Genomic DNA, 72,089 nt, shown 5'->3' with positions numbered 1-72,089 from the left:
ATTAAATGAAAAAGATAAAATTGAAATTGCCCTATTTCTAAATAGAAACTAGATAAGAATGGAATGTTCTAGAATTCACAAGAGATAAAAGAAAAAATATTAGATACTTGTTATTTTGGGCATATTAGTCTAATGTCTAGAAAGGCCTAGGATGTTCTAGAATTTTTTCAAAGATCTCTATATATAGAGGCATCATGTAATGGTTTTGTATCAAGCAATAAAAATGGTTTTATGTGCAGCAACATATTCATATTTTGTGTGTGTTTGTTTCTAAATTTATGTGTTTGTGTTTCTATATGTGATGTTGATACATGTATCCGAGCAGATGTTTGAGATCTTGTGTGGGAAGCATATCAAAGATAAGATGAAAGGAGGTGAAAAAGATTAGGGCCCACTTCAGAGTGAAATCGTAAAGCCAAGAAAATTTGAGATCGCAACCTTTTTGATAGAAGAAATTGTTGGAAATGATGTATAGTCATCGTTGTTGAACAAAAGGAGTCAAAGTATGAGGAAATTGTTGTTTGCAAATAATTATTACCAAAGAAGGAGCAGATCCAGCCGATAAGGAAAATAATTATAACAAAATCAAGTGGACAAGGTGAGCTTAAATTATTTAATTCAATGGGAAAATTAGGTAAACGAGTGTTGAAGGAAAATGCAAATCTAATTTCTGAGATAGATAATCTAGAAGGGGAATTATTGGAAGTGAATACGAAAATGTTTGTAATTAAAAAAAAATGGGAACAGAAAAATGTAAACTTTTAAATTATGAAATTAGTGATTATAAAGAGAAAATTAAAGAGTTAGAGGACAAGTTAGAGTTGTTTGATGACATTAAGAGAAGGAATGCAGAATTAGAAAAAGAGAAAATTTGCTTGTTGATTTGGAAGAAGAGCTTGAAAGGCTAAAAGAAAAAAATAGTTTACAAATGAATGAAATTTCAAAATTGAAAGAGAAAAATAGTTTACAGAAAAATGAGTTATCAAAGTGGAAAGAATAAAATGAATGTTTGAAATCAAAACGACTAGTTTGTGATGTTTCATGCAATACAAAGGATTTGAATTTATCATTTGATAAGTGTGTTTTTGCTAAAGAAGTTTGTGATAAAAATTGTCAAAAAGAAAATGATAATGTTGTTAGATGTAATGGCAATGAAAACAATATTGATTTAAAAATTATGAAAAAAAAATGGTTATAGAGGTAAAGGATTGGGAAAGAATGAAGAAGGAATGCATGATCCAATTGAACCAATAATGAGGACATAATATGAAAGTCTTGGATATATCACAAGTAAAGGGAAAATGAATACATGTATTATAGGTTCAAGTAAATCAGCTCAATAAAAACAGTGTATTGAGTGTACTCATTGCCATAGAAAAGGACATACAAAGGATAGATGTTGGGATATACATCCATGCAATATTTGTGGATTGAACAATCATTGTGATAAGAATTGTTGGTACAAAGAGTCAAAGAATGATTGCATGAAAATTGATTATGGATGGACGTATAGATCAAGTTGGCAGAAAATTATAGGTATGAATAAAAAATTTGTTCAAGTGTAAAATTTCAAATGTGAAAGTTGATTTCAATCAAGAAAAGTTTTTAAAAAGGCATAATAGATGTGTCAATTCAAAGGATATTATTATCTAGCAAGACACCTGTAGATGGCAAGTTTCCAAGAAGCTACAGATTAAAGGACTGTCGCAACAGTTGAAGATGGTTTGAAGATATCGAGCAAGGAAAAGGATTTGCAAAGTTAGTGAACTTGGTTATGGACATTAGAAAGAGTCAAGAGCAAAGGAATTTGAATGCTGTAGAATTGGTGGTCAAAATTAAGGGGGGATGTTGGCATGTGTAATTTCTCCCACTTATGAAATGCAATTAGTTAAATGAAAAAGACAAATTTAAAATTTCTCTATTTCTAAATAAAAAATAGATAAGAATGGAATGTTCTAGAATTCACAAGAGATAAGGTTAAAAGAAAAAATATTAGATACTTGTTATTTTGGGCATATTGATCTAATGTCTTGAAAGGCATAGGATGCTTTTAGAAATTTTCCAAAATTTTTCCAAAGACCTCTATATATAGAGACATCATGTAATAGTTTTGTATCAAGCAATAAAAATGAAGTTTTGTATCAGGCAATAAAAATGGTTTTTATGTGCAGCAGCACATTCATATTTTATGTGTGTTTGTTTCTAAATATATGTCTTTGTATTTCTATATGTGACGTTGATACATGTCCATGCACCCCATCAAAGATCTCAAGAGATATAGATCTATATAATAATTTGATATCTCATAGTATTGTCAAAGATCCTAGTATTTTCAGTACACATACAAATTTTAATTCTTTAAAAAGCAATTATTGTCAATTTGATGGTCGAAATTTTCATTATTTTTGAGCCTATGTTGAGATATGATAAAAAAAAATTATATTGATGTACATTTTTTATTAATTTTTTACAATTTTTAACTATAAACTATTGTACTAAAGATTTATATAGGCATAGCATTTACTTTTACAAACAGTAATAATAAATCTCTATTATAACTATTATTAGTACACACTATTAAAGTAATATTATAAATCATATTATATATTTATATTATATTATATTTATAGTATAATATTATTTATTATTTATTATATTTATATTTATATTATATATTATATATTATATATTATATAAATAATATATGTCTATCAAAGCTTTTGTTTCAATTAGGAACCTTTTGGAAGGTTCGTAGTCTATTAAGGACTAAAATATGATGTCTCGTCCATTAAAGATATCTAACAAGAGAGGAAGAGGGTCCTAAAGAAAGAATCTTCCCAAATTTTTGAGTTTTGGGAACATTAAAACCTCTGTTGAGGTCGTTGGTTCTCAATAAACCCTTTACCTATAGGCATCTATGAATATTTTACAAACTTATCCTATTGTGTTTATTGTTTCACTAGTGAAAATTATTTTTGGGCATCTCAGATTTCTGGCTTACTCTAACATGGTATCAAAACCATGATTGCATGTTGAGTTCAACACATAGCCCTATCAAAAAGAATGCAGATTTTAATATTTTTTATTTTTTTTGTTATACCAAAAAAATTGTAAAAATAAATTTAGTAGAGGGCCATTTGACTCTCTTGTCATCTTCCTATCTGCTCATCTACTTAAATTTGGCCAAAAATTATGTTTTTGCGCTACTCAATCTCATTGTTGGTTAAATACTTATGTTTGTTGGCTATCTTTAGCCACATTTTGTGGACATTTTGCAAGATTTAGTTTTAACAGATTATTCATGGACCTCTCTGCTCCCTTTGATGGCAACATTTTTTCTTATTGTTGTGGAGTTTTCAAGTGACACCTATTAACTGGAAAGACCACCAACAAAGGTAGCACATAAGACTCTGTTTTATTTCTAGAAGATTAAAGTGCTTTTAAGCATACCTACAACCACTCCATACATTGAGGCCTGCAAATCTTGTTTTTTTTTTTTTGGAATGAAGGCCTCTTTACTTGTTGATTTTGTATACTAGCATTGTTATTATGTGCCTATATATAGGCAAAGAGTAATTTTTTCAATGCTCATTTTTATAAGATCATAGTATTATCAAACATCATAATATTTTTAGAACTTGTTCACACATATAAGTAACCTTGTTTAACAAGACTAAATTTAAATATTTTAAAAATGAATTATTGTTAATTTGATGGTTGGAAGTTTTATTATTTATTAATCAACTATTTTTGGATTAGATTGTGTGTGAATTTTTTGCATCAATGTTTTGGATCACACACTGTGATCCCTCATCACGATGAAAAAAGAGAGCATGCATAAATGAAAAATGTCCAAGGAGAAAAAAATTCACACAATCTAATCTAGAAATAGTTGATTAATATCACATGGATTGTGTAAAGTTAATTTTTGTTAGTTTTATTATTTTTAACCTTTGTTGAAATATAATAATTTTTTATGTATTCATGTAAATTTTTTAAGTTATTACAATTATTTTACTATGAACTATTGTATTAAAGATATATATTAGACATAGCATTTAATTTTACAAACATATCAAACAACAATAATAAATTTTTATCGGAACTATTATTAGTGTACACACTATAATAATAATATAATATTATATTATTTATTATATTTTATATTGTATTACATTTATAATATAATATTATTTATTATATTTATATTTATAGTACTATTATTATATATTATATAATATATGTTTATTGAAGTTTTTGTTTCAATTAGGAATCTTGTCAAAGGTTCGTAGTCCATCAAGAACTGCAACAAGGTATCTTGTTCATTAAAGATCTTCGACAAGAGAGGAAAAGGGTCCTAAAGAAAGAGTCTTCTAAAAATTTTAGAGGTTTTGGGAACCTTAGGAACCTCTGATAAGGTTGTTGGTTCTCACTAAACCTTTTAACTTTGACAATTAAATAGTTTAGAGGGCCATAATAAAAGAAACTAGTGGTGAAGGAAGATGAGAAAAGGTTGGAGTTCGAAGGTGTTTTTGGTTACTAGGGAACCCCTAACCTCAAATGTCAAATAAAAAATGCAACAAGTTGATACACAGGAGTAGGTGGAAGATGTCACCATTATTCCGATTCCAACCATCTCTATGTCAAAGAAGATCTAATCAATCCACTACTCCATTCAAAAATTTGATTCAACATATTACATGCTTCAAATAGACAAGGAATATTTGCATTCATCAAACGATAATAAATTGGCTATCACTAATAAGGGGATTTTAAAAGAAGATCACACAATGTCAATCTAGTATAACATCACAAAATGGATGAAATATTTCTTCATGGACTGATTGAAATCATTGTTGAATGTCAAATCCCTTGAGTTCTATGAAGAGTATATGGAGGTTGTACTAATAGTGGTTTGAGTGTTGGTGATCTTGACTTGATGTTCATGACAATATCTAAAGTCAAAGGATCTTGGAGTCCAAGTTCAAAAAGTGACGATGACTCAAATAACTTCATCAATATACAAGCTTGCGGAAAGGTTTGGATTCTTTTTTATTTTTTAAAAGTGCACCGCAAGGAATTTAAAAGTTAATTATGACAATTATATTGCACATTGACTCATTTTTTGAGCTTGATTATTGCATATTCTTTAGTGTTAATTCTGTTAAAATCAATAATAATTATGTCAATTCAATCTTCATAATTTCTTTAGAAGGAGAAACTAATTGTAGAAAATGAAGTTTTCTATGCAAGCATTTCATTAACAAACCATAAGAGTTTTGTTCTATGAAACTATTAACATCATAAAGTATAACATAAAATTGCTACAATAATGTCACAATGTTTTATAATAGTTTGTTCAAAATTACATTTTCTTCCTAAGAAAAAAATATTTGAGTCCAAGTATGTACAAAATCTAGTAAACTAAAAAAAATAATAATATATTCCAACTAATACAATATGGAAAAAATACCACTCATAATTGTGAATAGGAAAATGTAACAAAGGAGAGATAAAATATAGGCAACCTTATGACCGCTAGCACCAATGTGAAGAGCCTTTCTCATAAAATAAATTGCATAAACATTAGTGAACAACCAATAAAGGAGAATTATTTATTTATAATGCATAAAAAAGCCATGTACAAATGCACGAACTTAAGAAGAATGTGTTTGTAGTACATATCATCATAGAGGAAATCATTTTCAAAATGATGGCAAGAAAAATTTGAAATGGATCAATGAAATCTTTCATATTTTTATTCATTCTAGAAGGACAAACAATGGTGAGGCTCATATAAAAGAATGTAGTTGCCAATTTCATAATTATCCATAATTAATAATTTAATATAAAATTTACAATAACATTCCTCCCTTATTTCATTGGACCTGCAAAAGAACCCTTGAAATCTCAAATTTCACGTGACCAAGGGACCCCCCTTGAGGCTTGCATCATAAAACTTGTTGATTACATAAAATAAATACACATTTTTGAGAGGATATTTATCTAAAGAAACAAATCTTGAATTAGGTAGAACTCTATCAAGTTACCTCATAACCCTCATAAGGGTATAGCTTTGAGCTTAATTCTTGAGTTCTTGAACTACCACCTTCTTGAACTCTCAAATCACACACATTGAACTATTTGACAACAATCCATACTGAGCTTTGCACAAGTAGGTCTCTATCAATTTATTTTTAAAAAGGATTTCAATACCAAACCCCTTACTTGTCTTCAAAAAATAAACTTCACAGTATATGTAACCTTCAAATCTGTTAGCAACATATAGATTACTATAGTTGTTGAATTGACTTGGACAAAATTTTAATGTTAAAAATTAATTTGTAAAAAAAAATCATTAATTAGTCACACAAGTAAATGATAGCTATAATACATAGGAGAAATTTCAATGACAACTAAATCAATATTTATTATCTCTACAAAGACACAAAGCTTAAAATCCCATATCAATGACATTGCAAATGACTGTGACTTCTTGGAATCAAATATGATATTCTTGCAAGAAACACACATATTTTATTTAGGCATCAATAAAAATTACAAGATTTTGAGTGTATTTTTATGTATGCTCTATACAAATAAATGACATGTACGTCAAGAAAGAAATATAAATCATATACTCAAACTATTATCAATGAATAACATTGAAGTTATATAGGTTGACATGGACTTGATTGTTCACAACTATAGAATCAATATGATAATTCTATATGTGCCTCCTGGTACAAAACTTGTTATAGCAACTAATATTATAAAATATGTTAGGATTCCCACAGATACTGAGAGGGGGGGGTGAATCAGTATCTAACCGGTATATTAAATTTCTTAACTTAAAACATGTAGAACATATTAGAATAGTGTACTGATAAGCAAGAAGTAATGCAATAAACAAAGATAAAAACAACCACATGAAAATACACCATAACACAAATATTTAATGAGGAAACCCGGTGTGGGAAAAACCTCGGTGGGAATTGTAACCCACAATATTCACTTACTGGCCAATAAGAGAATATTACTGCTACAAGAGGGGTCTACACATGCAGGAAGGCCAAGTGCCTAGAGCTCACTGCTCAATTACAAAAATGGGAAGTCTCGCTGACTTACAAAATGGATTATATAAATCCAATGTCTTGTACTACTTCAGAATTGCATCTATAATGCCTGATTCAGTACCAGTTTTTTCTCTACTTCTTACATAAACCCTTAACCTATAATTCGCATAATAGGTCTGCCTTATTTCGCCTAATTACCTTCTACCATCCTTCTTCAAATATTCTACAATGATCTCTTATATATATGAGTCATTTTACAATGTTGCCAAGTCGACTTATAAAGATTTTACAATAATAAACAAAATATATTACAACAAAAATCTTGTCGGCCTCTATGCCGATATGCTTCCTTTCACTGCTGGTGCCGGTGGTCTGAGTGTCGGTGTAGAGTCTGATCTTGCTAGTGTCAGTGGATTACCTTGCCTGTGTCATAGGATTGTAAGGTTTCCATCAATGACAAAACCTTAAATCACCTACAATGTCTCATTGGAGTGTGCATATGCCAACAATCTCCCCCTTTGGCATTGATGGCAACACTCATGAGAAAATTTCAAAAGTGTATCCAAAACTTGTAATCCAAAAATTGTTTCCAAAAATGTGTACCAAAAATATATGAGCTCCCCTTGAGCAGATAAGTCTTTTGCTGATTATTTTCTCATACTACTACTCCCCCTTTGGCATCAATGACAAAGGTTGTCAAAGTGTCAATAGAGTTGTAGTTTTCTGTCTCAACCTTGTAACTGGGTGGTTACAATTTGGAAAAGATCCGCCAAAACCAAATTTATGCTTTCCAAAAACTTCTTACTGTCTTTTATTGCTGCCTTTGTTCTTTGAATTGTACTGGTGAGGCGTTGCATATGCTCTGTCGGTGTTTTCTGTCCTTGTACTAATGCCTCAGATATTTCCTTCCTCAAAGATGCTAGATAGTCCAGTCTTGGACTTAGTCTTAATCTTATATTTTTAGCCTTATTTATTATTCTCTCCTTTTCTCTTTCTAGCTTAAGTAATTCTTCCTCAAAACTTGTTATCTTTTGTTCAAAAATTGATAATGTATCAGGTGAGTTAACAAAATTGTCAGCAAGTTTATTGATTTCATCCTGTACCTTGCTCATTTTATTATCTATGTCAACTGTTAGAAAGTTTGTCTTACAAATGTCTCTATACAGAGTTTTAAATTCCTTCAATGAGTTGCATAGTTCTATTAGAAGTGTGTCAAATTCCCTAGTACACTTCTTTATTATCAAGTTGACTCAAAGAATCCTTATTATCTATGTTGCATTTTGGAGCTATCATCTTCAAAATTGGGATTATGTCATCTATAGCTTTATAAGCTTGTGAACTACAATCAGTTATTTTCTTCAAAGAATCTAAGAGAACTTCAGTTACATTGGTTGATTTGTAACCTGCTGAGGAGGAACCAACATTTTGAATTCCGTCAGTGGAGGAAGTAACCATGCTTGTAGTGACCTCTGGTAGGTCAGTCTGTGTTTCCATTTCCTTAAGCAAGGGTTTTTGTTTCTCTCTTGTTGCCGATGGCATTGTTTCCATATGAACCTGTTTCTGTTCCGAAGCCTATTGCTCTGCTTGTCTCTCTATCTGTTGATATGTTTTAGTCTCTATCTGTTTCCCTATGCTATCATCTTCCACTTTTCCTTCAGTGTTATCAATGTTGTTAGTTGCCGGTGGCTCACTAGCCATGTCAGTCTTATCAGTTGTGTCTTTATCTACCACAATGTTGACCTTTTGAGTATCAACATCCACTGTGTATAGTACCTCTAAATTAGGATTATTATCCTCTTGTGATACATCCATACTGTCATCTGTCGGTTGGTCTTTAGTTGTTGTTACCGTTGGAGTAATCAGAGGCAGTGGGGATAAGTTATCTTTTATTTTGATGCTAGGAGGTCCACCAACCTTTCCTTTACCCTTATCTTTGTCCTTTTGATAGACTTTGATAGGCTTGGGGTTCTTGTACTCTTCCTGCTTTTCCTTCTCCACAAGGAATATATCCCATCCATTTTCTGTTTCTTCTGTTACCTCATTTACTCTTCCTGCCATTAGTGCAATATGCCGATGTGCAGTAGAGAATACTGACTGGTTGGCCTCTGCAATTAGGTCATCTATTTCTTTTGGAGAGTTGACTAGGTAAACAACAAGTAATTTTTCAACCTTAATTTTCTTGTCAAGCTCTACAACAACTTGTCTTCTTGCTTCCAGTCTCTTGAATAGTTCATCTGGTAGTTCATCTACAACTTGCATTAAGAACTTCTTATAGATATCCAGGTGTAAAATGACACTACTTTAAACTTGCTCTCTCTCATCTGCTGATAGTGTATCATATAATTTTTCTATGTTCTTGAGTTTTCCTTCTTCTGTGATCTCATCTAACAGTCTATCAATCAGAGCAATGTTTTGTTGAGTCCTTTTCTTTTTAGGTGTTAGCTTTTTCTTTGGGGTTGTCTTCTTTACCGGAGACCTCATTGCCTGCTGTTTTTGTCTAGTTCTTCTAGGTGAGGGTGTGGATGTCGGTGAAGGATCCCTTTTCCTTACAACTCTTTTAAATGCTACAGGCATATCACTTTAAGAAGAAGTAGCTACCGGTGAAAGGTGAGTTTCAAGTTGTAATGCTTCCAACTCATCTTCAGTGATGCCAGTTTGTTTCAGTACATCTTCTTTGATAGCCTTAGCCTGTCTTGAACCTCTTCGCACAATTGCTTCAGCTTTCTTCACTCTCTTCTTGGATTGAATTTGGCTTTCAATGGTCTCAGCACTACCAAATACCTCTTCCTTAGGTTCCTTGGGTGCTTCAAGAAGGGTTGTTGCATATGTTTCAATGATGTGATCATCGGTCTCATAACCCATCTAAGTAACCCAAATTGTTCTTGGTATAACAGCTTCCATCTAGATCTCATCCTTTTTAATCACAAAGCATATATCATCCTTATATTTGTTAACAATTTTCTGTGACAGTCTGATTCTTTGGTTCATTCTGGCCTTTAGTGCTTGAAAATACTCATTAATATTCTTTTCCTTGTTTTCACCCATGTTGTTGAATAGATCTGATAACTGTTTCCCTACCAGTATGTCAAATCCAAGGTTCTTGTTGCCTATACCGGGCACCTGTTTGGTTATGTGTAGCATTAAGCATACAAGTAAATTACCAAATCTGAAAGTCCCTTTCTTATCCTTCTTGATTTTTCCTAAATTGTAATCAACTCATCCTTTAGCCATTCACATACATCAATTTTCACATTATCCTTAACCATATCATGTGCACTTTTTATGCATAAACTGGAAACTGTGTTAAGTTTGTTTGCATGAGTTGCTTTGTATCCTAAAATCATGCTAACAAATCTCACATTTATGTCGGTCACATCATTAACCCTTAGAGACCTTATGTCGGATGTTGCACCAGTTAAGTTCATTACCAGGTCATTTGAGACCTTCTTTGTTTTGTCTGGTCTGCTACCGATGGAGGGTAACCCTATTACAGCGTTCACAACTTCCTTGGTAATTTTATGGACGGATTAAAGCCAAAAGAATGCACCATGTACTCTACTTAACACTATCCTAATAACTTCCTTGGGGAAATCCAGAATGCAGAGAATTTCTTTGAATCCTAGGGTTTCAATAATTTGGTGTTCAGGTTTTACTTTACCGGAATCATCATAGATAACAGATTTGTACATGTTCTTGATTTCTTCATCTCCTAATTCTTCTATATGGCAATGGATATAAATTCTAGGGTCTTCTGCATAAACAACTCCTTTGGGAATTTGGGAAAAAGCACCTACATTATCATCCTTTTTAGCTATCTTGGGAACTAGCTAAAATATGGGCCTAGGGCATTTAATTACCTTGACTACAGTAGGGTTTGCTATGAATTCAGGTGCAGAGGAGGATGTCATGATTATAAATACCCTTTTCTGCCTTAAGAAGGATTGATTGCTGAAGTGCTTTTGCCTCTTTGCTCGAAATGCCTTAGCTCTAGAAACTTTGCGCTTTTTGAATGTTTGAATGCTTGATGAAGTAAAATGGAGCCAAAATCATAAATTTATAATGTTTATTTGCCATCAACCACATTTAATGCATGCCGGTTAAGTAATCACTTAACTATGTTTGCCGGTATAGAAGTAATTTTCAACTTCTCATCGTTAACCAAGGGAATAATAGCATATGTCTCATTTGATTGCCAAACCCTCAAACAAATTTTATTCAATTTGATGAAGAGCTTCTTGCCGGTGGAATACTACTTTGTTCTACCGGTGGAGTGTTGATTGGTTCTACCGGTGGAGGAGTATTCCCAACATTATTTAGGTTTGACTTTCTAATCCATTGTTTTGAGAATTCTTGCTTAACCTCTTCAACTTTTTCTTTTCCTTTCAAACTAGAACTTTTGTTGTCTGTCGGTGATCCTTTACTTCTACAGAATTTTGCAATATGCCCAATCTTATTACATGCATAGCAAGTCACATTATTCTTCTGAATAGCTTTCCCATAACCTATCCTAGTTTGTGTTCTACATTGATTATATAGGTGTCCAAATCTTCCACAAACATAACATCTCACATTCATTCTGCAATTTTCAGAGTTATGACCAACTTTGTTGCATTTTGAACATTGACTGGTGGGTGTGTTGATATTTTGATAATTTCTAGATCTACATTGATTTTCTCTATGACCGTACTTATTACAGTTAAAGCATTTTCCATTAAATTTGTAAGCAGTAGGTTGTCTTACCGGTTCGCTATGATCCTGTGTGTTTGCAGTACCAGAGCTTTCTCCTGCCTCAAAGCCAATTCCATAAGTGTCACCATTAGGTTTCTGAATCTTCAATAAGTCACCAAATTCTTCTGAGCTTTTCTTGAATTTTTCTTTGTGTTGATTTGCAATATCTAGTTCTCTTTCTAAGATCTCTTTCTGCCTCATCAGTTCATTGGAGTCATTATGAGTATGCATCAAATCTGTCTTCAATAAATCATTTTCATAGCTAAGTCTTGTGTTCTCATTTGCTGCATCATTTAGTCTTCTAGTTAGCTCTTCTTCATTCTTCTTTCTATCTTTATTTTCCTTACAGAATCTCATGGTCATATCTTGCATCTCATTCTTCATTGTTGTGTTCTCTTATTTCAGCTTGCATATCTGATCATTAAGTGATTCCTTTTCATCATTCTCATTTTGCATCTTTTCACATAGTTCTCTTCTTTTATTTCTTGCAATGGTAAAATTTTCTTGAAGTGCCTGAATGATATCCTGAATTGCCTTTAAATCATCTTCAAGTTTGATATTTTTCAATTTTTCTGTATCATAATCTGAGAGAGAGCTACTTCTAGTTGCTTCATCAGATTTTCCATCTCTACCGGTGTCAAGATCTTCCTCAAGTTGTTAGGCTTCTGGAAATAGAGGACCAAGCTCTGATACCAATTGTTAGGATTCCCACAGATACTGAGAGGGGGGGGGGGTGAATCAGTATCTAACCGATATATTTAATTTCTTAACTTGAAACATGTAGAACATATTAGAACAGTGTACCAGTAAGCAAGAAGTAATGCAATAAACAAAGATAAAAACAACCACATGAAAAACACACCATAACATAAAGATTTAACGAGGAAACCTGGTGTGGGAAAAACCTCAGTGGGATTTGTGACCCACAATATTCACTTACTGGCCAATAAGAGAATATTACTGCTACAAGAGGGGCCTGCACATGCAGGAAGGCCAAGTGCCTAGAGCTCACTGCTCAATTACAAAAATGGGAAGTCTCACTGACTTACAAAATGGATTATATAAATCCAATGTCTTGTACTGCTTTAAAATAGCATCTATAATGCCAGATTCAGTACCGGTTTCTGCTCTGCTTCTTACATAAACCCTTAACCTATAATTCGCATAATAGGTTTGCCTTATTTCGCCTAATTACCTTCTACCATCCTTCTTCAAATATTCTACAATGATCTCTTATATATATGAGTCATTTTACAATGTTGCCAAGTCAGCTTATAAAGATTTTACAATAATAAACAAAATATATTACAACAAAAATCATGTCGGCTTCTATGCCGGTATGCTTCCTTTCACTGCCGGTGTCGGTGGTCTGAGTGTCAGTGTAGAGTCTGATCTCGCTAGTGGCGGTGGATTGACTTGCCGGTGTCATAGGATTGTAAGGTTGCCATCAATGACAAAACCTTCAATCACCTACAATGTCTCATTGGAGTGTGAATATGCCAACAAAATAGGCACTAGATCATGTACATGCTGATGAAATTTTTTAATTGTTAGGATTTCAATATCAATATGGAAAAACAGAATGCAATTACAAAAAAAACTAGAACTTTTTTTTCTAGAGCAAGAAAATAAATTTCTTACTTGACAAGAAAAGTTTTCTTCTAAATGATGTTCGAATTATAAAATTTATATATTCATTTTATCTCGAGAAAGCTCCATTTTATGCATAATATTTTATCGTCTTCAATTCTATAGTTTTTATAATATTTTTCAATGCAATACTTTTTTATTACTACAATTTGTATTTGTATTTTAACAAATATGAACAATAAAAAAAGCAACAAGAGCAAAAATGGATGTAATTCATGAATTCAAGAAGTAGGTGTTGAACACACAACATGACTTAGAGGGAGAAGAATCAGTTCAGATCTCTAACACAACTTTATTTCTAATCTATTAAAATTTAAACCACGTATAATATATTACTTTAATGAAACCATGATTGCACAAAACACAATCAACTCATGAACACCATATTTATGTGGAAAACCCAAGAAGGGAAAAACCATAGTGAGAATCAAAGTCACAATATAGATAAAAATGATTACAATGACTAAGCCATAGGCTAGGGAGCTCACTACTCCAGACTTTCTAGCTAAGGCACACAAACTTAGGGAAAGATACAAAGGACCTACACAACTGAAACTCACTACTTCAGGGTAAGATACAAAGAGTTGTCAAGAGAGACACATTGTCTTTCGATAAGAATAGCTAAACTAAAAATGAATAGGATCTCTGATCATGAAATTAACCTTAAACCTCTGTGTCAAGTGTCCAATATCATGTAAAATATATCTGGCCTCAATCTATGTTACCGAACATTGTTAAAGCTCTTCTCAAATAACTTTCAGTCACCATTTTCATCAAATCTCTCTGCATATCATTCACATACACATCACATCATTTCAAACACATCCCACACTTATGTACACTTCAACGCATACATTTAATCATCCTTACATATAAAAATATTCATTAAAACTATCAACCAAGTAAGCCCAAAATAGAGTATATAAGATTACATTAACTAGGCCATTCGGACCAATAATATCCAATGTGGTCCACTCCATGAGAAAGAGGGGACCCAAAATTAGCACCACACATCCTTCTAAGTTGATTCCAATGAACTACATACCCTAAAACATCTTTCAAATCCGGTTCCAAATGAAACTTGTAGATAAATAATAAAACTCAACAACAAGCCAACCTAAAAGTACATTCCAATGCAAATTTTACTTGTGATGTAGATCTCCACAAGCCACGATGAGTCCCAAAACAATATTCTAACTCAACCTCCAATGTATATCTAGACCATAAAAGCATGATCCAAACAAGATAATCCATCTGGGGACACTGATACCCAACAAAACTAACCAAACCAAGCACATACCAACATAACTCACTTGTGGAACAAAAAAACACCAAAGATTCGAAATGGAACACTACACTAACCAAATTTGCATGTCCTCCAAATTGCAACATTTTCACATATCCACAAGCCACCAAGCAAATTCTAGACCAGTCCGAAAGACACTCTTACTATTAGAGAACAACAACTAATCTCATCATCTGAGCAACCAAAGAACCTGCAAACTTGATAGTACACCATTCATAAAATATTAACATTATATCCAATCCCACACACCATACTCTTCACGAACCAGAACAAAACATTCTTCATTTTGGGCAATACTCTTTCTTGCATATTGAAACTTTTGCTACACTAATCTTCCAAGAACTCCTCATGTAAGCACAATATCTTCACTAGCCAATATGACAATTTCTGAACACTTAATACTAGACCAAATAGATCACTTAACATTTGCTACAACTTTATATAACTTACTATAACATTAATGGCAACACAACCTCAACTAAGATACCAATCAAACTCAACAACAACACCAAGAACCACATATTGACATCATACATCTTAGATCATCCTCCAAAATAAATTCAACTGAGACACCAATCAAACTCAACAACAACAATTTATAACACCCTTAATCAACAGTACAAAATGAAAAAACCTTCATATACTTGCATGACAACACAATAGCAATTCACTTGTAATCAAATGTCACTAATAGAAAAATAGAGAAACCTTAAAAAACTTACATGATGTAACATAATGACAACTTACCTGTCATTGTTACTGATAATAGTTTTCATAGAACAAGACTATATCTAGATTAGACCACATCTGAACCAACAAATTTGATATCAATGACAACATAGAATATTATATCCAGAATAGATCACATCTATACCAACAAGTTTGACATCAATGACAACATAACTCAAATTTCCAACAATAGGATTTTGTAGTAATAGTTACAAAAGATTAATGTTACTTCTCTCCTAATTTTTACATGCTTGTAAAATTGTTTTATAGATCTAATAAGATACTTTGAGCATATTTTCTATTGAGGGTCTAAATGCTTGTAATCTTGGAGATGTATTTGAAGCAAAATGTGATTGTCACATACAAAACTCATCTATACAAATTAAAAATTGATTCAAATCCTTTGTGCTAATTTAACTGATCATAGAGGAGAAATGAAAATTATAATGAATTTGACTAGAGATCTCTTAAAAACTTTTGAAAAAAAGATAATTTCAATATCACGTATTTGTGTTACAACCAATTTTAAAATTCTCCTAAAATAGAATCTGATCATGGTGATTATGATTCTAAATTCTATTGTTGAATTAGTCAATTTTTATTGAGAGTATCTCACATGTTTGTTATGATTATGCATTTATAACTAGCACAACAATAAAAATGCTTCTGGAGACTACAAATTCATACACAATTGGAAGTGTGGGTGCAATTGCTGCTGGTAATAAATAAATTTTCATTATCTGTTAGATATCTATGGGGACAATAGTTGTTGGATAAAAATATTAGCATATTTCTCCATCTCCCCATCTCTTGATCTGTCTTTCCTCATTCTCTTGAAGTCCTTGATAAAATAATGACTATTTCCTCAAAACATTCATGGCAAGCCTCTCATTCATCACTTGTTGTCCTTCCACATTACACTTATCTGATATACTATTGTATCCCTTTGCACTCCTTAAATATTTTCTTTACTTCTCCACTTACAACATACACATAAAAGATGGTTGACCAAAAATTTCTACCATTTTTGTGCATAAAATTAAGACAACATTAGGAAACCCACTTGTCTATGTTGTGAATCTTGTTGTCATTATGATTATTTTTCTATCTTCCTTAACCTTAATTTATATATTACTTTGTATCTCTCTTCATTTTCTATTCCATCTTTTCTCACCTTTATTTGACTTTTGAATCTTTTTCTTCTTATATACTATTTCTCTCTCTCTCTCTCTCACCTTTTTACTTTATCTTAATCTATTCCTTTCATCCCTTGGGAAATAGATCTTCACTCTTCCCTTAGGGGTATCTCTCCTTATCTCTTCCCATCACCTTCTTGTTCTACATCCACACATATTCTTAACAATCTTTGCTTTTCTTCAATGTCTATCTCCATTTATCCACATTTTCTATCATTACTTCTATTTCCCCTAGCATTGGGGGTAACCTATTGTAATCTCTCTTATCCACATGTCCTATTATTATTTCATTTTTTTCAACCACTAAGTTCATATATCTAAAAAATTCCTTTGATGATTTGGAGCCATAACCCAAATGCTTCCTATATTCTCCCCATCATTATTTCCCTTTGATCACTTCAAAGTGGGACCCACATGTTCTCCCTCCCTTTCCCTATCAGTGACCAAGTTCATGACCTAATTGTTCCCATCTTTCTTCTAAATTCCTCTTTATTCACTTCTAATGTTTTCAATATTTCCCTATCCCTTAAGTACTTTAACCTCAAATTGATTTCATTTATTCTCTTCTAATAATCTTTTCAATATTTCCTTCTCACTTAACCACATTAACCTTGACATAAAATTTGACAACATTACCATATTCTTCCATCATTTCTATAAGCATGCTAGCTTGATTCACCTTTTCAATAGAGTCACTTTATATAATGCAATAATCATATTTTATTTGTAAAAGATTTTCTTTGGAGATGCCTCCTACTCAATCTCATTCATCGCAATTTTCAAATTTTGCTTTCCTACCCCTCCATGGGACATTGGATATCCTTTATAGCTGATCTATCTCATATTGATTTGGTGGTGGACCTTTCGTCTCCTTGTAGGGCTTTCTCTTGGCCTATTGTTGGTCATGTGGTTTCTATGATTAGGGTCATGTCTATGGGGGCTCTAGAGACAAATAATTTGGCTTTGGGTTACTCTGCCTCTACTACGAACTTGGGTGCTACTACTCCCATCGGGTCCTTTGGTCAACATGCTTCCTATGTAGATCTACTTAGGAGAATCTTGCTTGTTGTTTCTAAGGCCAAGGTTGTTGCTTTCAAGAAAATGAAGGGTTTTGTCAAGTCTTCAGTACCTTGTGTTTTTGTTTCTCTCATGATTTCTTTGGGGAGAGTACTGTTGGGTTGTGAGGGATATTTTGCCAAGTATAGCTTAATCTATAGGTTTTTTTGTTTTTAGCCTTCTCTTCTTGATTTACACCATTGGGTTCAGGAGGTTTGGGCTCCTCTAGTTGATAGTAACATAGAGTTGTAGCCTTCTACCAAAGGTATTTTGTGGTGTGCTTCAAGTATGAGGATGATCAACTATCTATGCTTGATGGTGGGCCTTGGCGGTGGGATTCACATCCTCTCTTTATGCACCCCTAAGTTTCTTCATTCAACCCTTTGAAAGATTCAATTGATATTTTGTTTGTGTGGGTAATGTTGTCTTATCTTCCCCTTCATTTCTGGATGAAGCCTATGAGGCTATTGGTAACACTTTAGGTAGATTCTTGAAGGTTGAATCTATGACCAAAGTCTTTCTTCACACTTTATTTAATCAAATTTTAGTTGAAGTAGATATTTCAAAAGCTCTACTTGGAGAAGTCATTGTACAAGCTAATGATAGATCTTGATGCTAGCCGGTGGATTATGAAAGGACCCCCCTTCATTGTAGGCATTTTTTTTGCTACTGGGCATATGGCTTTTCAGTAGCAAGTAGAAGTTCCTCTAATGCATGTAGGCAGTCTTCCTCAACTTGGTGGAAGAATGTTATTCGCACGACCATCTTACTATTTTTCCTAATGCTTCTTTTGAGGATGATGTTGTTTCAAAGGATTCTGAACCACCCACTAAGGTTTCTCCTCCTAGTTCTACAAAGCTAACTTTGGACCTGGGGTAGTCTCCTACTCTATTTTCTTCTACTCCTATCCATCCTGCTACTAATTTATTTGATGGTGTTGTTTGCCACTCCAAACCCCCTTCTAATGATAAAATGTGCGGTGCTTGATTTGTTGTCATTTCAACTGATGTTGTTGCTTCTATTGTTAATGTTGTTATTCCTAATACAATGGTTTCTGCAAATAATACTCATTTCCCTGATTTTGCTTACCCACTTTTTTTTCAAGGATCGACACTCTTCTAATTATAAAAAATAGATCTAATTGAACAATCATTAATCATCATTTACTCTACTAGTTCTATTTTTTTCACGACTCTAATATCAATTTGAAAAATACAACATAAATATTATAAAAATAAAAATATGATTCTCAAAAAATACACTAAAATAAATTAATTTTATTAATATTCATTTAAAATCATCTCTAATGTATTATACAAATGTTTATAACATATTCTATTGTAAAACTTCTCCAAACTATCTTATAAGAATCTAACACAAAACTAACTGAATATTTTAATTATTAATACTAAATCATGAAAACAACCTTATTACAAAATATAAACATTATTTTCCAAGGTCAACATCAACAGTAAATACATAATCATAGCTGAAATTTTAATAGATAGAGGAGTTTCTAAGTAGTACTGTTATCAGATAATATTAGTCCATGCGGAAGATAACTGGTGCTCCATATTGAGGTCGCAGAGTAGCTGAAGACATAGGAGCATGAGCATAAGAAGGTGAAGTGACAAAATAGAAATTTTGCAGAATCATGGCCAGCACTAATTTTGCTTCCAACAAGGCAAAATTTTGGCCCACACATATAGTTGGACCTGCACCAAAGGGCATAAATGCCATTGGATGCTTTGCAGCCTTTGCAATTCCTTCACTGAATCGCCCTGGATTGAAATCTTTGGCATCATTTCCCCACAAAGCAGGGTCATGGTGAATTGCAAGGATCGGAATAAAAAGTTCAGTGCCGGCAGGAATTGACAGCTTTCCAAGTTTCATTGGCTCACATGCCTGTCGCAACAGAAACATTGCTGGAGGATAAAGTCTCAAGGTCTCGTTTATGATCATTCCCACCTATAAAACATTCAAACAATATTTTATGGGGTATCCAAAATACTGTAATTGAATTCAAATCTCAGTGCTGGTTTAACTGTGATTGTTATTACTTGTTAATGTGGGTGTGTGAGATGGTCCTTACAATTTTGAGGCGACTTAAGCTGTCTGGATCTGGATCATTGTTTCTCCCACATACTTCCACCACCTCTCTGCGGCCTCGCTCTTGCCAATCTTGATGTATGCCCAACAATATTATAGTCCATGTCAACAGTACTGATGTTGTTTCATGACCAGCAAAGTAGAAAGTCTTACATTCATCAATGATTTCCTCTGTACTCAGGCCTGCATTACTATTACCATTCACTCCCACCTGCTTCTTGCTTTCAGACATCATTAAACCAAGCAGATCGGCACCATATCTACCATTTTTTTCCGTTATAGCAGTCTTTTCCCTGGCATCTATAACTTGTCTTACACATCTTCTTATTTCTTTCTCTAAATTCCAACGTTGCCTATTCTTTGTGGTAGGCAGAAACCTGATGAAAGGAGTTACTCTCAGACATTACGTATAAATGTAAGAAATCAAAAGAAGGACAAAGTTATTTGAGTTGAAAAACAAGTGGCACTCTCAACTGTGAGACAAAAATTGGAAAACCTCTCCAGCGACTGTTTCAAGAAAAAACTATCAAGAACAGAGACAATTTAAGATTGACAATTATACTTGCACAGAACTCAAGTTTGTCACCTGAAACCTGGAATATAAACACTATGAAATGCTTCAAGTACTAGAATCGTTTGTTTTGTCTGCATATCAAAGATATCCTTTCCCTCCGTAAAACTGCTTCCAAATGCTGTGCGGGAAATAACATCTGCTGTAAGATCGCGGAACCCCTTTAGCACATCAATTTCCGGTGCACCTGACAATATCAATTTTCTCCATTCCTCCAACATATTGGCACTGCTTTTCACAATTGTTGGAATCATCCCCTGCAATTAAACAAAGAGTATAATCAAAATAAATAAGTTTCTGACATTATGAATATAAATATCTTCCTATGAAACCGTGAATTTATAAATATCAAAATAGAGAACTATTTGAAAAATAATCTGCATAGATTCTAAAATATAAGGTTTTCTTTGGCAGTCATGGTCTGAAGTATATTTAAGCTAAAAGTAACTTCTATGGATCGAACAGAGTACTGCTATTCAGAAGCACCAGCCAAGAGATCTGAATTCAAGAGGGCAAGGTCTCGTCTCCACTGGTCGGTTGATTAAACAAAGTTAAATCATAATATCATTTTTCTACTAGTAATTTTTTTCTAAAGGTCAAATTTGGAAGTGTCCAAAAATCTTACACATCAAAACAAACAAAATTACAACAGGAATAAAGGATCCACAAAGAAACTGGTCTTAAGATAAGAAAGGCCCAAGCAAATCAAACACCAACATTACAACAAAGAGACAGCCAACACAAATAGCAGCGTAAGAGTAACAAGACAGCCGACACAGTCAAGGAGGTTTGAAATCAAGCCTCTTTAAAGAGCTCTGAAGCAATTTCTGATCCGCTCATCCGATCGGGTTGTTTTATAGTTCTTTGAAGAACCAATCTCAACCAGAGGGAGAAGCTCTGGTTTACGTCTTCAACAGAATCCACAACAGCTGGGTCCAAATCCTTACCAAAATGTAAAGAAAAAACAGAAACCAAAGGGTTTTGCTTGCTCATTACAGAAGACCCTTTTGTTTTTTGTGAGCTTGCAACCGTAAAACTCAAATCATTTCATTCGAAACTAGCCTCCGACTTCCTATGATCAGAAGAGATCCTTTGAGACTGAATATTCAGCTTATCCTTGATAAGCTGACATGAATGGGATAAGACTTTAGTTGTTGCTCTTGAGCACAAGTCTTAATTGTATTAAATCACAAATGAGATTAGTGGATAAATAATTATAAAGGTGAGAGACTCATCGCCCCCTGAAGCAATATCTTTGGTAGTAAACACCACACAGAAGTATTATATTCTGTCAAATTGACCAGGATCTTGCACTCAGACATAACCCTTCATTAAAGGCATGTCAACCCAGGACATTAGTTTAATATGACCTTGGACTGAATATCCTTTTAAGACGGCTAAAGATTCAAGACTAGAAGCTTCTTAAAACCAAGTGCTTGCTATTTCAAACCGATTTTTACTTGGCTCTGGCTGTGATGAGAATCAGGGCTCAAACACTCACCAATGTTTGTTATGACGCCCAAAGTGCAAAATTTCGCAATGGAGACATATTTTATAGGGTAATAATTGGTCGTGGGATACTTGGGCATCTACATAACCTGGAGATTACACCTAATCAGGGGAATCACCCAGGCTCTGCAAGTAGTAAAGGTCCGATGGTCAGCTCCTGCGTTCTTGGAAAGAGGGCTTTATCCTTTGATTGGGTGTTGGTCCAACAATCAAACCTCATGAAATTTTCAGACGATTGATATGCAAAGTAGATTTATGTTTATTTATCAGTAGGAACTTGATATTTTTTTCTCTCTAAAATATAATTCAACTTATTTATTAGATCATTATGTTCTTAATTTAGGAAATAAATACAGACATTCAGTTCCTCACCTTCAACAGATCCATATGGAAAGCAGGGTTGATGATTTTCCTATGCTGAGCCCATTTCTCACCTTTCAACCCCACCAGTCCCTGTCCCACCAGTTGTCTTGCAAGGGGATTAATCGGAAACTTCGGATAGTTGCCAAATTTAGTGGATAGTATCTCCTTAATAAGCTCAGGGTGGGGAACAACCAACCTGGCATGAGACCCGAACCAGAAAATATAATCGTTACCTATATCACATATAACAAGTTTATTAATCAATAGGGTTTTCATACTCCTGCATCTTCTTCTTAATTGGCGACTATTATAAGTTCTAACAACACCCCAGCAAAACAATCAATAGTCTTAAGTACGAATTCCAGTAATATGATTAATAAAATACCATATGCTTAAAAATATGCAGAATACAAGTGTACCATAGGTTTTAGTCCACTGGTGAATATAGGGAAGAACTCGAGGGAGTATGTCATGTGAGAGCGGCATGGGTTTGGATTCCTGCTCATCGGTCATTCTGGATATATCTGTGGAATTCCCATAGAATAACCTGTATGGAGGACCACTGATTCCTTGCGCTTCGAATGACTTTTTCAATTGCAGAGGCTTCCAATATATCGTTGTTGTAATCTTGAGTAGAAACAAAGCTAAACCACCACAAACAACCGCCAAACCCCAAAATACCCCCTCCATATTCCAGATGTGGCTAACAGCCAGTAATTATTTGCTTAAAGCTTCAGATTTGCTGTAACGATGTCTGTGCTGCCCAAGTGTAGGATCCTGTTATATTTACAATTGCAGAAAGATAATGACCTTTTGTTTGAATGTATATAGACAAACGAATGCGATGTAATTTCATTTAATATATTCCCATAGCATTGGACTTAAACAGCACAACGTAAGCTTCGACAGCTTAGATGACATATGTGGACCCTTTCCTGTCACCAGCATTTGTTTCCATTCAAACTGTTGGAGTCCGGTGGATGCCCGTAAGCGTTTGATGGCATAAACGAAAAGACAAGAACGTCAGACCAAGGTATCTGAAGCAGACAAGAGCGTCTTACCCATATGGTTGTTGCAATAGCGACACTGGGAACTTCAAAACAGGGTATGAACATCCATCAAATTATAATGGAATGGAATTTATTGTCAGATATTACTGTTGGAAATGCTCTGTTAGACATTTATCCAAAATGTGGAAGCATATGTAAGGCATGTGAACTGTTTAACCGGATGCCTCAAAGAAATGTGGTCTCATGGAATTCTATAATTGCAGGATATGCACAAAATGCGTTTGGTGAGAAGAATTAAGAAACTTTCAACCAAATGTGATTAGCAGGTGGAAAGCCAGACTCTGCAACCTTTGCCAGCATCCCAGCCTGTGCCAAAATGGAAGCCTTGGAACAGGTTATTGACATCCATCGCATGTTAAACGATAGATAAATTTCATCAGTTGTTGTAACTGCAATTGCCCTGGTAGACGTGTATGCAAAATGTGTAAGCATAGGTAAGGATCGTGAACTGTTTGACGGAATGTCATGGTATCCAAAATGTGGAAGCATAGACAAGGCATGTGAACCGTTTGACAGAATTCCTCAAAGAAATAAGTTCTCATGGAACGCCCTGGTTGTAGGATATTTAAAAAATGGATTTGTTGAAAAGGTTTTAGAAACTTGCAACCAAATATCAGCATCCTCCGACCATGTGCCAAATGGGAGCTTTGGAACAAGGTATGGACATTCATCAAAGTATAAAGGACAGAGGAATTTTCTTAAGAGGTAGTTGCAACTGATTTGCAAAATGTAGATTGTAGTCACAATTCACCATACGAATTAATGAAGAATTTTTGAGTTTAGGGAAGTTGAGGAAGGTTAAGATGATGGTCAGACTGAAACTAGTGAGATAATTATTTTGTGGATGTGTATTATGTGTGTAGTTTGTGATGTTCTATATTCAAAGCTAGAGTTCTCAATTTAAGTTGGATAGTGTTTATTTATACTCATACAAGTATTAAAATTATTTCTTTATATCATTCTTCTTTGTCATTTTATGAGAACTCTATATTTATAGTGTGATTTTTCTTTTCACTACAATTCCATTTTCTTACCTCACTTTCTTTAACATTCTCTATTTTACTCATGCTTCACATACCACTATTATTTGTATTTCTAAACCTTAAATAAACTACTATAGAGCAGTTTGATCAACTTAAAAAGAAAGTGGATACTATGTCTGTAGCTATATAGTCCTCCATATTGCACACCTTTTGTGTTTGACGGTTTTAGCCGACCATTGTCCATTGACTTTACTATAGTTATATTATGGAAACAATGGTCACAATTGTCACCTATGAGCTTGTAATGATACGTATCTAGATATATTGCATATGAAGATAAAGTCTTACCTGAATTATTTCCATGAACCCTAAGGACTATGCCCTTGATTATGTTTAATCCCTAGCTCCTATTTTTATCCATTATTTTAACAAGCTAGCCACCACTTTCTTACAACACTTATGTGTCAGTATGGTCATAAACAACTAACTAATGTAATTAAAGGTCCCTAGAGACATAATTAGGCTATTAATGACTATGGAATTAGCTTCCAAATTTATGTGGTAAAATTTCTATGTGAATTTAAATTTTTTAAAATTTTAAATATTTGAATCTTATGGGGTATCATCCACTTCCTCTTGCTATTCAACATGTCAAAAAAATAATACATTTCAAAGTAGAAATGACAAGAAAGAATCTAAATCTAGTCCAATCAAATGTCTACTACATTTGATTTTGTACCATTCAAACATTGATGGTTTAGGAAATTTACAAAGCTTAGCAAAACATTAGATAATGTTCTTCAAACCTTCTCAATAATTTGGTAAGCCTTAATTCATCAATCTATAGGATTCTTGTAGAGGATTGTCTCAAAGTTGTATAATGATTAATCCTTCTGCAATCTCCATAGCATTACTGGACACACATACATATACTTGTATTATATTTGACAATAAAATCATAGATCTCACTGATAATAATGTGATTCATGTTGATGGTGTGAATGATAGAGGATATGCTTTGGTTGCTCCGTTGAAATAAAATTGAAAAACTTATGCTCCTATTTTTTCATTATACACAATCTAACAACATTGAACACTAATAGGTATTCAAGAATCCTCCAAACTTATTGCAATAATGATAATTTCCATTGAAAGAATAGTTCCAGGCTATCTCATTTCTGCGTTCACTCGCTTTATGTTCTACTTGATTGCATGAAAAACAATTTCCTTTGAATGATAAATACTTAGAAGAAAAAAGAGGTCTCTGGTCTATCATAGACTTCCAGAAATTTTGATTAGGCATGAAAGTCTCTTATCCTCAATAGTATTCTTCATTCCTTTGTTCTTATTTTCATTGATCTTCGAGAATTCACCAGAATCTCCATTATTCTGAAACTGCACTTGATCGATTCGCATATCTCTTTTCCACCTTTCAAACTCAAGCCATTACTAATCTGATCTTTAGCATCTTTGAGTTCTTTCTTTAGATTTGTCACTTCTTCTTCTAACTTCAAACATTCTTTGGTCTTCTCATCAAGATTTGTTTCAAACTCATCAATTTCCTTCTTTCCCTTGTCCACTAAATCTCTTAAGAAAATAATCTTCTCAACTACCTTCTTATACTTATCTCTACGCTCATCCAAATCAGCCAATGCAGATCTCAATTCTCCTTCCATATCAACAACTCCTTCAACATCATCAGAATCACCTTGATCTAAATCATCCATATCATTCAACACTTCTTCAAACATAGTGTTCAAAAATATCAATCTACCTCAAGTGGTTAAGCATACTCAAGAGGAACCTTACTCTAATACCAATTGTTGAACATACACCAAATGTTAAGAGTGGGCTGAATCAATATAAATTAAAATTTCAGACTGCAAACTTATGTTAACCAATTAATTCCAGACATGTACATCAAAAGCATTGAACAAGTTCATCATAAACCAATATTTTATATGTCGAAAACCTGAACTGGGAAAAACCATGGTGAGTGTTAACTCACAAGATAATCCACTATATATAGAAATGATTACAAAAGAGAGAGCTCACTGCTTCAAACTTGCAAACCAAGGCTAACTTCATATGGCGCAAGATACAAAACATGACTTGCAAACCTAAAGCTAACTGCAACATGACAAGATACAGATTTACAACTTTCAAGAAAAGAACTATATGAATAAAAGCATAGATCCATATGCTAATTACAGTCATTGTTAAAGCACAATCTCTAACCTTATTGAAATATCTGAACCACTAGATCTTTCGGATTACTACATCTACATTCACTGATATTTCTCCATTGCAACAACAACACAAATCACATCAACATCCTTACATGCAGTTGCACATACTTACTATTGAATTCAATTCACTCACATCTCACACATGTATCTGTCGATATATTTTTTCAACAAATCATCATATATATACCAAACTGGAACAAAACATTCTCACCAAGTTGGCCAAAAGAAATATTGTAACGTGTACACATATTTCAGGCTCAAGATATATAGTTGAACTAAAATATTAAATGTGGAGCATAAACCAGACCTAAAACAACATCAAACGAGTAATATCGAACCAATATAATGCATCACAAGAAATCACCAAACTAAGGAACATATGTACTGAAAGAGTCCGGACCAAAATAGACAACACCCAGACCAATAGATAAAGCTTCCAACTATTCTAACCATTGCAAACAAGCTAATATCATCTAGAACAACTTCCAATTCCATCTGTCTATATCCAACCAATAAAAACCAATCCTAACAAACTCCAGTACAAAAACAAAACTGTAGATACTTCAACGAAATACTGCAACACTAAATCTTGCACAAAAACTATCAAATCCCACACAGTAGATGTCTAGGCCTTAATATATCTGGACCACACTGTTTGACATCAATGACAAGAAAGACCACATTTGTAACAAAAGATGCCTTTATGGTTACCTTTTTCTTTTGATTCGTCATTACTTGAGTCAATGTGAAGTCACTTATTGAATTTACTATTCTTCGAAAGATGTTGTCCAAGGTGGATGTGGAGATTTTTACATGATACCATGGTTCTAATATCCATTATTTGGTAAAACCATTTATCATTTTGGCCTCAATTTTCCTATATATTAGTGGTAAAATATACTAATTTGATATCATTATTTATAGGTACACAAGATTTTCCATAATGTTGTCAAAGTGTCAAGTGTAATGTATTGATATTTTATCATGTACATTTAACACCAATACATACTTTTCTTGTTTGTCTAGTGGATGTTTTCCCTAAAAGTGTTTTCATAAATATTGTTATTGTGGCTTGTTGATTTTATTTGTATCGTTAAGTCACATAGTCTTTTAAGGTAATCCAATATTAAGAAACTAAATTGTGATTTACATACACTTTGAAGAAGATCTAACTACAATAGTTTCATCAAATTATTTTTTCGCACCAACTACTCAGTCGGTTCACGATTTATACCTTTTAACTTCAATCATGCTCACATACTCATACACACTAACAATTAGGCAAAACTAGATTGACATATTACATACATAAAGTACATCAATCTCAACACAAACTATCCTCCCTAGCTTATGATAGCCTAAATCAAGTACAATTATCATTGGGCTTTCACCCCCTCACTCAATTGAGTTGAAAGTTTATCCTTCACTCAATTCAATTAATAGTTTATCTAAGTTTTCTTACTTCACTTACTTAATCTATATAACACTTCATTACATTTTCTTGAGCCATGTAGGAATCAACATACTAGATAAATCACACATGATTACACATGCCAAACTCATTTTCACAAGCTTCACATTACCAAGAAAAATCACAAACACACACCCATCAAAGCCTCTATTATTTCCCTCATTTTTTTATTATTCTCTTCCTTCAACTTTTGTAACTTTTACACTCTCAAATAATTCTAGTACTTAAATCATTTCTTTAACTCTTCCCTTCAAATCTCCTTAGTTGATCAAGACAATACATAATTATTAAGCATGATAATCTAAGGGTTTTCAACATTAAATATAAATGAAATTTCTAAGCAGCAATAGTAGGATTGGTTGGAAATAGATCATGATCATCAGTTGGGATAGTATCATCATCGATAAGCTCCCAACTAGTAAGAGAGAGAAACCTCCTCTTCTCAATTTTTTAATATTTGGAAAAATAGAAATTCAATTGTCTTTTCTAGTTATTCGACTAATGCTCACTTTTCTTCATACATTAAAATTATTGTTTGCTCTAATGTAATTATGCAGGTCCAAGTGGAAGCTTGCAAATTTTCTCTAGAACGTGTATCTACATGAACTTCTTGATCACTGGGGTAATGCTTTTGACACTTTTAGTAGAGTCCTATACCGTACTTCCTCGCCACCTTATGGGCATAGACATGATCATAGTCAAGTAGCCAAATAAAATCATAGAGTTTTCAACCTCAAGGTTCCAAGGATCTTGCTTCATACAAATGGTCTCAATCCTGTCAACCACCCTTGATCTCTTTTTATAGGTGTGATACTCCTAAGTGACTATATTTTAACAAGTTCCATAATTATTTTGAAGATCTCTCTTTATTCTTAATCATTATCATAATCTTAGTTAACACTCATAAAGTACTAACTAGATGTCATTCTTTTTTTATAATTGAACAAAGTTGGTTACAAAGAAAGAATAGTAGCTCCAAGAATGAACTACAAGAAAATAAAAGGAAATTACAAAGTATCCATCACAAAACAACTATAAGAAAAATGCTAATCTAAAGTAGTTTGTAGCAAACTATAAAAAGTACATTGGGGCACAAATTTAACTTGAAGTTCAAACAATTTTGGAGTTGTCATGAACCTCTAACATCATCTACAAGTGCATAAGTTGGTATTTGATCTCATCCAAATGATTGCTATAAACATAAAGAGGTGAATTATAACATGATGTCAAAATAAAACTGTAGCATTTCTACTTCAAGATGAGTAATGTGATTAGAAAACACAAATAAACATCTACATTTCCAAATACGCAACAAAATAGTTTGCCACATGGAATCAACAACCATGACCTTATGACACACAAGACCAAAAATGACTTATTTGCAACTCAAAACATGATAAAAAGTAGAAGGAAGATGATCAAATATAGCAGTCCCCAAAAAAAAAATTATACTTTCAACATGTTGACAAAAACGACACTTAACTCGTTGAAACTTATAATATTTCAATCTATCCCCAATAGACAATCTAAAATGTAAGGTTTTTCATGTCAATACTTAATCTTGACCTGCAAATCTAAGCACTCAAGTTCCTCCACTTCATCTCTTTAAATTATAATCCCATTTGTTCTTAAGTCTGGGCATTAATTAGCTGCTAGGAAGGAGTTTTAAATAATTTTTCTTTAAGGGAAATAATAAAATGGATTTTTTCTAAGCCAAACCCAATCTTTGAAAACATTACACTGAAGAGGAGTGGATAACTTCGTAAGAATATCCAAAGGATCCAAAGACGTCACAAATCTAACAAACCCTTTAGACCTATTATTTAGATTGAAAGAAGTTTTGGAGCTTTGTCAATCAACCCAATCCATGGAATTGAAGTCCCAAAATCTCACAAAACTGCTTCACACCTTTCTTGAAAAAATAATGAGCTTGTTTGGGAAAAGTAATAGCTAGTGATTGCCTATGATATTGAGCAAGTTTATTAATCCGTCGAACAACTTTCCATTTGTTAGTTGCAGCAGCAAGAGTAATAAAATGATGAACCAAGATTTTCCAAGGTTGCTTACCTGTAACAACTCTAATTTTCCACTTTGTTGATAAATAAGCCCCTTGAGTCTTAGGATCTAATAATCCTAGCCCGCCTTTTTCTTTAGGTTGTATACAATATAACCGAGACGAAGCTTTCAAACCTAGTTTTCCATCTCAATTAGTATAAATTTGAAAACATAAATATTCAGTTTACAACCTGAATTGTACCAGTCAAATATAAAAATTTATTCCAATTAAAGATCTTTTTTTTTTAGTTTTACTAAGAAACCAATTCCACATCTTAGAAAGAGCCCCCAAGCCAAAGAGTATACCCAAATATCTGATATGCTTTCAATCTTTAGGAATCCAATGATGAAGTAAATCAGATTTGACCATAAGAAACTCAATCTTGTGATGAGCTAATTTTGAGTTCAAAATATAGCAATACAAGTTTAGAACATCCATATCATTACTAATTTCTGTTTCAGAATTTTTAACAAAAGACAACTTGTCACCAGCAAAACTCATTCTTGAGAAAGTGACAAAACTTAGATATCAACAATTTATTAGTCTATAAAACAAATTTACTATATTCCATTGCATTAAGATTTATAATCCATGAGGTCCATAGGATTTCTTCCACTCTTTTTCCTTTCCAAAACTTAGGAAACATGCGGCAATTACAACATGTTGAGAGAACGTGATTATTCCCAGCATTTCTAATTCGAGATACTATTCAAGGTCTGCACTATTGAGGTCTGGTGATAGATTAATATTATGTATAGTAGATCTAAAATGCTAGTTAAAATTTCAATGACCGAGGAGTTTCTAGATACTATTGAGGAGGATAACCTGAGCTCCGTATTGAGGTCGTAGGGTAAATAAAAGGAAAGGAGCATGAGTATAAGAAGGTGAAGTCACAAAAGAAAACTTCTGCAGAATCATGGCCAAAACCATTTTTGCCTCCGACAAGGCAAAATTCTGGCCCACACATATAGTTAGACCTGCACCAAAGGGCATGAATGCCATTGGATGTTTTGCAGCCTTTGCAATTCCTTCACTAAATCGCCCTGGGTTGAAATCGTTGGCATCATTTCCCCACAAAGCAGGATCATGGTGAATTGCAAGGATCGGAAGCTCAAGTTGAGTACCTGCAGGAATTGAGATCCTCCTTGTTGGCGCACATGCCTGTCGCAATACACCATCTGCAGGTGGATAAAGTCTCAAGGTCTCATTTATGATCATTCCCACCTACAAAACAAAATCATACAATATTTTATGAGACAAATCCAAAATACTGCTTTTGAATTCAAACCCCAGTGCTTGTTTACAATTTAAATTGGGTATTGCTTCGCATTACATCCTTTAAAATTGTTTTGGCAAGATAACATGTACAAATTTCAATAATTTCTCTGCTTTTTGTTTCATTTCTTAGACTAATTGCTCACCAACACCTATTTGTTATAGTTTGACCACCTTTAATATCATTTCAAATTTTCATAAAGGCTCTATATATACGATTGAATTCTGTTCCCTCTCTATGTATATTTAAATTTACAATAACTGAATCTATGTTTCTACTATGGATGTCAGCGGGTACCTCAAGAACCTGGAAAAGTATAGAGGCTAAAAATTCAGTTTATCAGAACCAGCAAATGGCCCCTACTCTAATATATTATTTGACTAATTTTAAAATGCTTTATGATATTCTCATGGAAATTTTCGCTTCTTTTAGATGATTCATACAATTTTGAAGAGAACTAAGCTGTCTGCATCTGGATATTTGTTTCTCCCACATACTTCCAATACCTCTCTGCGACCTCGCTCTTGCCAATCTTGATGTATGCCCAACAATATTATAGTCCATGTCAACAGTACTGATGTGGTTTCATGACCACCAAAGTAGAAAGTCTTACATTCATCAATGATTTCCTCTGTACTCAGGCTCGCTTTACTTTTTGCATTGACTCCCGCCTGCTCCTTGCTCTTAGACATCATAAAGCCAAGCAGATCAGCACCATAGCTACCTGGTTTTTCCATTCCAGCAGTCTTTTTCCTAGCATCTATAACTTGTTTTAAGCATCTTCTTATATTTTTCTCCAAATTCCAACGTTGCCTGTTCTTTGTAGTAGGCAGAAACCTGATGAGAGGAGATACTCTCAGACATTATGTACCAATTTAAGAAACCAAAAGAAATTATAGATTCTGTGCACTCCATAATATGAATAGGCCCTCGTAATGTACCAACACATTATCCTAGTCCGACAAACGTTAGCAAACATTTGTTGTGGGTGCTTTTGTTTCGTTAGTTAATCTCAAGTGATAGAACCTATTTATTAATGTAATTTCAGATGAAACATTTGAACAAACTATTATTTAAAAAATACATAAGAGAGAAAATGTTGATTGCACTCCTAATTTAAGAATATGTCACAAAACTCAAGTTTGTCACCTGAAACCTGGAATATAAACAGTGCTAAATGATTCAGCTGTAAGAATCATCTGTTTGGCCTGCATATCAAATATTTCCTTTCCCTCTGTAAAATTGCTACCAAATGCTGTGCGGGAAATAATATCTGCTGTAAGTTCCCTGAATTCATTTTGCACATCAATTTCCGATGCACCTGACAATACCAATTTACTCCATTCATCCAACATATCGGCACTGCTTTTCACAATTGTCGGAATCATACCCTGTAATTACAGAAATATTATTAAAAATATATATAAATTTCTAGTATGACAGGATATATCTCCTATGAAATTTTGATTTGAATGTCAAAGTAGGGAAGTATTTATAGACAATCTGGATAGTTACAAAGAGATTAGGGTTTATAATGGCAGTGTCATAGATTCGATAAGATAAAAGTAACTTTTATAGATTCTAACAAGAATATCAGTATACAAAAAGCACCAGCCAAGGCTTCTAGGTAGCATCTCAATCAAGTTTACTCCCCACTGGCCTGTAAATTAAACAAAATTAGTTCATAATATTATGTTTCTATAGATCTCAAGGTAGGCATTGATTGAAAAAAAAAAAAATAGTACCAGGGTCTCCCACGTATCTCTTTTTGAATGCTTTAAGAGAAGTACGCTATTCTCTTAAGTTGACAGAGATATAACCCTTCATTAAAAATATGTCAATCCAGGGCAGCAGAGGATGGCGCTTAATTTGGGTTTCCTCGTGGAAAAATCAATGGCTTATTTCTTCATCACAGACGAACTTGTTAAAAAATCTTTGGGCTCAAGTGATGTGGCCCTGCCCTCGACATCCTTAAGTAATTTGGCTTGGATATCCTTCAAACTAATTGCATTCTACTTGAAAATCATTTTTAACTTCAGTTGTGACGCCCAACTGCAATATTTGGCCGTGGATATAACGTGGGGATTATATCTAATTGGAGGAATCACCCTGGCTCTGCAAATAGTCCACTTATGCATGTTTGGAAAGAGGGTTACCGGAAACCAGAAACGTGACGGCAACGGCAACAGTGACACTGAAATTTTTTCGATTTATATATATTATATCATTTTAATCCTAATTCTATCTGATAAAATATCCTTCGCCAAAAAGTAGCTCTTGTATGCTACATATATCAAAAGCATCATATCAAATATTTGTATGAGCAACCTAAAGATTTGCACAAAAAGTCCATGAGAAAAAACGTTGGGACATTAGAAATCATTTTAACGCTGAGAATGCAAATGGTCCGTTTGAAATCATATAAGTATATTTGATGGATCATTCTTCCTTGTGACATTACTATGGCAGACCAAACGAAGACCACTTTATCAATGTGTTCTAACAAAGTAAATGGACATTACAATTAGTCTATTAAAAAAGTTAAACAAATTAGCCACAATTGCTAAATTCATCACAAGCGTTAGAAAATTTCCTAGATGAAATGTAGGTGAGCTGATCATATTGCGTTAAAAAATGATGGGTACCCAGATAGGTAAGCGAACTTGAAACACCATTATCATTGATACAGCAATATTTGCAATGAAGCTGAACTCGTCCGTAGTTGGGTTTGCTTGGGTAAAAATTTATTAATCAGAAATGAATCAAAGAATTATCCATTTTAATCCTCCCAATCAATAGTTCTAACATAGGACGACTATAGGACGACTAACATAGGAGAGAAGTCCAGATTCAATTGTCCACTATCTGCAATATTCCAATCTTGCATTATATGCCCATTTTGTCACGCAATCCACTATCAGATACCCATATGCCCATTTTGTCAAGCAATCCAGACATTCTCGGAATCAAAAGACCTACTCAACTAAAAGATCTGTGAATAAACACAACTAAATATCAATTAACATCGTAACCTTCTATTTGATTTTTAGATCAATGAGCAGGACAACTATTTAGCCTAAGCCATCTTAAAGAAACGGTTTTATGAAACATGGATGAGGGACAACCGTTTCACAAAATGTCCGAGCCAAAAAAAAAAACTAACAAACAGAACTACTCCCCGAATTTCGCAGGTTAAGTTCATAATTAAAAGCAAAGCTCAGTAAATATTGAATGAATCTTTGGGACAATAAAAAGATTTCCAAAGAAGGTATTTAACATATAAAAAAAAATGCAGAGAACTTATTACCATGATGTGGAACTTGGTAGATTACTCTCCGAAAAAAATCGATCCATACATTCTATTATTTAGGTTCTAATTTAGGACATACATACAAACATTCAGTGCCTTACCTTCAAGAGATCCATATGGAAAGCAGGATTGATGATTTTCCTGTGCTGAGCCCATTTTTCACCTGTCAACCCCACGAGTCCCTGTCCAACTAGCTGTCTTGAAAGGGGATCACCTGGAAGCTTTGTAAAGTTGTGAAATTTAGCGGACAATATCTCCTTAATAAGCTCGGGATGGGGAACTACCAACCTGGCTTGAGGCCCAAACCAGAAAATAAAATCCTAACCTATACATCACATTGAACAGTTTATTAATAAATACAATCTTCAGAATCCTGGATCTTTTTTTTGTTCCTAATCAACCACTATTCTAAGTTCTAACAATTCCCAAGCAAAACAATTAATGGTGCTGAGCAGGAATTCCAGTAATATGATTAATAAAACATCAGGCGCTTTAAAAATTGCAGAATACAAGTGTACCATAAATTCTGCTCCACTCATGTAAATGGGGAAAAACTCGAGGGACCATGTCATGTGAGAGTGGCATGGATTTGGCTGTCTGCTCATCGATCATTCTGGATATATCTGTAGAATTCCCATATAATATCCTGTATGGAGGGCTCCTGATTCCTTGTGCTTCAAAGAACTTTTTCAATCGCAAAGGCTTCCACCATATTGCTGTTGCAATCTTAAATAAAAGCATTATTAAACCTCCACAAACAGCTGCCAAACCCGCAAATAGCCACTCCATATTCCAGACGTTGCCAACACCCAAGAATTAGATTTGTAGTGACTATGTCCGTGCTGCTAAGTGTAGGATTCCTTGAGTTCTTGCTATTATTATTATATTTGCATAAAGAAATGACCTGTTGACAAAGAATAATGAATGCAAGTAGCTGAAGCAGAGTGTCGTAGTCAAGAGATGACAGCTTATATTATTATCAATAAGTGTACAACGATATTAATGAGAAGGGATGATTTCTTTCGGACGCGTCTATTCTGGTTCCAAAAAGGCAGTATGGAGGGACTAACACGAGTCGCGCGTTTTACACCGTCGATTTTGCATTTAACGGTCGCGATTGACTAACCTGTCACTAACACGCTGTACGAAAGGTCTATTTTGGAGCCAGAATAGCCACGGCCATTTCATTCTAGATATAGGGGAAAGGACTAGTAGTTGAGCATGTACCAATTGTTGTGAGGGTTGTTGATACCTTTTGTTTCAAAAATTGAACAAATAAAACCTATTGTTTGAAACAAAAAATATCAATTTTTGTTAGGAAATGTACCAACAGTTGTTAGGAAATGTACCAATAGTTGTTAAGAAATGTACTAATATTGTAAAAAGTAACCAATCAGGTGATGCCATGTCAGCTGCACAACTATTGGGGTCTCTTTTGCACACCTATTGGTCTCACTTTTTTGGGGGGCTATTTTGGACACCTTGGCAAAAAGCATGCTGATGTGGCATCATATTTGATGATGTGGCCTTGAAACCTTAGTTATAAGCAAGGGACTTGCCAAGTAAGCTGCTGTAAAAAAATCGGAGTGATTTGAAATTTCCAAGTAAGATTTTGAGAAGCGCGAAGTTAGGGTGCACAACTATTGGATCCTTTCCCCTAGGCCCAGATAGTTTTTTAATATTAGCACTTGTAGGGTTATTCTGATTCTGATAGTAAGATATAGATGAACTATTTGAGATGAAGAATTTGTTGTGACATTTATTATTAGAAAAGAAGAGGTCGTTGTCATATTGATTATTAGAAAAGTAAATAGAGTGGGAACTGATTGATTTCTACTATTGCAATGGCTTACAAAACAAGGTGGTTGTCATATTGATTATTAGAAAAGTAAATAGAGATGGAACTAATTGATTTCTACTATTGCAATGGCTTACCAAAGCAAATGTTGCACTACCATTTGACACAATCGAAGTCCTCCCCATCTAGACTATTGTTGCATTCCCCTTGTTTGTGTTGGGTGGTACTGGCTAGTTCAATCGATGAAGATTCCAAACTATTTGGATGATAATTGGTGAGCCTAAGCTTGCTCACTCACTTTTCATAATGTATTCATTATCAAGGTTTTAATACTATTTTTCTCTTTTGTGACCACCATGAAACTCTCAATCATATTTTCTAGTTTTTTTTAGGAAAGGCTAATCTACTTGCAATTACATACATGATTTATTTTTGCCTTTTAATCCCTATTATTTCTTTAGCATATAATTTTTATTATGAAAATATTGTTCCACCATTACATAACAGTTGCATGAATTGTCTTCACTTGCTCCTTTATAACTTCAAATTGTTACACATGATTGATCACTCACATATAAATATAAATTTCTCCTAGCATATATCAATAATATTGAAGTATTTACCATGTTTATTCATTGATGGTATCAAAGTACAATTGTATTTTGAGCTAGTGATCTATGGAAGGATGTGTGAACAAAGACTTGGATGTGATAAGATCCACACAATATAAGATGGGAAAGGGTTTGGATTGCTCTTGAGACAATTTAATGAATGTATGTTTAATATTGATTGTGTGGGGCATCAAGTGTCTTTCCAAATAAAATAATAATCTATTACAAACAATATTAACATTAATTCAACCTAAATATAATTAATTTCTTAAGTAAATTTAAAATTATTATAATACTAAGAATAAATATAATTAAAGTCTTGAATAAATTAAGAAATAAAAAAATATTATAAATTTAAATGTAAACTATTTTAAAATTAAAAAGTTATAATTCTAATTAAAATATTAGAAATAAAAATAAATTATATTAAAAATTGTTAAAATTTAAATTTTATCTTTTAATATAAAAAGCTACAAGCAAAATCAAACATAACCAATTAATTTTTATATGATATTTTTTAAAATAATAGTATTATTAATTATTATTGATTTTTAAATGAAAGAGTATATATTGTTGTGGATATTGCAAATTGAAAGAACATTTAAAAAATAGATTTAAAGGAAAGAAAAATATTAACATGTCTATTAGATGAAATTTAAGCTCCTTTTATTTATATTTTCCTAACCTGATTTTTTTTATCCTCTTTAATTAGTGACCATAGGCATTCTTGGCCTCTTTTCCCTTAAATATATGGAAACCTTGTTTAAGAGAGTCTAGCAAAAGGACTTTAGTGATGAGCATTTAGACGGATGGAGGTTGTGACTGATACAAGTTATACATTACAGGTTGAAGATTTTGATATGGCTAAAAATGTTCTTCGATCTGGTGGGTAGTTGGTCATGTGTTTAGCACATTACAAATGCAAATATGTCATTTCACAAAATTTCACACATACATTGCTTTCAGTTGAATCCCTCACCAACAATCTTAGGTTAGTGAAAAAATTTCCAGCATGTGCAATATTTGATTTATGTTTCTTTGAACAATCATCTTTATGGTCCATCAAGACCCCACATGATTTTACATCTACCCTTGATTCATTGACACATGCCTCTGCATAAAAACAAGTCTTGTTTCATTTGTCTTTCTTTGACTTTTCTTCAACCAATAATTCATTGGTACATGCACTTTCATGAAAGCATTCTTGGAAGAGCAAGTCACAAAATGCATTATGCATGGTTAAACAAATCAAATTCAGGCCAAGTATCCAATGAAATTCAAAATCGCTCTAAAGTCATGCTTTTACCCCAAGCTAGACCACAATCTTGTATATCATTCACACCTTCATCATAGACTCGAATTCAAATGAATTAAAATAACCTTAATTTAATTGAATTGTAAAGCCTCGTAATCCTTGTTAACTAACTATTCATTTCAACCACTCTTTATATCCTACTGGTAAAATGTCCAAGTCACATGCCCAATCTGCATCAACAAAACCCTATATGTCCAATGACCTATCCACATCATTAGTACCATGATAAACCAAATAGTAATCAGAAGTGCCTCACAAGTATCTTAATACCCTTTTAACAAAAGTCCAATGCTCTTTACCTAATTGGTTAGACATAAACCTGCTTAGAACTCCCACCGGTTGGGCTATATTTGATCTAGTACAAACGATTGCATACATTAAACTACCAATGACACTAGCATAAGGAAAATTAGAAATATCTTCAATATCATCATTAGAATTAGGATACATGTCTAAACTCAACTTAGGTACCAATTGGATATGGAATACTTACTAGCTTACAGTTCTACATTTTAAATCTCTACAAAATGGTGTCAACATAGTTACTTTGACTTAACCAAAGCTTTCTATATATTGAATCCCTATTGATTTGCATCCAAAGAATATATCTAGCAACCCCCAAATCCTTCATATCAAATGCGCCCAAAAGATGAGTTTTGAGCTCTCTAATCATCGTCGTGCTATTACCAATAAAACAACAAGTCATAAACAAGTCTTCCAAAATCTTATGTGGATATTTCAAATCACTCTCAACTTTCTACAACATTTTACTTGACAAATCCCCTATTTAAACAAGAGACGCAAAGCGTCATGTTCCTGCCGAGAGGAGAATAGAAAATGTATGGGTGGTAGTGGGGAGTTAGAAAAGGTTAATGTATATGCTAGATATAATGGTAAAGAACAACAAAACTTAGGTGTCTGTAAGATTGAAATGTAGATGGGAGGGGAGAAAAGGAAAAGTTGTATGTTGATCCTATCTTTTGATTAAAATCTGTTTGAGTTAGTTAGAAAGTGGATTTAATTTTTGTTGTAAAGTAATTGTATATGATATATAAAAATAGTATATTTATATTAACTAAAATTGAATATCTTGTTTATTGAGGGAGGTATAATGAAAATGGTGCTTTTTAATAAAAAATTAAAAAAAGTTAATATCAAACAATATTAACTCCTATATTTCATATAAACATTTTGAAATATTATTATGTACTGTAATAACATTGTAGCAAATTCATGTCTATCATTATTTATAAATCACAGACATTTTTTAAAAAGAAATATAAAAAACAAACATTTCATATCACTGAGAACAACAGATTAAGAATGGTAGCATCAATATTTGCAACAGTAAATTTATTAATTTAGGCATTTTTTGTTCTCGAATTTTGTCTATAGCTATGATTTACTAATTTGTTAGAGAAATTAGAGTGAGAAATTCTTATGGGTATAATTGAAACTTGAAATTCCAATAATTGTACTGGACCCAAAAATTGCAGTCCCTGTTATTCAAAGTGCAGATTTCCTGTGTATAAAATACACTGCATGTGAACCTATGAAAACAATTTACTGCAACTCAGTAACACAGAATGCAGAGAAGAAATATTGAAGTCCCTGTTATTCAAAGTGCAAGGGAGGGATAAAACTTTGTGCACAAGAAAAATAATTTTATTGCTAGGTCAAAGCGCGACTAAATAAATTTTATACTATATTCTTGTAAAAGACTCTTTTTCTTCCGTGCAATTGTATAATACTAAGAAAGAGGAGAAGTCATACAAGTATCAATCCAGAACAGTCCTTAAATTTATCTGTAGCACTCACAAGGATATAGAACTTCCCCATATTTGTGTGAGAAACATAAGGAAAATCAAAGAAGGGCATGCCAGGCAGAAGAACCAATATAAAAGCACATACAGTTTTCCCACTTTTCTTCTTACATTCTTTATTTTCTACTAATATGTTGGGTTTCACTTTCATCTTCTTTTACAATGAAAGCAATACGGGAATTTTTGCTAATGTAGCAGTGCTCCCTTGTTACAAAAATCCAATAGCCGAATTCACTTATAACAAACTAACTAAAAAACATAATCTAAATTAAACTCCGATCAATCTCTGTGATCTGTGTCCTCTTCTACCATATTTCTGCAAAAACAATCTACCGATTCAGCGGCACATTTCAGATTTATAGTCTGGCATTTTATGTAACATTTCTCTATTAAAGGCGTTCAGAGTTTGGTGCATTATAGAACAACTCTAATTCAAGCCCACATTTGGTTAAGCCTTGCATGGTTTACTCTTATTTTGGAAGATTGTGGTTATACATAATGACAGAAAATATGTATTTAGTTCAGTGGAACTACAATATGAAAATGCCTATGACAATCCAAAAAGCGTAGCACAATCTGAATCCTTAAACTATCGATTTTTACAAACTTTGAGAACTTAAACAAGGCAGCTTAAAGTTCAAAGGCTAAAGTAGTTAACTGATTGGACCCTTAGGTACAAGCTTTCCACTTAATTTGTGTATCAGCATGTTCCCATTCGTTGATTTAGCCATTAAACTTACATTTTACATTGAGCACTTAAGGCAATAGTACAGTATCGTCTAAGGTGTTTGGAGTAAACCGTATTTGTAGCAAAATATTATAAATACAGATAAGCCCAAAAATCTGTGGCAGTATGGTACACTGTAGACAACATAACTTGAAAGTAAAAATAAGACAATGGTTCGCATGGTGCATTTGCAAGGCCTAGTTTCGCTTCTGAATGTGATTTCATTCAGCCTGATCTTTTTATGATTAGCTGCATATCAATTTTTCAATTGGCAAACTTATGCCATGTATAGGAGCCCAGTTGGGAGGGCGACAATGACACCCACACACTTGAGGACAGGGTTTCCTTCTGAATGCGATTTCATTCAGCTTGATCTTTTTATGATTAGCTGCATATTATTTTTTCCAGACAAATCTCGTTTGAAGAGAAATATCAAACAATCTGAGAATATGTAAATTGAACAAGTATTGACTTGTTTATTAACGAAACAATGAAACTTGATTATGCCAGATTCTTATTCTTAAATGCCTTAGCCAAGCTCTAGGATTTGACACATTTGATTAATAGTTAAAAATCTTTACACACTTTTTATTGACAGTAGAAAAAGTAGTCCCCATTACATAAAATAATCATGAAATATCTTTTGAATCATACAGTACAGGTGCTCAACCTGTGATTAAACCAGGACAACCAGCTAGTAATTTTAGCATTATACTTCTGTTGAGTTTCACCATTTAAGTTCCAGCTTTGAATAACATTGCATTTTTCATTCTGCAGGAATAAATTTATGAAGATAACTGAACAAAGGTGTAATAATATTGTAGTGAATTTGTATATATTTTAGAAGAAAAATGTGTAATAATTTTCGCATAGAAATTTGAGATGAATGACAGATGGTAAATCTATGAGGAAAAAACAAAACTATATTAATTTGTACATGTAATAGATTTATATATCTAAATTGAAAAAAATGTACAGTGAATAAAGATTTTATTGATTTTATAGCTTTCTTAGAAACATGGTATATATATTAAATGCAAAACTGTAAGGCAAATTACTGGTTTTGTGAAAAATAGAACAGCGTACAAAGTATTAGTAGACTGCTTTCACAGTGATCGTAGACTTCCCATAGGGCTAAAAGTGCCTGCTACTCAAGCTTTAGATAACTGATGATATTTCAAAATAGAAATCGTGAAATAAGAAGACATGAATGTTTTTAATTTGTGGAGTCAAAATTCATGCTATAAAAGTTGTAGCTGCTGGCATTTACTGTGTTTGTATTGAGATTGTAGCAGAGAGTCGGAGACCTACAAAGTGGGTAGACAAAATTTAATAATATGAGAGAGAAGTGTAAGAGGGTAAATATGAGAATAAGGGGAGAGGAATGTTTTATTTGATGAAGGTGTTGTAAGGAGGAGCAACTGCTTACCTGTGTTGTATGTTTCTGGATCAGTGTGTGGTGGCAGAAGTGTGGATGATTGTATTTGTTTGGTTGAGAGTGAACTCTCCTTGGGCAGAGAAGTCACGGAGAACTTCGATCACTTTTGATTTGTCGTTTATGTAATCCTGAGGTGATAACTCTTGTAGAGTGGGCATTAGCTGGACTGCTATAGTCTTCTCTATGATGCAATTGATTTTCTGGTCAGGAGCTGTTGTGAGAGTTGACTTAAGGTGCAAGGAATATTCATGTTTGATGTCCTTTTGGCACTTTGGACAGTAGGCAGTGTTGCCATGGAGCATGTCGAATGTGTCAAACTTGTATTTGCAGCCAGTGCAAAAAGCAATGAAGGGGTTGGAGAATGCATTTGTAATAGTTAATTTGCCTGTGACCTGCAACCATAAGAAGGAAACAATTATATAGCCGCCAAGATGATGGTTTGTTGGCAAACATATGCAAACTGTGGAACAATACAAAAGGCATGCCAACTGTGTAAAATTTGGTTTTTCTTACCTTGTTGGTTGATTCGATGAGTGCTGTTAGCTTTTGCAATGTTCTTTTGTCTTTGAGTGTACAAATGAATGTAGCAATGCCTGTGTGGAATGCATTTTTGAGATCAGTTCTTTTCACAATGTTTTTGAACAACATTTGTGGAAGCTCATTACTTTGTAGTTTGTTCTCTATTTCTAAATAGTGTTGTGTGAAGTTGGCATTCATCCATAGCTGCAAAATAGGAGAGAAAATACATAAGCATGGTGCGTAAAGGGAAAGTAAAGAATGATGGAGGTTGGTTTGAAAAAAAGTAGAGATAAGGGAAAGAAGTGTGAGAGCTGTGAACCTGAGCGTTATCATTGTGTGCATCTTTTATTTCCAAAGTATATTGTACACCAGATCTCTTTGCTGCAACTACCAAAGCGCCTATTGTGCCAATAGGATAGTCACTTGTGTTATTTAGCAAGTGCCTGATTGTGGTGTTTGGGATGAAGTTGTAGTCATGTAAAATACGTGGAATTACTTGAAGAGTGCTTGTGTCCTTGAGGAGAAGAACACAGTCACAATCGCCTCTGTCGTAGTCAGTGCGTGGAACAACGTCAAAATCTGATATAGAGAGGCCCATGCCTAGGATGATTTTGTCTTCAAATTTGTGTAGTAAGTTGTTGCTGACAGTGAGAGTTATTGTCATTTCACCCTTCAAATCTGTGAGGTCTGCACGAAGAACTTCTCTAGTCTTGTTCACTTTGTCCAATGTTGCTTTGTAGATGACAAGAACATCTCCTTGAAAATTGTTTCCAGCTTTTCTGGCGTTTAGGTCGTCGATTGATAATGAAATTTCATTGTTAATTTTGGACCTGTGCAAAGAATGAAGAGTATTAGTACTATAGTAGTAAGGAAAAAGAGAATGTGTAATGTTTAGATAGGGCATGTATATTACCTTTTGCTTGTTTTAGTGTCCATTATCTCAGACTTTGGTGCTATTGTTGTATGTTGTTGCATTCGTAATGCTGCAGAAAAATAGTAGAGTGTTGAGTAATGATTATGTTATTTGGGTATTTTTGGGAAGGAAAAAAAAGTTGTAAATTGTGAGTGCTGTATTGGAAAAGTGAGTTTTGTGAAATTTTTTGTTGAATTTTGCTTGTTTGAGGCGGATTGATTGAATTTTAAGGATTGTGAATTGTTAGAATAGCTGCGAGGTGGTCAGTCCAATATGCTTCCATCCTATTAATGGTGCATATGTTAGTAGTTGAGTTTGACCATATGTGATCAATTAGTGGCTTATTTATGGTGTGCGTTTCTTTTAAGAGTAAATGTATATTGTACTTTTGCATATGTTTCTCAAGCACTTGTTTGGATTTGGTTTGTGTGGACATGTCAATATTGAGGTCGCCAACAATGTAGAGTAGTGTATTAAGGTCTATGATGTTTAGTATTTCATCAATAATTGTTGTAATTTGTGTAATTGGAGTATTTGGCTTTGCATAAATATTGCAAATGTTTAGTTGTGTAGTTGATAATATTATTGTTAGTGTAATTGCTTCGATATTAGTGGAATGATGTGTTTTGGATTTGGAAATAGGATACTTTGTATTTGTTAATGTTGAGATTCCATGGACATTATACATTGTATACATATTAAAGTGGTTGGCTAGAGGATTTGTTTGAGATGGATGTATGTGTGTCTCTTGTAGGCACAAGATGTCTAAAGACATTAAGATGTTGTCATTGAGTATGTCCAATGTGTGTTCCTGTAAGGTACATGTGTTTAGTGTGCATATGTGTAGGTGGTCAATGTTGTTGGAACAAATAAGTTTGTTGTCAATATTCCATTGTGCAGTTGAAAGTAGACGCAACATTTCTATGTGCACTTTTTTTTTAACTTTAAAATTTGCTGGAGTCAATGGGTGTATCAGGTATAATTTATCAAGTGTTTTAGTTCGTGATAGTGCTGTGTATGTTAAGCCATGTTGTTTAACGCCAGTGGGGTCAAATGCCATAGCATCCATTGTAAGTCCTTATGATCGATGTATAGTACGTGCACATGAAACTTGAATTGGAAATTATTTCCTTATTGTAGTGTGTGGTTGTTTATTTAGTTTTTGTATTGCTTTAGTTATACGGAGTATTGGAGTCCAGTTTGTTTGAATGGTGGGATTGTAATAGGGTGCAAGTTTTTTGCGTTGTTGTATTCCTATTGTTGGGTCATTGAAATCAATCCAAATGATGTCAATGTGATTGTGTTTTGTATATATTTTGAAGATTCCATCAGATCCATTGACAAGGCCATCTTGAGTATTGTAATTGCCAGCATATATTTCAACTAGTATATTTGGTTTGACGTGAATTTGGGAAGGCAAAGTAGTTGTGTGGTCATACAAACGAATTGTGTCTATATTGGTTTCTTGCTCATCCAATGCATTGAGGACAATTGTGTCTCCTGGAAGTTTTGTTAGCATTTTATTATCAATGTCATCACTTGTTTGTGCAGCGACACGCATTTTGTTTAAGATATAGATGAAAGTTTCATCTTTTTGTCGCATAGTTTTTGTTAGTGGGTAGCACTTGACATTGTCTATCCAGAAATTATATGGCAACAAATCTGTAGCAGTTGGTTTGTTTTCAAAGACAATGGAGTCGAGTACTGATAGTGCTTGGTAGAGGTCACCACAAAATATTGTGTCCAACCCACCAAAGGGTGTTGTGGGTGTTTGCATTATGTCACGTAAACGTTTGTCTATGTAACGGAGGAATGTTGAGCCAACTAAAGATATTTCATCAATTAGCAGGATGCGTAATTGGCTGAAGTGTTTTGACATTGTATCTAGAGTGTCAGTGCTAAGTGTTACAAAGTTTGATTTGTTGAAAGGTATGTGGAATGTTGAATGTAGTGTAGTTCCACCAACATTGAATGCTGCTTTTCCTGTATATGCAGTGAGTAGTCCTTTTGGTTTGTCTGGATCATTGTCAATGGAAGCACTGTAAAGGCGGAGAAGTGTTTGGTAGATAGCTTTTGCTGTGAATGTCTTTCCAGTTCCTGCTCCGCCAGTGAGGAATAAATGCAAAGGCATTTGCATGTTTTTCATCTTTTTAATGGCAATGTCTTTGACAATTGCTTGTTGCTCTATGTTTAGCATTTGTCTTAATTTGTGGTATTCATTGTTATCAATGATTTGTGTGTGCTTTGCAATTTCAAATGCACCATGGACAACTGTATCTGTAGTTTTGAGGCTTTTTTTGTTGATATCAGGTCCTATGTCGTATAGCTCTTCTTCGTTGAATTTGTTTGGTACATGGACATCGTTAACATCGTTAGGATTTTCTGTATTGAGTTCATTGATGGCTTTGTCAAGGTCGCCCCATGCAGGGTTAATAGTAAATGTAAATTTTGCACAGTTTGTTAGTATTGTTTTCTCATGGTGTGTGTATGCACTTTCCCATGAGAGGAAATTATCTTTTAGTGTGGTTTCATTGAGGGTAAATGGTACATATAGCACTAGTTTCTCTCTACAATAGTTTTCTATGTTAATATGTTTGTTGTAATTGATAAACCTTATTATGTTTGGTTTTTCTTTTTGCTTGATCTTGGTGCCATCTTTGTTATAGGTAGCAACAAATTCAACAAGGCAAATAGCAGCAATTGTGGGTGGTCGTTGTATGTAGTAGTGCATCAGAGATTTGCAAATAATATCTTCAGAGTCATCTAGTTCTTTTCTCAATTGTTTTGGAGGTTTTAGTATAAATGTCCTTTCATCATCAGGTCTTGTGTCAATGAATATGCATTTGCATGAGCTTTTATTCAATGGGAGGGAGAGGACAATGTGGGCAGCTTGTTGTGATGACATTTGTTGTAAGTTTAGTAGTGCATTGCCAAGTTTCCTTATCATTTGTATTGCATCTATGTTTTCATGTTGATGCTCTTGACGTATTTTGTTGAATGCTTGTGTCATTGACTTGTCAACTTTTGCAATGTAGGAACTGCAATACATTGCTGCTGCATATGCATTTAGTATGAATTGTGCATCTGTATTTGCGTTCCATAGCAAGGGCATTTGTTTGGCAAAGCTATTGTTCCATATTTGTGAGGGCTTTCTTTGTAGTAGTAACGTTGGCCTCTGGATTGTTGACCTTAGTGCTAGGATGTATTCATCCTCAGTTATTTGGATTTCATCTAAGAAGTCTTGCACGGTGCAAGAGGCATCATAATTTTCTATTTGCAATGTGGAATATATTTTTGTAGAATTTGAGATTATTTTTTCATTTTTTTCTAATAATGGTTCAAGTATCATTGTGTTTTGCATTGGTGGAAATGGGAAATTGTATCTACAATTTGTCTTTTTTTTTCTTCTGCATTGCTTTGTGTGGTGATGCTTATGTAAACTTGCTAGTGAATTGTCTAAATGTTCTGTGCTACAAGTAATGTACTTATCAACAAACTACACTATATCTTTAGTTGTGGCTTTCCCGTAGATTGGTGCATCTTTGGTCCATATGAGGAAGTGGTCATGTTCATTTCCTCGATTTTGAAATTCAGTTACTGAGAAGTAGTCAGTGATGTCTCCAAAGAAACTGTTATTAGATAGTATTAGTTTTTTCATTGCATTTATTCTATGCCTATAGTATCGTGCACATGTCATTGGATCTTTTTTAATAAGTTGGAATTTATGGTTTCCAATTTGAGTAATGTCTCTTTGTTCATCTACTTTTGAGTAGTGTAAATCATGCAGTTGTTGAAGAGTTGTCATCAAGGGTTCCCAATTTTGCTCTGCGCTAGTGAATGTGAGGAAAAAAGTTGGTGGCCCTAGTTGTCGGATCATTGCAAAGATATTTTTTTTTAGCTGATGTGTGTAATCTGGAGAAATTCTAATTCTTTTAAAGTCAATGTAACCAATATTTGATTTTAGCATTCTTTCTAGGTTTGGCTTTTCTTTGACATCTTTTGCAATTAGCTTTTTGCCTTTAAGTTGCCCTTTCCGTATTCTTACCCACATTGTTGAGATGACTTGTTGTATAAGGACTTTGACAGTTTTGAAAAACAGGTTAGTTGTGTGACATGCAAATTGTCTATGTGAGGTTAAGAGTTCCCATTGTGCAATCTTTTGGTATGTAAACCTTTTCGTAATGTCATCATCACGCGCACTGCCAAAAAAAAGTGTTGGGAAGTTCATTTCTTCAGCATATTTGTCTTGGAAAATGCCTATGGGACAATTGTCTTGTGCGGGAGCAATTTCTAGTATTTTATCCTGCATTTGGTGTATGCACCTAGATTCAGTGAATCCGTGTATCAAAGTTTCTGATGGTTGTTCTTCTTCCATGTCACTATCTGTGTCAGTATCAGTATTATTTATTTGTATTGTTTCTTGGTTATTTGAATTGTGTTGTACGATGGCTTGCCAATCTTTGTTGATTTGCACATTTTGTAATTTGTAAAGTGGTGTGCTTGATAGTTGAAACAAAGCTTGCATTATAAGGTTTGGGCACACCATTCCTTTCTGGAATGCGTTTTTGTACTCCAAGCACCTCTTTAGCGATACTGCAATTGTTGTTGTGCTGTCAATAGATTGTGGTAGTGCTGTTTGTATTATGTCCATATTTGCTGGGACATTAATTATCGAGCCGGTCAAGCCTAGTTGTGGTCTTCTATGGCCTAGTTCCCAAATTTGTGCAAATGCAATTCTTAGTGAGACCAATCGTTCTTCTAGCTGGGATAGATGTTGTACATGTTGCAATGGTTTATTAGTACGAATATTGTGTGGTGTTGAATATTTTGGTAGCACATGTTGTTGTAATGCATTGTTACAAGTTCGACATATTGTATTTCCTGTTGTAGTACGATCAAATTGCAATAGAGTTTGATAAGTGTTCTTTTCTTTGTCTTTAAATACCCTAGTTTGTTTTTTAAAGTGTAACATTAGGCAAATTGAACAAGTATACTTAGGAGTATCTTGTATTTTGTCTTTAAAAATTTCTACTGGTGACAGTGAACTAGTCCTTTTATTAGTTTTTCGTTGAAATGATGGGTTGATTGATATTGGTTTGGGGATATTGTAATCGTTGGCAGCTTCAATATTTATAAGCTTTTCACTTCTAATTTGTTTTTTTAGTTGACGAAGTGTGATTGTTGAGGAGTTTGTATTGGTTGATTTTGCTCTTGTACTTATTGTCATATTACCCATTTTGCTTTGTTGAGGTTCAATATGTTGCCCTGACTGATTACTAATAGCTAGGACTTGTTCCAATTGTTTTTTTGTAGAACACGAAGGCATAATCTTATCTCTAAGTGTTCTTTTTAATGTGCGCAGTGTTAGCTTTTGTGTGTATTTGGTATTTTCATTTCCTATTTCTAACAGTGGCTCAAAATGCCCTGAAAGTGGATTTGTGTCATGAAAGAGTAAAGAATAGCATTTTGTGTTTGAAAATTCTTTGAAATGCAAATACTTTTTTCCCGTTGTTTTTGACCAAAGACATATTTGTATACTGAGCCAGTTTGATATCCAATGGATACAAAAAATATCTCCCCATAGTCTTGTTTCTTTTTCGTTTGTGGTTGTCATTGTGGACAATCGCATGCGTTGTAGATAAGTGTTTCTATCTCGAATATGGTGCATTTCATACAAACTTTCAGGGTTAATCTCATCGTTGTATGACTTGATTGCTTCTGCTTCGCATCTTGCAAGGCAGTTTAAGAAATGGTCAATTACACCATTTCGCAATTCTATGGAGGTGAATCGATTTTGTAATAGGAACTCTAGAGAATCGAATAAGCAATCGCCATTGTTGTATTTGAAATTTGTAATTCGACATAGGCCATTGTCTTTTAACACTTTGTCAATGTCACAAGTATTAGCACCCATCATATGTTGAGATGTTTTGACTTCTATGACTCCTAAGTTTTGTTGATTTTCCTTTTGCTCAGAGGTTTCTGTTTTAAAATCGTCAAGTTAGAATTAATTGCAATTGTTCAATTCCAGGTTTTGGGCACTATGAGTACTGAACACTATATACTGCACTTAAATTTATTGTCTACTCACCAATTTTGTTACCTACAAAGTTCATTACCTGCAATGCAAAAAAATTATAGATTGTCATGGACAATTTCAAAATTCTTGTAAAGCTGAGCGCAAACTTACTTGATGACATGCTTATAAGTAGACTAATGGTGAACAGTTTCTTTATTTTTGATGCTATGGTAAAGTATGTAAATATATTTCTAGAAAGATATGTTTGTGTATATAGATATTCTTAATGATTTATGGTTACCTAAAAAAGTACTTGTAAATACAATCGAGACAACATTCTTTATATAACACAAATGGAGAAAACAATATTTCCTTAAAATCCTAGATCATAATACACAATTTGCCTCTATGTTTTAGGAAAAAGACTATTATGTGAAACTATTTAACAATTAAAATGTTCTATGACTAACAATGGAATGCAAATAGAAAACGAAAAATATGTTGTATGTATGACAATGGCATGCAAATGAACAAAATTTTGAGAATGTAATAAATTTGCATAAAACCATTTAACTTGCAAAACAAATACTATTTTGTGGAAGTATTTGACATACCTTCAATATTGACAATTGATGTGGAATATTTGTATATGAAATCCTGGAACAAGTGAAACTTTTATATATTAGTATTAACATTAAAAAGAATTGAATTTTATACAAAAATAAGATTTCTTATTAAAATTATTGATTTCTAAAAATAATTTTTTAATTATTCAAAACAAATGCTTAATATATTCAAATTATAAATCTGTTATTAAATTTATAAATAAAAATATTTAAAATAAAAAAAACTAGTATAGAAAATATATTATTGTTGTCTTAAAACAAATTTTGCAATCACATAATGATAGTTAATTAGTAAAAGTTTAAAGTGTTATTGCCATCATTTTGCAAGTTAATTAGTAAAAATTTATAGTGTTATTGCCATCATTTTGCAGTTTGTAAACTCAATAGTTGAAAGATAAATTCAATTTTAGAAAATTATAACTAATAGAAAGTTGAACCTAATTAAGTAAAATAGTAAGAATAAAATTAAACTATATTAAAACTTACAAATAGAATCAAATTTAAAAAGTTAAAAATAAAATAAAACCTATTAAAAATGTAAAAAGTAAATTGTCAATTTCTTTTGAAATTTTAAATTTATTCAAAATAAACAAATATTTATATTTATAAAATTTTTATTTTTTATTTTAATGATAATTATATCTGTGATTGTATTGTATGCATAAATAAAATACTATGAGACATGAGGTTAGAATCATTGGTCAAATGACATTGATTGAATAATTTTTTTCCAAATTTAAACTTCTTAATCAAAGTATTATTCACTTACACTTATATTTCTAAGTTAAGAATAAAAATAATTTAAATTTATTGAACCGGAAATATAAAAAATAAAAAATAATAATTTCACTACTATATAATATACATTAAATTTGATTTGACTCATTAACCTACTTCTAAACAATTATTATATGAAAGCGATTTTTTCAGCTTCAAACAGAAAACCATTTTATTGAACGTCATAAACTTAATTGTACCCACTCAGTGAACTGAGATGTCAATTTATGTTTAAACAAAATTCTATAAAAAAAACAAATAATTTATTGACCAAAGAAAGAAACCCAGCTAACAATCCACGTGCCTTGTAGATGCCTCTACATTTCCCACTTAACTTGTTTGCTTACCTTGTCTATGTTGCACGTGGACATAATCTGTTGCAAGATTTTCGAGACATTTGGGCAAAAGGTTTGGACAGAGTGTTTTGGAAAATTGGTTTTTAGGAGTGGTATGACTGTGCTGATAGAATTTGGGGAAGCTGTTGCACTGAGCCAAACTCAAGCCCAGAAGTTGTTTCACTCTTTTCTGTCCAAAGGAAATTGCTTTTGACTGTACCCGAAAGTTTTTGTTTGCCAAGAGCATTGGTTCATTTTGCAGTCTCAAAGGAAATGTGTTGCTCGGCATTAGATTGCTTCGAGCCTCCAATGAAGATACACATGAAGCTACAAAAATCAAGTTTGCCTCACAATTTGAGAAAAATAGTAATGAAAAGTGGGCTGCAATCAAAGCCTCCTCATTGTTTGTGAATGATTCTATCTCCACGCCTATGCTGAATAAATGGGTTTTGCTTTTAAATAGATTTTATTTAATTGCAGATCTGCTTTGCGAGGGTCTTTGAAGAGCACTTGGAAGTGGCAAAATCTCGGCTGAATGATGGCAAATGCGACAGGAAACTCTAACAGGTGGCAAGATCATGGTCTGGGGCCCTTGATAGCTTCAATCCCTGAGAAAGACGCTGTTGAAGTTGCTGCTAATTTTGTTTATAAAAAATAAAACTTAAATTCCCAGAAACTTCTGGAAAATAATCAATTTCAAGGTTAACAAGACTGCATCTGCGCCTCGACCTTCTGCTGCAAATACTTTATCGGATTCCAAAGCTTCTAGCCTTTACTCTAAAGCGAGAGGGAGCAGAGAGATATAAAGCCTCACTCGCAGCACATAGACATCTAGGGTTTCGTCTTTGCCTGTATACAGTTTAAATCTCATTCCGGAAACCATCTCTTTAATATCCACGCCAAGTTATGCTTTGTTTTATCTTCAAGTCCACTTCCGTTTTTGCAGATGTGTTTTCTTCACTCCGCAGGGTTTAGAATACATTCCAGCGAAGCTAGGGTTTAAGTGTTTGTATTTTCAGATATGGCGTTGGCATTTGACGAATTCGGAAGACCATTTATAAAATTGACGAAGTAGGAACAGAAGACCCGAGTGAAGGGGCTCGATGCGCAAGGCTAACATTGCAGTCGCGAGGGCTGTTGCGAGGATCCTTCGCACCTCCCTCGGTCCCAAGGGCATGGATAAGATGCTTACCAGCCCCGACGGCGATGTCACCATCTGTAAATTTTTAACCCTATTTTTTTTTTTTTTTTAACAATTGTTTTATCAAATTGATTAGCTTTAAAAGCCCTCTTCTGTGCATCATTTAGAAAATAGATATTTGATAGAAGCAAAACCCTGGCTAGAGTAAAATCCTATAAAATAGAGCAAAATATGGAAGCTTGACTTGAATATGGAATGATATGTAGTACTATAGAAATAAAAACTTGCATTGTTAATCAAATATGCAAGCATTACAGATATGTAGTTTAATTTAGATTATGTTTTTTAGTTAGTTTGTTATAAGTGAATTTGGCTATTGGATTTTTGTAACAAGGGAGCACTGCTACATTAGCAAAAATTCCCGTATTGCTTTCATTGTAAAAGAAGATGAAAGTGAAACCCAACATATCAGTAGAAAATAAAGAATGTAAGAAGAAAAGTGGGAAAACTGTATATGCTTTTATATTGGTTCTTCTGCCTGGCGTGCCCTTCTTTGATTTTCCTTATGTTTCTCACGCAAATATGGGGAAGTTCTATTGCCCCGGACTTTTTCGTATTGCTAAATATGGAGAATGGGTACTAAGCTTCCCCTTATTTGCGGGAAAAAAAAAAAAAGATTTTTGTTCCTAAGATAGAACCAGAGATATTTTCTAGAAGTAAAAACCCTAAGGAATCTGTCAAAAATAGGAAGTACTGAATCAGAGACAGATTTCACATAAACATTTACATTTCTCACCTTGCTAATCGCCTGAAATGTTGTCTCTTATCTTTGTCACTAACGGTTTCACTCGTCTGTTGTTGTTCTTTGGCTTGCAGGAAAATAAACGATCAGTTGCAGAAGAGTTGAAACACACAATGCTAATGAGTACTGGAGAATGCTCATGACTACTCCAGATTGTTCGAAAGTTAAAAATTAAATGAACTCTGCCAAATTCCTTCAATGGCATTTAATGTACAAAGATTTTTTACAGATTTTGGATTAGATGTTTTGCAACAACCCAGATTTCCAGCTCGCCTTACAGCTCGGCTTTAATTATTACCATATGTCTAAAGTTTTTTCCCGTATGTATTTTCTTATTTTTTATTTCATTTAATCAAATGTTTCAGCGACATTGACAAATCATATTAAATATAAATAATTTAATATTAATTATTAATCCAATTTAAATATTTAAGTTTTCCAAAAGCATTGAAGCTCTAAAAATTCTGAGCGCTCATTGGAGGAGGTTGAAAACAAAAATGTACACAACGATTGCGTTAGTTTCTGCCTGTCGGCAGGAACTAAAAATTTGGTTTCAAGTCCACATAATCATATATGATATCACATAATGTATATTGGTGCATAGAAGTAACATCACATAATTGATTGTTTTTTAAAATTTAAGAAAATCGTTTTAAAAATAAATATTGACTACTTTTTTAATGATCTAATAAAAAAGATTCTTTTTCCCAACTAGTACTATCTCCACTATTAAGCTGGCTGAGTGTGGGACCTCTCCGGTGAATTATGATCCCTTCAAATTCATGAGTAGGTTGTAGATTCTACTAATAAAGCACAACGGACGGTTCATGCCATCACATTTGCTAATCTTTGTCGTGGTCAAAGGTTGACCAGTATGGTGGGCGAGTGCTAATATAGATTTACAGTGTCTTAAGAAGACCTTCGTGTCAGAGAGTAAAATCTAAGCCGTGTCATCTGTGGAAAGCTTACCAGAGGAGTTGAAGTTGCTTGCATTCATTTTCTTTATGCAAATATAACACTTGGCGAGCAAATACGTTGTTACAGCAAAGTGCAAACTAAGATTTGACAACCAAAGAGTTAGAGCTGGGTGTTGGCCACGTCTGTAATATGGAGTGCATATTTTGGGGTATGGTGGCTGGTTGTGCTGGTTTAGTTTTGTTTTTGGTCAAGCTTGCAACAACGATATGGTGGAAGCCTCTGCAAATGAAAAGGTTCTTTGAAGCCCAAGGAATCAGGGGCCCTCCATACAGCCTATTTTATGGGAATACCACAGATATATCAAGAATGATCTCTGAGCAGAAGTCAAAACTCATGCCACTCTCACATGATATACTTCCTCGAGTTCTTCCCCATTATCATCAGTGGAGCAGAGCCTATGGTATACTTGTATTTTTCAGTTTTTAAGCATGGCGTGTTTCATTAATCATATTACTGGAACTCTTCTGTAGCACCATTGATTGTTTTACTTTTGCTTGGGTAGTGATAGAACTTAGAATATTGGCTAATTAAGAAGAAGATGCGAGATTCTGTAAACCCAATTGATTAATAAGTTTGGTCTATTTTGTATAGGACAGGATTTTATTTTCTGGTTTGGGCATCATGCCCGGTTGGTTGTTCCCCACCCTGAGCTTATTAAGGAGATATGTTCCACTAAATTTGGCAACTTTATAAAGCCTCCGGTTAATCCCCTTTCAAGACAATTGGTTGGACAGGGAATTGTGGGTTTGACAGGTGAGAAATGGGCTCAGCGCAGGAAGATCATCAATCCTGCTTTCCATATGGATCTCTTGAAGGCAAGGCACCAAATGTCTGAATTTATGTTTCTAATAAGGACCTAACTGATTTAATAGATAAATTGAATTCTTGTTTTGAGAGATCTATCAAGCTCCTACTGATAAATATACATTGTAATTTTGATTTGCTTTGTAAATCTATCTTCTAAAATTTCCCGAGGATTGATCGCTGGGCCAACACCCAATCAAGAAATATAAAACTCTCCTTCCAAGCATGCAGGGGCGCATTATTGGGCCTTTACTATTTGTAGAGGCAGGGTAATTTCTCTAACTAGATGTAATCTCCACATTGTCTAGATCAGCTAGCATCCAATGGCCAATTAGTGCCACAGGCTAAACTTTGCACTTGGGCATCATAACAAGCATTTCTGAGTGTTAAGCCCTGAATCTTATCACAGTTCATGTTAAGTGTCATTTTCAAGTAGCATGCAATTAGTTTTAAGAAGCTTCAGTCTTGAACCATAAGCCACTCTTAAGGATGTCTACTGCAGAGTCACATTACATATGGCCAAACATTTTTCAACTAATTAAATTGAGACAGAATCTGTTTGTCTGTGTCACGTGATACAGAATTAAGCCAGTGATGCTTCGCATGAGGAAATCCAATTTAAAAGGCCATGCCCCTGCTGCCCTGTTTTGACATATCTTTATTGAACGGTTTCATCTGAGTGCAAAACCCTGGTCAATTTGAAAGGGTATACTTCTCTTAGCAGAGGGAAGATTCTGTGTGGTATTAAGCCCAAGGTTGCAGCAGTCAAAAAGAGATTCATGGGTAAACGGTGGAACTACTTACAAATTGATACCACACAGTGACCTTCAGGGAGTTATTTGCATGTAAAAAAATAACATGATGAATTAATTTTGTTTGATTTGCTGGTCAGTAGAGTGTAGATCTAGTTGTCTTGAATTGAGATACTACTGAAATGTCTTGACTGGTGCTTTTTGAATACCGATATTCTGCTCCTATCTGTAGAAGTTGCTTTTATTCTAAACATATTCCTGATACATGACTCTGCAAATAAAACCTAATCTGTTTGAAACCACGTAGATTATATTGTAAATTAATTCTCTATTTTGCTACTTATATTCGGAGTTTCATAGGAAGACATGTTCTGTCATACTAGAAACTTGCATATTTTGATTAACTAGTTCTGTAATTACAGGGTATGATTCCAACTATTGTGCAAAGCAGTGCCAATATGTTGGACAAATGGAGTAAATTGGTATTGTCAGGCGCATCAGAAATTGAAGTGCAAAAGGAGTTCCACGATCTCACAGCCGATATTATTGCCCGCACAGCATTTGGAAGCAGTTTTACAGAGGGAAAGCATATCTTTGATATGCAGGGCAACCAGATGATTCTTACAGCTGAATTATTTCGCAGTGTTTACATTCCAGGTTTCAGGTGACAAACTTGTGTTTTGCGACAGTACAATTTGTCAATATTGAAGTACCAAAGAATGCAATCAAAATTTTGATTTGAGTGTGTTAATGTCTCTGTCTCTGTTATGTTTTTCTTGAGAGGTTTTTCAATATTTATCTTACAGTTGGAAGTGCCACTTTATTTTTTTAGTTATATCTTCCCATCTCAAATGCCTTCGTCCTTCAAGAACCATGTTTATGAATTTTTATCTTGAGAAGACACTTTATTCAATAGGATAAATGCCTTGGTAATTTAGGAGGGTTTAGCCATATTCTGAAGCATTCAGAATCTGTAACTTCTTTTGCTTTTTTACATTGGTATGTAATGTCTGAGAGTGATTCCCCTCCTCAGGTTTCTGCCTACTACAAAGAATAGGCAACGTTGGAATTTGGAGAAAGAAATAAGAAGATCCTTACGGCAAGTTATAGATGCCAGGAAAAAGACTTCTGAGATGGAAAAAACTGGTGGGTATGGTGCCGATCTGCTTTGTTTAATGATGTCTCAGAGCAAGGAGCAGGGGAGAGTCAATGTTACGAGTAATGCAAGCCTGAGTACAGAGGAAATCATTGATGAATGCAAGACTTTCTACTTTGCTGGTCATGAAACCACATCAGTACTGTTGGCATGGAGTATAATATTGTTGGGCATACATCAAGATTGGCAAGAGCAAGGTCGCAGAGAGGTGCTGGAAATATGCGGGAGAAACAATTATCCAGATGCAGACTGCTTAAGTCGCCTCAAAATTGTAAGAACCATCTAACACGCCCACATTAACAAGTAATAACAATCACAGTTAAACTAGCACTGAGATTTGAATTCAAGTAATCATAATCGTGGTAAACAAGAACTGGGATTTGAATTCAAAAGCAGTATTTTGGATTTGTCTCATAAGAGATTGTTTGAATTATTTGTAGGTTGGAATGATTATAAATGAGGCCTTGAGGCTTTATCCACCGGCAGTGTCTCTACCGCGACAGGCATGCGAGTCAATGAAGCTTGGAAGGCTCTCAATTCCTGCAGGCACTCAGCTTGAGCTTCCAATCCTGGCAATCCATCATGATCCTGCTTTATGGGGAAATGATGCCAACGAATTCAACCCAGGGCGATTTGGTGAAGGAATTGCAAAGGCTGCAAAGCATCCAATGGCATTCATGCCCTTTGGAACAGGTCCAACCATATGTGTGGGTCTGAATTTTGCTTTGTTGGAAGCAAAATTAGTGTTGGCCATGATTCTGCAAAAAAATTCTTTTGTGACTTCACCTTCTTATACTCATGCCCCTATGCTTTTAGTTACTCTGAAACCTCAATATGGAGCTCAGATTATCTTCCACCCACTAGACTAATATCTGAGAACAATATGTGGCATTCCCTAAGAACCCTTCTATTTTCTTGTGAGACCCCTAGTCCTCTTGTAACTTGGGTTAGGGGTTGAACTTGTATTCACAAAAAACATTGTTGGTTTGTGTGGGGGCAAGATGGTCATGAACTCTTGATATAATAAATGTTATTATTATTGTATTATCTGTTAAAGTAGAATGGATTGATTATATTTTTGACTAACCTAAATTAAAATTTGATTGATAGAATTGTACAATGAATATGATTTGATTGTGAGTACTTGGGGTGTAAGATAGAGGTAGATTTTGTGGTTCAAAGAGAGACAAATGGATTGTAATATCAAGCCACTGTCAAGACCCTATTGAAACATTTTGTCAAACATAGGCCAATCTAACCATAGGATTTTGGATTGGCATCACTTGATTTTATCATTTTGAAAAAAAAATTAGAGACACACCCCTGGATTTGGATTTGGATTTCCTATACATCCATCTTATGAAGTTGCTTCTTCAATTACCAATATATATATTTCTTACTAAGGGGAGAAATGTTGTTTGCAGGTAGTAGATCATATTATCTCTATGATTTCATCATTAATACAATGGATACTTCATTTTGAGGGGGATTCATATTCTCATCTTCTTTCTCTCCTATTGGGGGAACATTTATTATATAAGTTTATGTGATAGAATAAATCCTTTAGGGGACATATCACATTCTCCTTTCCTTCTCTCACTAGTACAGATGTTTATTTCATTTTTTTTTTGAAGTGGAATATTTTCTTCTATGTGGTTTTCTTATTTTCTCTAGTTATAAGAGATTTATCTATTTGTACATGGATATTTAATAAGTGTTGTAAGTGAGACTCATCTATACACCTATTCACACATTCATCATTAGATTTTTAACTTCTCTCCAAGTTGTATTTATGAGGCAGGTGTTATATAATATTTAATTAAAAAACTATCTAATTAATTAATTAGCCCCCATTTTTACTTTATCTACTTAAACTAACTTTAGGTATGTACTTTCTTGTCTCATAGCATAGGATAGGATGAGGACACACCACATGATCTAATTATATCTTCATATAGGGTTTCATTCAAAGCTTCTTTTATTCATCATTGTAATTATTCCAAATCTGTTTATAAGTGAATTGAAATGTTATAATGAATACACAACTTTAGATACATAATGAATACACCATCGCTCAAATCTATTGTTTTCAAATGATTAGTACTAGCATACCTATATTTAGAAAAATATATATAGAAAACACTAAGAGATATCATTTTAGATTATCTATTTGCTTTAAAAATATATATAATACAATTAAATAAATGACATTATAATTAAGATGAAAATTTAATACGAAGAACTTTAGATTACATAGTTTAATATCATTCCACAGTTTAATCTCCATTTCAAACTAATGAAATCATAGATAGGAAGTGTAGAATACCTTTTTAAACATTGTTTTCCATACATCTAACGTAGATACACGAATATATATACCTCCCAAATTAAACACCTGCACAAATAAACAGCAAAAGGGACAGTATATACAATATTGTCCAATACAGCCGAAATAATAGTAAAATGCCTACACAGATTAACAAAATACCTTAAATAATAATAACATGCCTGCACAGGTCTGGTGAGCTGATGACAAAATATCGCAAAAAAAATAGTATGCTCAATGTAGATGAATTGTTTTACAGAATGACACAAACTGAGCATGCAATTTGTTTGTCAAAATGCCTCAATGGTAGGGCATGCCCAACAGAAATTTGTTGATGAGATCTACAATTTTTATGCAAATTCATGAGGCAGTTAGAAAGACAAACTCAACCCTTCAAACTAGGTGATACTTAAAGCATCACGAATTAATTAATGTCACAAGAACAGGAAACCCCTCTTATATTTGAACCATCCAGATCCAGTATAAATGCTGGCAGAGACAAATTGAACAACACAGGGTGTAATTCACATCTTATTGTTGTTATAAGAATGCTTTCTAGTAGATTAAAGTTTGGCTATCAAGAATATATGGCCATCGCTAATTATAACTACCCAATTCAGTATAAATGTTTGCAAAAACATATTTAACAGCACAAGGGTTTTCATATATGTGCTCGTCTAGCAACAAGTCATGAACTGTTGTATGCTCTGGATAGCGGTCCGGAGACAAAGGTCACAACTACTGGTATTAAGCATCTGCCTACACATAGTTAGTCCATAAATAGCCATCGGTAATCTATTGGCATTGATTTCACCTTTGGCAAAACCCTCATTTTTTAGAGCCTTAGATTGGAAATCTCACATGATTCTTCCCATGCAGAGCTTTCAGGTTACAAGGATGCAACTTGAGAAAGGAACAACAAATCACCTTCAGAAATTCTTATGACCCAGTAATCAGCCCTACAAAAGAAACGCCTCAGTCGCACAATTATGTTTGTAACTCGCAAGAAAACAGTAGCTGCCATTGATAATGCTTGAAAAGTTCATTATGTTTATAACTGCTAAACTTAAATTAGCTATCTATTTATTGAGATGAGGTTTTTCATCAGTATGTGACTGTAAAACGCCTCTCAGCCTAATTAGAGAACTAATATATTATATTTGAAATTACATATCATTTTAACCATTCGTTCTTATTAGATTATCAAAATTGTTGAAAATCAAAATATTTATTCAATAATAATTTAAGCTTAATATCCATGAAAACTTGAAAATACAGAATATATACTATTAAAAAGCTCATCGATATGTTTAAAAATATTCACACTAAAATGTAAAGAAAATTTAAAAATATTCACACTAAAATGTAAAGAAAATTTAAAACTTCTCTCCAAGGTGAATATCCTTATCAATGATCTGTTGACACTTTATTAATCTAAGCTGTCATCTCTTCACTGCTAGACTTTTTTTAAAGTTACTTGCAATCATTTATCTTCGTCAAATCAATGAACAGGTCATTTTCTTTTTGTTAAAGTTACAAGAATGCAAGGGATCGTACACTTGGGTTTCATAGGCCTACTACGAATCTGAAGCTTTCACAACCAAAGGATCACTGGTTATTGGCTAAGTCTGGAATATGGAATGGGTATTTTGGGGTTTGGCAGCTGTTTGTGCAGGTTTAATTTTGTTTTTGGTGAAGATTGTAACAAGGATGTGGTGGAAGCCTTTGCAAGTGAAAAAGTTCTTTGAAGCCCAAGGAATCAGTGGCCCTCCATACAGGCTATTCTATGGGAATACCACAGATATATCCAGAATGATCGATGAGCAGAAGTCCAAACCCATGCCACTCTCACATGACATGCTCCCTCGAGTTTTTCCCCATTTACATCAGTGGAGCAGAATTTATGGTACACCTGTATTCTGCATTTTTTAAAGCATCTGGCGTTTCATTCTTCATATTACTGGAATTCTTGCTTAGCACCATTGATATTTTTACATGGGTGTTGTTAGAACTTAAAATAGTGGCTGGTTAGGAAGAAAAGTGAAAGATTAAAAAGAAGACTGTTGATTAATAAACTTGTTCTATCTGATATAGGTTACGATTATGTTTTCTGGTTTGGACCGAATGCTAGGTTGGTCGTTCCCCATCCTGAGCTTATTAAGGACATATGTTCCACTAAATTTGACAACTATTCAAAGCTTCCGACAAATCCCCTTTCAAGACAACTGGTTGGACAGGGACTTGTGGGGTTGACAGGTGAGAAATGGGCTCGGCACAGAAAAATCATCAATCCTGCTTTCCACATGGATCTTTTGAAGGTAAGGCACTGAATGTCTGTGTTTATGTCCTAAGTTAGAACCAAAATGATATAATATAAATCGCTTTATTATAGAGAGAAATCTATCAAGTTCCACATCCTTGTGGTAAGTTCTCTGGCATTGTTTTGTTAAATACCTGTTTTGGGCATCTTTTTCTTGTCCAAAAGATTCATTCAATACTCAGTGAGCTTTGCTTTTCATTATGAACTTAACCTGCAAAATTTGGGGAGTAAATTTTGTTTGTTTAGTTGTGCTTTTGGCTCAGAGATTTTGTGAAATCGTTGTCGTGCAGCGATGCTACATAACACTCTTTTCTTAAGTTGGCTTAGAAACTTTTTCAAACAGTTGTCCTGCATCAATGCTGTAAAAACTAAAAAGAAGGCTAATATTTTCTTAAAGTTTACTGTTATTAATTTTCAAACAAACCCACCTTTAGGCGAGTTCAGCTTCATTGAATCATAATGCTGTATCACTGTATGAAACAAAGAGCTAGATGTTTCAAGCTAGCCTATTTGGGTACACATCATTTTTCAGCTTTTTATCTCAATATGGAACTCAATATGATCAACTTACCTACATTTTATTTAGGAAACTTTCTAACACCTCTGACGAATTTAGCAATTATGTCTACTTTATTTAACTTTCTTGAATGGACAAATTATAGTATCCATTTACTTTGTTAGAACACATAGATATGGTCTGCCTGGTGCCACAGTAGCGGAACAGAGATTAATGATCCATCAAATATACATGTATGGTTTCAAATGGAGTATTTGAATTCTCAGTATTAAAATGATTTCTAACGTCCCATGCAACTTTATCATGGACTTTTTGTGCAGATCTTTAGGTTACTCATACAAATACTTGATATGATGCTTTTGGTATATCTAGCATACAAGAGTAGAGAAATTAGGATTAAAATGATATGATATATACATCGAAAATTTGTTTATCTTATAGAGACTATGACTGCAAAAATATACACCCTAATCTTTTAGAAGCTATGTGGATTATTTTATAAAAACTTACCTATTTTGATGTTTATAGTCAAATGTTCTGTCGTACATTAAACTTATGTATCTTGATTATAGCAGTTCTGTAAATACAGGGTATGATTCCAACAATTATTGAAAGCAGTGCCAATCTGTTGGAGGAATGGAGTAAATTGGTGTTGTCAGGTGCATCGGAAATTGAAGTGCTGAAGGAGTTCCGTGAGCTCACAGCAGATATTATAGCCCGCACAGCATTTGGTAGCAGTTTTATAGAGGGAAAGGATATATTTGATATGCAGGCTAAACAGATGGTTCTTACATCTGAATTATTTCACACTGTTTATATTCCAGGTTTCAGGTGACAAACTTGAGTTTTGTGACTGTACACTTGTCAATCTGAAATTACTTAGTTGAAATGGTGATTTGTTTTTGTTTTTTTTGAGGTAAATCACATCAATGAATGAGTTTTATTGAAAAAACTCGTGTAATGGCAGATGAGTTACCTAATAAATGATTGTTTAACTTTAAACCCAACTGCTCAAAAGGTTTTCCAATATTTATCTGACTAGAATAAATGCCTTCGTACTTTAGCAGGGCTTATTCATTTTATGAAATTACACAGAATCTACAATTTCTTTTTGTTTCTTACATAAGTACGTAATGGGTGAAAGTGATTCCTCTCACCAGGTTTCTGCCTACTGCAAAGAACAGGTAACGTTGGAATTTGGAGATAAATATAAGAAGATGCTTAAAACAAGTTATAGATGCGAAGAAAAAGACTGCTGGAATGGAGAAAACAGGTAGCTATGGTGCCGATCTGCTTGGTTTTATGATGTCTGAGAGCAAGCAGCAGGGGAGAGTCAATGGAAAAAGTAATGCAAGCCTGAGCACGGAGGAAATAATTGATGAATGTAAGACTTTCTACTTTGGTGGTCATGAAACCACATCAGTACTGTTGGCATGGAGTATAATATTGTTGGGCACCTAGTTACCAGAAACGCGACGGGAAAGCCCCGTTTCGCGTTTCGACGGCAGAAACGGGTTTCCCGTCTGAAACGGCCGTTTCTAAGCCATCTGACCGTTCCAATCGGCTGTGAAGGAGTTTGTAGCAAAAATATCTGCCAGTTTTTTGTGCTTGCCACTGTCTGCTGCGTCCTTTTAGGCTATTAACTCACCACTTACACGAGTTAACCAGCAGTTTGTCATGCATATAGATTTAATATATTTTTAAGTAGCGGATGACGTCAAACACTGGTAGATAACTCTGTAGTTTCGGTCTGTTCATACGCTTCGAGAACTATCGATCAGCACGAGAGCACTACAGGGGCGATAGCCATGCTTCACCAACGGATGGGAAGTGCACCACCGCTCGGATATGGGTAGTAACCCCTCGTAAACGCCACGAGGAGATTTTTACAGCAACCCTTCTTTGGTAGATTATGCAGAGCATTGGACAGACAGATGAGGTCCTCGCCCTAGGGTATTTTAGAGATTTATGAGTTTATTTCTATAAAGTATTTAATATCTATTTAGCATTTGTTTGTATCTTGAATTTTTTAATTTTTATTTTTTTTAATATTTTGATTTTATAAAAGAATATATATATAATACCGTTTCTTATGCGCAACCTTTCTAAATTCCGTTTTTCGTTGCGTTGCTGTTGCCGTTTCACGTTTCTCGTTTCTGGTAACATAGGTTGGGCATACATCAAGATTGGCAAGAGCGAGGTCGCAGAGAGGTGTTGGAAGTATGTGGGAGAAACAATTATCCAGATGCAGACAGCTTAAGTCGTCTTAAAATTGTAAGAACCATCTAACAGATGTGAATATGATAAGCATTTTGAAATTTGTAAAATAATAAGTTAGAGTAGGGGCCATTTGCTGGCTCTGACAAACTGAATTTTATGCCTCTCACTCTGCACTTTTCCTTGTACATGAGGTACCTGATGAGATCCTTAGAGAAACATAGATTCAGTTACTGTAAATTTAAATATATAGGAAATAGAAATCAATCGCAGATATAGGGCTTTTGTGAAATGATATTAAAGAAGGATAAGCTATAACAATTAGAAATTGGTGAGCAATTGGTCCAAGAAACGACACAAAAAGCAGATATTATCTTGGCAAAACACTTTCAAAGAATATAAAGGGAAGCAATACCCAATCTCAATAGTAAACGAGCACTGGCATTTGAATTCAAAAGCAGTATTTTGGATTTGTCTCATTAAATATTGTATGATTTTGTTTTGTAGGTGGGAATGATCATAAATGAGGTCATGAGACTTTATCCACCTGCAGTGGGTGTATTGAGACAGGCTTGTGTGCCAACGAAAGTTGGAAGGATCTCAATTCCTGCAGGCACCCAACTTGAGCTTCCGATCATTGCAATTCACCATGATACTGCTCTGTGGGGAAATGATGCCAAAGAGTTCAACCCAGGGCGATTTAGTGAAGGAATTGCAAAGGCTGCAAAGCATCCAATGGCATTCATGCCCTTTGGAACAGGGCCAACTAAATGTGTGGGTCAGAATTTTGCCTTGTTGGAAGCAAAATTAGTGCTGGCCATGATTCTGCAAAATTTTTCTTTTGTGACTTCACCATCTTATACTCATGCTCCTTTGCTTGTATTTACTCTACGACCTCAATACGGACCTCAGATTATCTTCCACGTGGACTAATATCTGAGAATAATACTACCCTTAAACTCCTCTGTGATTGAAATTTGAACTGTCTTTGTAAATCTAATGTACATAATATTAATCTATGATTTTATTGGGCAAATTTACTATGACCACGCCTGTGACCACATGGTGAGGAGGAAGCAAGGAATAGGACCCTTGGAAAAGTGTAGAGACCATTACCCTAGTGGTTATGAAGCTCTTGCAGATAAAATGACTGCCAATGCAACTTTGCAAACTTGAACTTAGATCTACATAAGTAAATTAGAGCAAATCAGATGATGTATGAGATTGTGATCTCCCTCTTACTCTCGTCACTAAGCAATATTATTTATGTTTACTCTTGACCAAGCTCTACTCTAATTTTTATTTTTATCTTTTATTTGGACTTGGTCTTGCCTAGACTTTGAAGGGTGTGTCGTTCTACCATCCACATTTAATTGTGAATGCTACATCATTATATTATTTTATATAATAAAGAGTAGTATATGACTTATTCATAAAAAAAAGAATGATGGGAGTAATGATAATTGAAAATGGTCTTTATATTATTAAAATGTTTTAAGATCAATAATTTTTATAATGATGATCTTCAAATTTTTATATGGATCTCAATGCTTTCATGGGTCGTTGATTGTGTGGGTCAAATACTCACATAGATTAGACCAACCAAGTAGAAGAGTGGTATAGAACTTCATGAAATATTTTATGTTGATGATCAATGACAGTGCATAAGTAGGCCAATAAAGGAAGAATAGAGAAGCTCTAGGTATTCAATATAGATGGCCAGAATTAATTTGTGATTTTGTGATCTATATGGCACATGACATAGACTAAGAATAATGTGCCTTAAGCTAATAATGTAGATGGTAGATAATTTTTTTGTGCATCCAATCAAATGATGCCAAGAGCTTTCATAGTACAAATATCCCAAGGAAAAATATTGACATAGGAAAATCTTATATTATCATTCTAAGGAATCAACATATTGCCCTGATTGGAAGATAAGATTTATAAGGAAAGAGCTTCAGTAAATTGTATAAGTACTAGAAGCTTTGAGAGTGTAGAAATTACAAAAGGTGAAGGAAGAGAATAATAAAAAAGTGTAGGAAAACCACATAGATTTTGATTGGTTGTATGTTTTTTTATTGGGCTTGGTAATATTAAGCTTGTGAAAATGAGTTTGAAGTATATACTCATGTGTGATTTATCTAGTATGTTTATCCCCTACATGTGTAATTTATTTAAGGATTCATGAATTAAGTCCATGTAATGTCAATTTGTAAATTCAATATCTGACATTACATGGATGCAATTCATGAATCCTCAAATAAAAAATGTAACCACAAAGGCATCTTTTAATAACAACTCCTTGAAAAATCACATCATCAATTGTAGCACTTTATTTTAATGTCCACTAACTAATATGGATCTCATCCATTATGACAAGCTTTTCCACTCCTTCCTCTAGCACATAAAATTGGGAATATTCCTTAAATAAATCCAAAGTCATTTAATATAATTACCACCATAGTTGTTCGTCTCCCTCATGAATGGATATGACAACTAATGCTGATATCATAGGAACATCAAAATCACAAATTATTCCCCAATTACACCTAGGACATTAAATTCACCTTCCAAGAGCGTTGGAGAAATAAAATATACATAAGATTTATAAAGGTAATGACACCTTAATCCTAATTCTCTCATTTGAAATTATACATTATGGATATATCCATATAAAAAATATAAATAAAATTTAATACAAGATCATAGGCCCATGACCTTCTTGCACCAAAAGAACTTCTATGTGGTCACTGTCTTTGTGAGGAAATCTACAATAGTTTTTGAAGTCTCAACCTTCTATAACGAGACCTTACCATTATTTCCCATCTCTCATAGAAAGTGACATTGAACATACTTATTACAAGCATAATAAATGAGTTTCATGGCCAAAAAAATAACACTTTAACTATCACAACTGATTCTAACAATCTTGAAGTAAAAAATAATACCTACACAAAAAATTTATAACCAAATTATCTTTAAAAACATTGTGTAGCATTAAATTGTAACCTTATACAATTTACACCACTTTTTGTGCCCTTGCCTTAGTAAGTTTTCTCTTAATCTCTTATCCAAGCCTATTTTTGGCCTCTGTATTGCAAAATTGATGTCATGTCTACATGGTGATTTGAACCCCTATCTTGAGATGAGAGCACCTCATCCTTGGTTTGTTCACCTTGTTTTGGGTGGACAAGGGTGTTTGGGGTGCCCTTGTCCTAAACAAGGGTGCCTGTGGCATCCTTGTCCCTTAAACTGGGTCCAAATTTGAACATGTCGGTGCCCACTTCCAACTAGTTGGTTCCTGATCCTGGTGCCTCAATATGATCTCTGGAGGTCAGCCTAATTTATAAAATACCTTGAGAACCCTATATAAGAGTATCATTTCATTATTTTTCATATCCACAACCCATCATCCATCCACATTCATTATCATCCATCAAGCACCAAGGCGACATTTCATCCCACCATATCCTTCAATGATTCTTCAAGATCTAAGCATTATGGAGTAGCAAGTTACAATAATCTTCATGCAAGCATGTGTTTATGATTTATTTATTTGTGATTGATCATGTCATGCCATGTTATTGTATCAACAATTTTGATCACATTCAAAAAAAATTACATCATCAACCTTTATAAAATTTAGTGAGCTTGAGGTATAATTCCAAACCCATGATTTGACCTAGGCAAGCCCCTATAAATTATACCAAATTTATCCTTTGCACATGCAGGTGGCAAGATTTGAAGACGATATACAAATTTGGGAAGAGTAGAGAGAGACGTACAGGTTCAACTTTTGTAGAGGAAAAAAGTGGAGAACAAGGTCACCCTAAGCACCATTGTCTGACACTTTTTTAGTGAAATTTCAAGAAAAAAATTAGAACATCTTGATCCCAAAATTACATTTGTTGTTCACATTCAACACCTCGAGGGCAAGGTCGCCCAAGCACCATCGTCTGGCAATTTCAAGGTTAGATTTCAAACATGGGTTCGTCTTACCTTATCTTTTTTTATATCTGTACTTATTCCTGCATATCTGATCTAAAATTGCTTATACATGTTGATTATTGTCTTGCATTCAATTCATATATTTCCATAGCTAATTTTCAACTCAAACAAAGAGGTAGGATATAGAAGTCAATCAACATTCAACCCCTCTACAAATATTTGGGATTGAATCTATTGACTTCATTCCTCATTAATGTAATGAGAGTGAGTAGGCTAATTACTTATTTACATAGCTAAACTAGCGAATACCCCATATCACTGTACTACATATTGTAGTAGCCATATTCTCTACTTATATTGACTTAATTAGAGATTTATGTGTACCCACTCCTTGCTAATCTCTATTCCAACTGTTGAAATTCAATATTTTAGTGTCAAAGTTTTATATTGAGCCCTAGTTACTTTATGCAGTTAGGTTTTTTGTTTGCCTTCCTATTACACCTAATTTAAGAGATTCTCAATGGGTCATTTTAATTAGACGGGATATGTGTATTCTGATAGTTTTCACTATGCCTATGTTATTTTCCCAAGGTTAAGAATCCAAAAAAATTCCTAAGTATAAGTCATGTGTTTTATGTGTTAAGACGTCAAAATTTTTGGAGGTTCAATAATGTTTCGAACCTCTAACCAAATTTTGAAGTTCTCTAAAGTTTGATGTAAAAGGAAAGAAAATATCTAAGTGTCGTATTAGAAGTCTTCCCAAGTTCAAGAACCTCTTGAATCACTAGCAAGGTTCAAAGGAATGCAAAAGCTCTAACATGCAAACAAAAAGATAAAAACAGATTTGGTGTCAACAAGTTCATAGGCTCCTAAAATCATCAAATTTCCAACTAGGTTCAAATATGGAGAACATTACCAACAATGAAAGAAATCGAGTAAGATTATCAAGTCTTTTGACTTAGTCATCTAAGCATTACTTGAATTATGTATGTATTCTACTGGACAACAAGGTGCATTATGTTGTGTGAGCAATGTTAGAGAAGGAAGAGTCAAATAGGTCTAGCAAGGTGTGGTGTGGTAGTTGGCTCATGCACTAAGTAATATTACAAAGAAAAATCTTTGTTTTCTAGATAATTTGAAAATACAACTGTAAAATGGGTGTTGCAGTGTGCACCAAACACAAAAATTATTTTCTAGGTAATTTGAAAATATGACTACAAAATGGGTGTTGCAGTGTGCACTAAACAAAATTTGCATGAGACAATAAAATGGGTGCTATAGCATTTATCAAACACAAGTAATGATGAGGCCTTATTTTCCCCTCCCCACCCAAAATTTTTGGAGGTTCAATAACGTTCTAAACCTCTAACCAAATTTTGAAGTTCTCTAAAGTTTGATGTAAAAGGAAAGAAAACATATAAGTGTCATATTAGAAGTTTTGGGGGTTCAAGAACCTCTTGAATCTCTAGCAAGGTTCAAAGGAATGCAAAAGCTCTAACATGCAAACAAAAAAGATAAAATGATATTTGGTGTCAACAAGTTAATAGGTTCCTAAAATCATCAAATTTCCAACTAGGTTCAAATATGGAAAACATTACCAACAATGAAAGAAACTGGGTAAGGCTATCAAGTCTTTTGACTTAGTCATCTAAACATTACTTGAATTATGTATGGATTCTACTGGACAACAAGGTGCATTATGTTGTGTGACCAATGATAGAGAAGGAAGAGTCAAATAGGTCTAGCAAGGTGTGTTGTGCTAGTTGGCTCATGCACTAAGTAAGATTACAAAGAGAAATCTTTTTTTTTTTCTAGATAATTTGAAAATATGACTGTAAAATGGGTGTTGCAGTGTGCACCAAACACACAAATTACAAAAAAAAAAAAAGTTTCTAGGTAATTTGAAAATATGACTACAAAATGGGTGTTGGATTGTGCACCAAACAAAATTTGTATATGAGACTCTAAAATGTGAAAGTTGATTTCAATCAAGAAAAGTTTTTAAAAAGGCATAATAGATGTGTCAATTCAAAGGATATTATTATCTAGCAAGACACTTGTAGATGGCAAGTTTCCAAGAAGCTACAGATTAAAGGACTGTCGCAACAGTTGAAGATGGTTTGAAGATATCGAGCAAGGAAAAGGATTTGCAAAGTTAGTGAACTTGGTTATGGACATTAGAAAGAGTCAAGAGCAAAGGAATTTGAATGTTGTAGAATTGGTGGTCGAAATTAAGGGGGGATGTTGGCATGTGTAATTTCTCCCACTTATGAAATGCAATTAGTTAAATGAAAAAGACAAATTTAAAATTTCTCTATTTCTAAATAAAAACTAGATAAGAATGGAATGTTCTAGAATTCACAAGAGATAAGGTTAAAAGAAAAAATATTAGATACTTGTTATTTTGGGCATATTGATCTAATGTCTTGAAAGGCATAGGATGCTTTTAGAAATTTTCCAGAATTTTTCCAAAGACCTCTATATATAGAGACATCATGTAATAGTTTTGTATCAAGCAATAAAAATGAAGTTTTGTATCAAGCAATAAAAATGAAGTTTTGTATCAAGCAATAAAAATGGTTTTTATGTGCAGCAGCACATTCACATTTTATGTGTGTTTGTTTCTAAATTTATGTCTTTGTATTTCTATATGTGACGTTGATACATGTCCATGCACCCCATCAAAGATCTCAAGAGATATAGATCTATATAATAATTTGATATCTCATAGTATTGTCAAAGATCCTAGTATTTTCAGTACACATACAAATTTTAAATCTTTAAAAAGGAATTATTGTCAATTTGATGGTTGAAATTTTCATTATTTTTTAGCCTATGTTGATATATGATTAAAAAAAATTATATTGATGTACATTTTTTATTAATTTTTTACAATTTTTAACTATAAACTATTGTACTAAGGATTTATATAGGCATAGCATTTACTTTTACAAACAATAATAATAAATCTCTATTATAACTATTATTAGTACACACTATTAAAGTAATATTATAAATCATATTATATATTTATATTATATTATATTTATAATATAATATTATTTATTATATTTATATTTATATTATATATTATATATTATATAATATATAAATAATATATGTCTATCAAAGCTTTTGTTTCAATTAGGAACCTTTTGGAAGGTTCGTAGTCTATTAAGGACTAAAATATGATGTCTCGTCCATTAAAGATATCTAACAAGAGAGGAAGAGGGTCCTAAAGAAAGAATCTTCCCAAATTTTCAAGTTCTGGGAACATTAGAACTTCTATTGAGGTTGTTGGTTCTCAATAAACCCTTTACCTATAGGCATCTATGGATATTTTACAAACTTATCCTATTGTGTTTATTGTTTCACTAGTGAAAATTATTTTTGGGCATCTCAAATTTCTGGCTTACTCTAACATGGTATCAAAACCATGATTGCATGTTGAGTTCAACACATAGCCCCATCAAAAAGAATGCAAATTTTAATATTTTTTATTTTTTTTGTTATACC

The 72,089-nt window shown here is 33.6% G+C and overlaps 4 protein-coding genes across 4 annotated transcripts; 2 read left to right on the top strand and 2 right to left on the bottom strand.

Moving 5' to 3' along the window:
- Positions 1–19,189: 19,189 nt before the first annotated feature.
- LOC131859324 (cytochrome P450 734A1-like) lies at positions 19,190–22,998 on the bottom strand. Its single transcript, XM_059212932.1, has 5 exons — positions 22,713–22,998; positions 22,303–22,526; positions 20,437–20,678; positions 19,834–20,227; positions 19,190–19,709 (listed from the first exon to the last, which is right to left on the bottom strand). The coding sequence occupies exons 1-5, from the start codon at positions 22,981–22,983 to the stop codon at positions 19,284–19,286; spliced, it is 1,557 nt and encodes a 518-aa protein (XP_059068915.1). The 5' UTR covers positions 22,984–22,998; the 3' UTR covers positions 19,190–19,283.
- Positions 22,999–30,669: 7,671 nt separating this feature from the next.
- LOC131859323 (cytochrome P450 734A1-like) lies at positions 30,670–35,568 on the bottom strand. The gene is made up of 5 exons (XM_059212931.1): positions 35,219–35,568; positions 34,810–35,028; positions 32,548–32,789; positions 31,842–32,235; positions 30,670–31,346 (listed from the first exon to the last, which is right to left on the bottom strand). The coding sequence occupies exons 1-5, from the start codon at positions 35,495–35,497 to the stop codon at positions 30,924–30,926; spliced, it is 1,557 nt and encodes a 518-aa protein (XP_059068914.1). The 5' UTR covers positions 35,498–35,568; the 3' UTR covers positions 30,670–30,923.
- Positions 35,569–54,659: 19,091 nt separating this feature from the next.
- Positions 54,660–58,286, top strand: LOC131859322 (cytochrome P450 734A1-like). The gene is made up of 5 exons (XM_059212930.1): positions 54,660–54,930; positions 55,122–55,345; positions 56,509–56,750; positions 57,120–57,513; positions 57,683–58,286. The coding sequence occupies exons 1-5, from the start codon at positions 54,660–54,662 to the stop codon at positions 58,109–58,111; spliced, it is 1,560 nt and encodes a 519-aa protein (XP_059068913.1). The 3' UTR covers positions 58,112–58,286.
- Positions 58,287–61,050: 2,764 nt separating this feature from the next.
- On the top strand, positions 61,051–65,902 carry LOC131859321 (cytochrome P450 734A1-like). Its single transcript, XM_059212929.1, has 6 exons — positions 61,051–61,474; positions 61,663–61,886; positions 62,995–63,239; positions 63,596–63,853; positions 64,574–64,679; positions 65,130–65,902. The coding sequence occupies exons 1-6, from the start codon at positions 61,204–61,206 to the stop codon at positions 65,553–65,555; spliced, it is 1,530 nt and encodes a 509-aa protein (XP_059068912.1). The 5' UTR covers positions 61,051–61,203; the 3' UTR covers positions 65,556–65,902.
- The last annotated feature ends 6,187 nt before the right edge of the window (positions 65,903–72,089 follow it).

Source organism: Cryptomeria japonica, chromosome 10 (genome assembly GCF_030272615.1).
Source record: "Cryptomeria japonica chromosome 10, Sugi_1.0, whole genome shotgun sequence".
Classification (NCBI taxonomy): Eukaryota; Viridiplantae; Streptophyta; class Pinopsida; order Cupressales; family Cupressaceae; genus Cryptomeria; species Cryptomeria japonica.
Note: the sequence above shows the minus strand (reverse complement) of the source record. Positions and strands in the feature narration are given on the sequence as shown.

Excerpts from the sequence above, each read along its gene's own strand:
- LOC131859324 (XM_059212932.1), bottom strand. The coding sequence starts at position 22,983 with ATGGAGGGGGTATTTTGGGGTTTGGCGGTTGTTTGTGGTGGTTTAGCT. Across the intron at positions 20,679-22,302 it reads TCCATATGGATCTGTTGAAG|GGGATGATTCCAACAATTGT; the intron begins GTGAGGAACTGA and ends GTTTAATTGCAG. Across the intron at positions 20,228-20,436 it reads GTTTATATTCCAGGTTTCAG|GTTTCTGCCTACCACAAAGA; the intron begins GTGACAAACTTG and ends TCCTTTCATCAG.
- LOC131859323 (XM_059212931.1), bottom strand. The coding sequence starts at position 35,497 with ATGGAGTGGCTATTTGCGGGTTTGGCAGCTGTTTGTGGAGGTTTAATA. Across the intron at positions 32,236-32,547 it reads GTTTATATTCCAGGTTTCAG|GTTTCTGCCTACTACAAAGA; the intron begins GTGACAAACTTG and ends TCCTCTCATCAG. Across the intron at positions 31,347-31,841 it reads GCTTAGTTCTCTTCAAAATT|GTGGGAATGATCATAAATGA; the intron begins GTATGAATCATC and ends TTTGTTTTGTAG.
- LOC131859322 (XM_059212930.1), top strand. The coding sequence starts at position 54,660 with ATGGAGTGCATATTTTGGGGTATGGTGGCTGGTTGTGCTGGTTTAGTT. Across the intron at positions 55,346-56,508 it reads TCCATATGGATCTCTTGAAG|GGTATGATTCCAACTATTGT; the intron begins GCAAGGCACCAA and ends CTGTAATTACAG. Across the intron at positions 56,751-57,119 it reads GTTTACATTCCAGGTTTCAG|GTTTCTGCCTACTACAAAGA; the intron begins GTGACAAACTTG and ends TCCCCTCCTCAG.
- LOC131859321 (XM_059212929.1), top strand. The coding sequence starts at position 61,204 with ATGGAATGGGTATTTTGGGGTTTGGCAGCTGTTTGTGCAGGTTTAATT. Across the intron at positions 61,475-61,662 it reads TCAGTGGAGCAGAATTTATG|GTTACGATTATGTTTTCTGG; the intron begins GTACACCTGTAT and ends TATCTGATATAG. Across the intron at positions 64,680-65,129 it reads GCTTAAGTCGTCTTAAAATT|GTGGGAATGATCATAAATGA; the intron begins GTAAGAACCATC and ends TTTGTTTTGTAG.